The sequence below is a fragment of the Lactuca virosa genome, chromosome 3, assembly GCF_052849685.1.
Source record: "Lactuca virosa cultivar CGN04683 chromosome 3, Lactuca_virosa_CGN04683_v6, whole genome shotgun sequence".
Lineage (NCBI taxonomy): Eukaryota > Viridiplantae > Streptophyta > Magnoliopsida > Asterales > Asteraceae > Lactuca > Lactuca virosa.
The window spans coordinates 29,244,330-29,316,418 of NC_136428.1; the positions used below are offsets into that span (position 1 = coordinate 29,244,330).

The 72,089-nt window shown below is 35.7% G+C and overlaps 1 protein-coding gene across 1 annotated transcript; it reads left to right on the top strand.

The window, feature by feature from the left end:
- Positions 1 to 11,788: 11,788 nt before the first annotated feature.
- On the top strand, positions 11,789 to 18,987 carry OPT7 (oligopeptide transporter 7). The gene is made up of 5 exons (XM_079084132.1): positions 11,789 to 12,543; positions 12,697 to 12,794; positions 16,964 to 17,533; positions 17,635 to 17,890; positions 17,964 to 18,987. Exons 1-5 carry the CDS (start codon positions 11,986 to 11,988, stop codon positions 18,753 to 18,755), a joined length of 2,274 nt encoding a protein of 757 aa, XP_078940258.1. The 5' UTR covers positions 11,789 to 11,985; the 3' UTR covers positions 18,756 to 18,987.
- Positions 18,988 to 72,089: the final 53,102 nt, after the last annotated feature.

A 72,089-nucleotide genomic window follows, 5' to 3' on the forward strand; every position in this document is an offset into this window, starting at 1 on the left:
CCTTGGGCACCTTGTCAACCAGGATGATATTTAGTAGACCCAGCCAAGATTGAGGCAGTAATGCAATAGCCGGTCCCGACTACCCCTTCAGAAATCCGAAGTTTTCTAGGATTGACAGGATACTACAAAATATTTATTCAAGACTTCTCCAAGATTGCGGTACCAATGACCCGTTTAACGAAGAAGGGAGTTACTTTTTGTTGGGGTCCTGAGAAACAATTGTCATTTAAAGCATTGAGGCAAAAGCTATGCAAATCTCTAGTATCAACCCTTCCATAAGGTATTGATAACATGGTAGTTTACTGTGATGCATCAATCATGGGTTTCAGAGCCGTCCTCATGCAATGAAGCCGAGTAATTGTGTGTGCCTCAAGGCAGTTGAAGCCCCACGAGGCTAATTACCCGACACATGATCTAGATTTGGGAGCGGTGGTCTTTGCTCTCAAGATTTGGAGGCATTACTTGTATGGAGTGCGATGCACCATCTACATAGACCACAAAAGCCTGAGATATACAATGAATCATCCCAACTTGAACATGAGACAACATCGATGATTAGATGTAGTGAAAGACTACGACTGTGGAATCCTTTAACACCCAGGTAAGGCCAACGTAGTAGCTAATGCATTAAGTCAGAAAACAACTAGTATGCCGATGAATGGCATGTGCTTAAGGATGACGGTAATCACCCCAGTGTTATAGATGATCAAGCAAGATTAGGTAGAAGCAGACAATGAAGAGAACCAAAAAAGCAAGACAATTGTGTGGCAAATCTTACCTTGTGACATAAACATTCATGGGTTGTTAACCCTACATGGCAGAGTTTGGGTTCTATACTAAGGTGGAACTCGACAAGTATTGATGGATGAGACGCACAAGTCCAAGTTCTCAATTCATCCAGGAGATACAAAGATGTACAGGGACCTCAAACACAGTTACTAGTGACCCTGTATGAAGAGAGATGTAGCACGGTACGTCGAAAGGTCAAGGCCGAACACCAAATGCACCATGGAAAATTACAACCTCTGGATATCCCGATGTGGAAGTGGGAACAAATAACGATGGACTTCATCACCAAATTACCAAAGAATCCTCATGGTATAGAAATTATCTGGGTTATAGTGGATAGATCAACCAAGAGTGCCCACTTCATACCTATTTAAGAAAGCTCATCGGCAGAGAATTTTGTAGAAGTTTACGTTAAGGAGGTAGTCTCTCGGCGCGGAGTACCAGTCTCAATAATCTCTGACAGAGATGTTTGTTTTACTTCTCGGTTTTGGAGGAAGTTCCATGATGAGTTGGGTACCCAGTTGCATATTAGTACAGTTTATCACCCTCAAACTGATGGGCAAAGTGAACAGACTATACAAACTCTTGAGGATATTTTAAGGGCATGTGTACTTGACTTCGGTGGAAGTTGGGATACATACCTATCGTTCGTAGAGTTCTCGTATTTCAAATCACAACTAAATAATTTGTTTTTGCTTCTTGTGTAAAATTTGTAATATTATAATTATATGTCGTTTTAAAATGTTTCGGTTGTTGAAAACCGAATTATTAAAACTGATCCAACCGAATTGTAATTGGATCGGATTAAATCGGATTTGAATTTAGTTTGGACTATTTGGATTCATATTTTGAAAACCGAAACCAATTTGGATTCACTTGATTGGATCGGATCAAACCGATCCATCCAAACGAACACCCCTAATAACAACAGCTACCATTTCAATATTGGTAGACCTCCCTTCGAGATGTTTTATCGGAGAAAGTGTCGGACACCCATATGTTAGGGAGAAGTTGGTCAGCGAGTCATGGGAAACACTGACGTTGTAATCAAGACTACTGAACTTATCCAACAAGTAAGAGAAAGACTGAAAACTGCTTAGAGTCGGCAACAAAAGAGTTATGCAAATCAACGAAGGGCAGATCTTCAGTTCCTAGTCAGAGATCTCGTACTACTCAAGGTTTCGCCATGGACGGGTGTCATTCGGTTCCGGAAAAGGGGCAATTTAGGCCCTAGGTACATCGGACCCTTTCAAATTATTGCTCGAGTGGGCAAGGTTGCCTACCGTCTGGATCTTCCAGAATAACTCAGTCAGATCCACAATACCTTTCATATAGGGGTGGCAATTGATGACACGACACGACAAAAATACACAACACGAGACGAAATTAGGAAGAAACTGAAATTTAAATTCGTGTTCGTGTCGTGTTCGTGTCAAGTGTAAAAAACACAATGTCGTGTCGTGTTGTGTTCGTGTTCAAAATTCGACACGAAATTGGCACGATTAAGCATTTGGCTGTCGTGTTTTTCGTGTTATATATGATTTAGTATTAATTAAATAAACTAATTTTTATTTTATGTTATATTTGTCGTGTCATGTCGTGGTTGTCGTTTTTTAATCGGTTCGTTTTCGTGTTAGTTAAAAAAAACACGACATCGTGTCGTGTCGTGTTCATGTTACATAAAACCTTGTCGTGTCGTGTCGTGTCAGACAAAAACACGACACGATGGCCCAATTTGCACCCTATTTTCATGTTTCCTAATTGAGGAAGTGCATCACGGATGAATCCTAATTGTACCTTTGGAGTAGGGGTGTGTATGAGGCAGTTTGGTTCGGTTTTTATCTAAAACCGAACCATAACCATTATAAATGGTTAATGCATTTTGGTAGCCATTGTTTATTAGTTAATATTGGTTTTAGTTAACAATTTTTTTCGGTTAATAGTTATGATTAATAGTTAATATTGGTTAATCATAATGGTCGAAAATGAGATAAAAATAAAAACTAGTTTTCTATAAAAAGCTGAAAAATATAAAGTATATTGTTATAAAAAGTGAACCATTCAGTGTTTATAATCTTATTAAAATTATAGAAGATTAGATATTATATTTAACTCAAAATAATTACCCTTTAAATTTTCAATTCCAAATATAATTACATATCATATATTTAATATTATATTATATTAAATTAAAAACAATTATTAATATTATTGGTTCGATTTGGTTTTTAGTGGTTCAGTTTAGGATGAAAACCATAACCAAACCATACATATTTGGTTAATCAAAAATAGAAACTGCACCACCTTTTTAGTAATGGTTCGGTTAAAATGGTTTGGTTTGCTCGATTAATTTGGTTTTTGTTCGGTTTTTTTGGTTAATATGTTCACCCCTACTTTGGAGGATATTCACAAAGCTGAACATCTGAACTCAGTAGAGAAACCAGTAGCAATCCTAGATAAGAAGACAAAGACCTTACGCAATAAGGTGATCAGCCTAGTGAAAGTCCAGTGGCAGCACCGAAAAGGATCAGAATGAACTTTGGAACCAGAAGAAGAGATGAGAAATAATTACCCAGAGTTATTTAGTTATATTTCGGGACGAAATCCTTGTAAGTGGGGGAGAGTTGTAGCACCCCATCTTTACTACTTCCGTAGATTGTAATATTAAACAATTATTATGAAATACGAAGTAAAAAATATTTTACTTTTGAGCCAAAATAGTCATTATAAACATGTAGAAAACGTTGATACGATTTTCGTAGATATATATAACGCTTAAATCCAACTTCATATGAAGAAGTTATGCTTCTTCGAAGTTTCGCGATTAAACCGACATGGCTCAGTGTATCGTAAAAAGTGAATTTTAGATAGGCTGCTTATTATCGTAAGCAATCTAAACGAAGGTCGTAATAGTCGTGAAATTGAGAGCGTGCATATAGAGAACGTCCAAATTTAACTTCATATGAGAAAATTATGATTTTTCGAAGTTTCAACGCAACAGTACGGACACAGAAATCGAAATCCAAAATGATTCATTATTAGCCAAAACTATCTAAACGAGGATTGAAGATCTCGTGATTAGGAGTCCGTCGATATAAAGACAGTCTAGAACGGAGTCCGTATGAAAAAATTATGAATTTTACATGGTTATTTGCAGTGTAATCTTCATAGACTAGTAAATTTAAGATTGTACGAGAACTAGTCGATGGAGTCTAAATAAAAGTTGTAGTAATCAAAAATACCTACGCATGGATATGAAGAACATCGAAAACGAAGCTCGTATGAGCGAGATATGAATTTTTGAAGATTCAACCGTACCTACCCTCTCCCTCCTTCCCTCCTGCCTCGTGCCACCAGTAGACAACCACCACATGTCACATTCTGAGAGGGAGGAGTGCCGACCATGCTGGTGTGCGGCGCGCACATGGTCGGTACGCGACGTGCATACCGAAAATTACCCATATAAATTCTACTTTCAGCTCATTCACTCCTCTTTCCATTCTCAAGCTCTCTCTCAACTTTTAGACTCGAGTTTAGAGGCCTTTCTTCAGGATTTCAGAATGTCCTAGCTTAGCGAAGCTCTAGGCATCTAGGCTCGGCTAATAGAAGATCTCGAGTCAGGGTTCTACCAATGCAATCTTCCGGTTTCGCTAGAAACTCTCTTTTAATACCTGTTAGGCGCATACTCGCCAATCGGATTACCCGAATAATTGTTAACCATTTGAGAGACTGTCAAGGTGAGTTCTTATCACTATAATGTATACTCTAGTATGTATCATTTTTATGTTAGGATATAATTGTCTTGTAGTATGCATTTAGACAATTAGATTAGGATAGTTAGTTGCATGTTATGTAGAGTGTTGCTATATGTATGTTGTTATATATATTGATTTGAGGGCGGACCAGCCTTATGCTGAAGGCCAACAGACTCGGGCGGACTATCTTTATGCTTAAGGCCAAAGGAAAGCAGAGCAGCTACATGTTGAAGGCTATATAGAGCAGACCAGCTATATGTTGAAGGCCAAGGTGCGGACCAACTATAAGTTGAAGGCCAATATGTGTATACATTGTATATATGTTGTGATATGGGGTATCTTGAGGGAATTCACTAAGCCTTGACTTACAGTTGTTTAATAACTGGTTTTCAGGTTGTTCTTCGGATCGATGAAAAGCCCACGCATGACTGTACTCGCATCGAAGGCATTTGTTTTAAGACTTTTGCTAAAAATCTTCTTAAATAAATGTATGACAGTAGCTTTTGTATAGGTTGTAAGACTTATATTTTAATAAATAAAACGAAAAATTTGCCTTGAAATTTAAGACGTTACAGACTTTGTGAGTGTGCATATTATCCTAGCTATAACTTTGGGGTTCCTTGCAATGTTAGGCAGTTGGGCGTTCTTTTCTTGGATACTTTCCCACAATGACTAAGTGAGACACTTTTCACTTTATGACTTATGACTTGTTAGGTTGGACATATGAGAATGTTTTTTTTAAATGGCGAGATATTGATTATGACTTTAATGATGATTTTTTTATTATGAATATAATGATGATATTTTGTTTTTGGTTATATTATAGATAATAATTTATGACTTATTTGGAAAATATCATGTTTTATCAATGATTAACGACTTAAGAGTTTTTTAAGGAATTAATGACTTTCCCAGTTGTAGATGAATTCAAAGTTAACTTTTAGGGTTTTCTATAAATACTTTTTAGGGATTTCCCACTGATTAACGAAAATGTGCAAATTCTCTTGACTTTAAAGGTGTGAAATTCCAGTATTACTTACTAGGCGTTCTCAATGCCTAACCAATATTTTGACATGTATTCAGGTGATAGTGGCTTATAAAGACTTAGAAGAGGACTTGGATATTTAGAAGACTATTTGGTTGTGTGGTTGTTTGAACTTATGTAATGATGCCATAATTGTTTCACATCGTCACACCCCCAAACCAGAACGGCGGAAACGTTCGGGGGCGGTTGATGTCATGTACAGTATCACAACAATTGAATAATAGTAATCAAAGCACAACAACCATCATATTGATAAAGTATAGTTTTTACATCTGTGTTCAAATCATTGTATATTTGACACCAAAAGTATATAACAAACACTAAAATACGTGACTCTATGAAGCTCCGTCTTCTCAAAACCTGTGTGGATACCTGTCTACTGATTTCCTGAGAATACAAGTGGTTTTGAAAAGAGTGTCAACAATTAAGTTGGTGAGTTCATAAGCATTTTTGTATTAGAAGTCTGTCATTTGTTCCTTGAAAATGTACGTGTTTTCTCCCAGAAAATCCTATATTTTATGTTGTAAATGAATTGTAGTCTTAATACCTTAAGACCAAAATGTATAAGTGTTGTTGTACTCTGAAATAGTATAACGTAGTTTTATTATTAAATAAAACCATATGAAAATGAATGTTTCCCTAAAATGTAAGTTTCTCTGTACTGGAAAATAGTATGCTGTAATTGTACTTGTATGAAAATTATGTAAATGTATGTGCCTGGATCCACCAGCTGTACTGTAAAATGTTGTATTGTTGTTTTATTATTTAATAAAACTATTTGAAGTTATTTACATATTTGTACACTAATCGTATTGTTAATACCAAATTGTGAGCTATCATAACCATGTTTGATGACCTAAGATGGCCTGATATGACATTATTCAAGCGTCGGAATTGGTACGACATTTGTCACCCCAGGCCTGCCGGCCTAACTGTAGCTAACAATTTAGGTGTGGGATTGTCAGTCCCGTATAGATCTATACACAAGTGTCACGCTTTCCCTCCAGGAGACTCTGGTTATAATTTCAGGACTTTCGTTGGTACTTAGATAAGTACTTGAAGTATGTCTCACAAAGCTATAATGACGGTTACGTGTAGAATAATAAAAAGCCATTTGTAATGAATAAACTGTATGTATGTCTCATAAACTATACCTATTATAGTTTATATGTTTGTTTTTGTATTGTATCCGAAACTTGGTAAATAGTACGTATGCTCCATAAACTATACATATTATAGTTTAACGTGTATGTTCTGTTGAAATGAAAACTTTTGTATTTTTAACAATTTTGAATGTTTATAATCGTAAACCTGTGATAAAGGTATTCCGTGAAATTTAACGTTTTTGTACAAACAGTAATAAAATAAGTTGCGAAATTATTTTTTTTGTTTAACATGTTGAAATAATTTGTATACTTATATATATATATATATATATATATAATTAAGATTGAAAAGACAGTCGAATAAATGATTCTACCATAAGCCCACAACCAAACAAGGAACATGAGTTAAGGGGAAATCACCAATTCTAAGCTTGTAGAATCTTAATTATATATATATATATATATATATATATATATATATATATATATATATATATATTGGTAAAAATAACGATTGAAACAGTTTGAAATAGTTGAATATTAACACAAGATTCCTTGCGTTTTACTTGTATTTCCCCCTAAAACATGGAAAAATCGTGAAAACGTAAGGGTATGAACTCACCTCGAGTGTGTGTGTTCCTGGTTGGGTACGATGTGGTAGTGATGTTCTTCGGGTTAGAACACGCAAATATGGTCGAAATCCTAATTTGTTTTGCATCTATCATCTATCATTCTTAATAAAAGAGTAGTTATTCTATGCCACGTGTCATTTTCTCATAATTTTGATTTTTCTTTCTCCTATTTTAAAAATGACATGTGTAATTTTCTATGATTTTACTTTCAAATTTAAATAAAACCGTATTGATTAGCATTTATAGAACAAATCAAATTCGTTATCTCTAATTAATTGGGATTAATTGTAATCCCTTAAGATCACTTGTTTGGCAATTATAACATTCTATTCAAACTTAAAACTCAACTTTTGAACAATTATAACAATCTATTCAAATTCAAAACTCAAACCAATCCATAAATCTTGCATAAATATAGCATGCTAAAGTGAGATTTATGGTCAACTCTCTTTTCAGTCGATTGTCGGTCAAGTCTCTTTTTCTCTCTTTAATCCTTCAAATTATCTTTTCCCTTGAACATTTTGAAATTGATTATGAAGTTCTTATGGGTTTCTCCCCCATGAAGCCGATTGAAATGAGAAATAAAACTCAATGAATCGACACCTACACCAAAGTTGACATCAAACATAACCGTCACCACCACGACTTGCAAATCCCTAATGTTTCTGCTCCTGGATGTCTGTTTTTCACTACAATTGATGATGGTTTTCAGTTTCACACGTTTGAATTTTGGTTTCACAGGTCTTCCCTTTATACTCTTCTCTTCGTTTTGAATTCACCATCTATCTTTCCAGGAGGTAGTTCTTCCTCGAATCACTTTCCTTCACTTTGTTTAACATCGATTTTAAGGTTTCATCAGTTCCTCTCCCCCTTTCCAATAACATGCTTGTTTTTTTATGTGTTCTTGAGTGGAAATGGCGGGAAAAGGTTGTACAAATCGCTTCCTTTCCATCCCAAAGTAAGAAAATAAATTTTACTTTTTTATGTTTGGATAAAATCTCGGTTTATTTTGATCTGTATCTCAGATTGATTGTGTTGTCAATGGAACCTTATGTATATTGTTTTTTTTTTCTCAGGTTACATACAAAAAAGTGATTATGGTTTGATAAAATAGGTATTTTAAGTGTTTGATGTAATGTCCCAAAGAATGTTCTTAGGAAGTTGTTCAATTTTGAATATATTAAATTGATACAAATATTCTTATTTTAACTTGGCTAAATTACACGAATGGTCCTTATGGTTTAGGGTAACTTACGCGTTTGGTCCCTAACTTATTTTTCTAACTCGGAAGGTCCCTACTGTTTGTTTTTGTTACACGCTTGGTCCCTGTCTTACATAAAAAATCTATTTTTCTATTGATTTTTTAATTTATTTAAATAAACACACCCCCAACCCCACCCGCTCACTTTACCTTACTTATCCTACCATTTTTCTCTATTTAAATAATTGTCTTTTTACGTAAGATAGGGACCAAACGCGTAACAAAAACAAACAATAGGGACCAAGCGTGTAGTAATAACAAACAGTAGGGACCTTCCGAGTTAAAAAAATAAGTTAGGGACCAAACGTGCAAATTACCCCAAACCATAGGGACCATTCGTGTAATTTACTCTTTTAACTTCTATGATTGTATAGATTCTTGACATTTCATGGTGAAGGTATTAAACCTAAGGGCAGTTAAATAACCAGGATATTGTCATGTTATTATGTCATAGGGAAGTTACTGTTATGAAGTAAGAGCTTAGAAACTTCTTTGTTGGTGTACTCTTAAAGAAAACTATCTATCATGTTTTAAAATCATACATACTTATAAAGCTAGCATTTTTTCTTGAATCTCATGCATTTGAAACCCCCTTTTTTAACTTCCTCAAACCACATTCATTTGAAACCCCATTTTTTACCCGATTCTCAATTTAATTTCCCTATTTTATACACGCCAACCCTTACCTTCAAAATCATACAACGCTACTTTTCTTTCTCATCATCATCACATCAATTTCTACAATTCTGCAATAGAGACTAAAGACAAACTAGGTTAATTCATATTCAATCAACATTAAACTATCATATTTATTAACAACAATTTTATTTGAATGATTGAACTATTTCTATAAACTTTTGTGTTTGACATTATTATAATCTCAAAGTAGGTTGTCGTTTTCGTAGATTTTCCAAGTTCACCGATCTATCATAATTTTACATAAATAAAAAACATAAATATCTTAATTAATAATTTATTTAAAATAATTGAGTAATACTTATGAGTTTTTACTATAAAAAATTAATTATTTTTATAACTGTGGTTCCTACGGGCTATAACCTAGTACGTAATGTAGATGCAAATTAGATATCTAGTAATTTAAAGTGTTAAATAACACTAGTTTATGTAAGAAGACTTACTAAATTAATTCCAAGAATTAATTGAAAGGTTTGATCTTCCTGGGAAATAATTGATGAAGATATAAAGTTGTTCTTGAGGGTGTTTGAAGATGTACTGGGCAAACTTGAAGATTTGAAGATTACTTTATGAGTCTCGAGAGCAAAAGTGGGACGTTTTTGAAGTGAAAATGAGATTATGGAAGAAGTTTTCGGTTTAGGTATATATATATATATATATATATATATATATATATATATATATGGGATAATATTGACGTGACACTTACCTTGGAATGTGTATTTTATCCCCTAGAATAATGTGCCACCGCCAAAAATGGGAGATTTCAACCTATCTATACCAAAATCTCATGATTTCGGTCCAATGTATTCCACCGAGAAGTGTTTTCGGTCCGAAGGAGTGGGGTCTCGCAAGGGTTTTCGGTTGGGGTGTTTTCGGTCTCGCATGAAATCACCAAAAGGTGATTTCGGTCCACACTTGAGATTTGATTCCCAAAACCGAAAACACATATAGCAATATAAATTTTCATTTTTAAAATCAAATAATTTTAATTATTTAACCTTTGTTTAATGTAGTTGACTTGCTTTGACTTTGGTTTGACTTGTTTGACTTTTATTGACTTTCTTTGATTTTCATTGACTTGAAATAACTGGTTGTTACACACATTCTTAATATTTAAATACTATGTGACCTTTCCACAAATGATGGTTATAAAATGATAAATGATTTAAATTTGATTTAAACATTGAGTAAAAAAAAGGTGTTTTAGATATGATATCATAACATTTGTTCAAGTGAACTACGAACTAGAATTAATGTTCATATTTGAACTATAAGTGCTCTATATGTATTTGAATACTTTAAGGTAGCTCACTTACCTTAGTTTAGAAAGTGAGATTTTATGAGTTTAGGTTTCAAATTGTTTAATTATTAGATTAGAACTAACATGTAAAATTTCTGACAATGGGTTCAGGTTTCTAATTGTAAACCTACCACCGGAAGAAAGGGTTTTGGCTTTCCACAAGATGAGCTTAGCCTTGAACCTATCTACCTCAAGGGTCAGTTCTTGTCAAGTTTCATGTTTTCCCCAATTTGTAGTCCAAGACAAGTAAACAAGAATTTTGAGGCCTCATAAATCACAATTGAGATGATTTTCCAAGTTCGTGACTTGAACATCTTTTGTCTCGATACCAAAAACTTTGGTTTTATTATAAATGACATTTAACCCGGAGGATAGGTAAAAGTATCGAATAATTCTCTTGATATTTAGGAAGTTAACCGGTGACCATTCTCCTAAAATCATGATGTCATCAACATATATAAAATTGGACCGAATCAGCCCATTATTAGGAAGGGGTAAACCATGAAAAATTTCTTTTGCACAAACATTTTTCATTACCAATTAAGTGCGGATGATAAACAATAAATGTAATATAATGTCTCATTGTCTAAGAGCATCCACGATGCAAGTAGTATAATAGTTGAATAGGGTGATGACTAGGATTGAATAAGAATTTAATGGAATGTGAGTGATGACATGGAGTAGAGTTGAATGGAAGAGTTGAATGATCATTGAATGGTTCAATAGAAGGAATAAAGTGGTGATTAGAATTGAATATGTGTTTAATGAGTTATGAGTGGTGTTGTATAGATGTTTAATGGATGATGTGACAATCCAATGATCCATTGAACTTTATATGCCCTAACACCTCACTTTAAGGGGAATTCTTTGGGGGTAATTAGGACCTATTGACCAACACTAATGCCCTATGTAAGGCTCCTGGAAATCCACCTTCTCCAGTGAGACCCAAAATTCATACGATAAAGTACACAAAGAAAAAATAGTTTAAGTTGGAAATTAAAGATTAGGGTAATTCTCATATATATTTTTGCTCTTTTTAATTGTATTCATGCAATTAGCTTCTTGCTAACTACTTACGATTTTTAATAAAACTAGATTAATCTTTTTTTTAATATAGAATTTTGCATCCGTCCATCTCATACCCTTTTTGCATAACCGGGAATATTCAATTGGTTGATGTGGCCTGGGGTCACGTGGTAATCAACCGCGGTTATTGGAGTTGAAAATGAAATCATGTTGTGTTGTTAGGTGGCTCTTCTTCAATCCTAAATCCTCAATCTCATACATACTTTTCTCTTTTTACGAATTTCATTCTTAATTATTTTGCTGTTTAAAATATCTCCTGCATCGAAATTAGAAGCCACCAAACCAAAAACAACCAAACTTTCAACTTCACACATGGAAGAAAATTCTTCCGATGAGATCCGAGCTCCGCTCATACAACCTGTCTACAACGACGGAGATGCCTCTCTTCCGTCATCCTCGTCACCGTCGGACATGACAGGACTGAAGAAGATGGAGGAGGAGGAGAATTCTCCGATCAAGCAGGTGGCGTTGACCGTACCTACCACCGACGATGCATCCCTTCCAGTTCTCACCTTCCGAATGTGGGTCCTTGGGACGCTTTCATGCGCCCTTTTATCTTTCCTCAACCAGTTCTTCTGGTACCGAACCGAGCCTCTTAGCATCACCGCCATCTCCGCTCAGATCGCCGTCGTTCCACTCGGTCAACTCATGGCGGCCAGAATCACTGATCGTGTGTTCTTCAAAGGGTCACGTTGGGAGTTCACCATGAACCCCGGCCCATTCAATGTGAAGGAACATGTGTTGATCACCATATTTGCAAACTCGGGAGCAGGGACTGTGTATGCGATTCACGTGGTTACAGGTGTGAAGATCTTCTACAAACAGCAGATGACTTTCTTTGTATCATTGATCGTTGTTCTTACCACTCAGGTATCATCATCATCATTAATTCCTCCATATATAATTGTGCTCCGTCGCAACTTGATAACATAAACAGATAAGTAAATCTGGATCATAGTTATACATGGCGTTTGATTGAATCTGATGATGAGGAGTGGTGGTTGTGGTTGTGGTTGTGGTTAGGTGCTGGGGTTTGGATGGGCTGGAATATTCAGAAGGTATCTGGTGGAGCCAGCTGAGATGTGGTGGCCATCTAATCTCGTCCAAGTTTCGTTGTTCAGGTAATTAACCACATCTTTAACTAACCATATTCATTAGATACTTTTTAATTATGAAATAACAAAAATTGGATTCAAATTTTAATATTAAGCAAGGTTGAAAAGGTTATAAAATTTCTATACGTATTAAAAATGATTTTGGATAAACCAATAGCTAATTAATAAGTCAAAGACGTGGGAAGCTAAAAATATATATACATGTTGAAATTAAATTATTGTGTGTATAAAAAGAAGATGACAATTATTAATACTCGTGTTGGTCATGTGGAACGGGTTCACTTTGTTTAGTACAATTGAAATGTGAAAGAGATGATTAGATCATTTACTTCATTCAAACGAAAAATAAAATGTGTTATTATACGTATCCATCACTCAAATAATAAGATTGAAATGTGAAAGAGATGATTAGATCATTTACTTCATTCAAACGAAAAATAAAATGTGTTATTATACGTATCCATCACTCAAATAATAAGATTGAAATGTGAAAGAGATGATTAGATCATTTACTTCATTCAAACGAAAAATAAAATGTGTTATTATACGTATCCATCAATCAAATAAATTCTCAAATAATAAGATACACATTATTTCACTCAAAAAAGAGGTACACAAAGCAATTTTAGGGTACATATAAAATTTCTCAAAATATAATCCGAATTGATTTGCATTTTCATGATTAAATGATGTTTTATCATTAACTTTATAAAAATTTATGATTCTTAACAAAACTATAACAAAGGCAAAAAATTTAACACTACAACGGCGTCATATATATGATCAATACAAAAATTGTAACCGAACCAAAAACATAAACCCTAAGAAACTGATCTTGTTAAATTAAAAAAATCGGTATTGTTTGACGGTTTTTCATTTTAATTTTGGGTTTCGGATATCTTTTACACCTTAATATCGGTATATAATATTGAAAATACTCCTTCACTTCCTTAAAGTATATTTCTCCTTTCTCGATAAACATGTCTTAATTAATATATGACATTTTTTATTTGTTTAAAGATGAATCTACATGCATAAAAGTCTCATACTTACTTTATATATATATATATATATATATATATATATATATATATATATTTTGATTTTCTAATATGTGCCCTAAGGGCACATATAAGAAGTATTAATTATGAAAAATATTACCATAATTAAATGTGAAATTCGTTAATTATGGAGATTATTAATGAATTTTATATTTAATTATGGTAATATTTCTTATAATTAATGTATTTAACATTTAATTATGGTAATAATTGTGATTAATTAATAATTCTTATATGTGTCCTTAGGACACATATTAGAAAATCCCATATATATATATATATATATATATATATATATATATATATATATATATATATATATATATATATATATATATATATATAGAGAGAGAGAGAGAGAGAGAGAGAGAGAGAGAGAGAGAGAGAGAGAGAGAGAGAGAGAGAGAGAGAGAGAGAGAGAGAGAGAGAGAGAGAGAGAGTAATTAATTTTGAATTGCGTAAGTTAAAAGAGTTGACGTAATGTTGCAAATTTGATTTTCTATTATTTGCTTGAAGTGTACAAAAAGACGTGACACCCATGAGTTGACATGAACCAAGTGATATTCTATTTCCATTTTGTAGTTGCTTCCTCACTCACGTTAATAGTTAATACGATACCCATTAGTTTAACAACATCATATTTCAAGGACCAATTATTAGTTTAAGTTATGCTTTATTATTGAAATTGATTTTTATTCATTGATTAATAGCAAGAGGACTCATTGGAAGTAAAGGCAACCCTTCATAATCCCAAAAATAGAGTATTCGTCATTTACTAATGCATGTATTTTAAATTAAAGATGTAATTGCTATTTTACTAATGCATTTAATATATTTTAATCATTTAAGGTAAAAATTTATAATTTTTATCATTTAAGTAAAATTAACCATTTGAGTATAAGGCACTGGTCACTATTGTAATTTATCATTAATTTTACGTGATGTTCTATTAAATGGTAAAAGATTGTGACTCTGATTCGTACACTATTTTTTTATCCGTACACAATAATTTTATAAAACAAAAATTGTTGTGCAAAGAGAAAATGTTATGTACAAATCGTTTAAGTAGTAAAAAAATGATATTATTAAATATCGCCTACTCAATGTAAGAGTTGAGGACCTTGAGTACATAATATCTAAATTCTAAAAGTATGTTTATGGTACAAAACTGGAATGCAAATAAATATACTAGTGTTTCTTGATTTTGTCTCCACCATGATGAGGGCCTAGCTAGAGAGGATTCGAAGTATACTATGGTTTTTCAAAAAATAAAATAAAAGAAAAAGAAAAAAGTATCGACTTACAACTGATTAATTACAACACCTTATTTTTATTTTTTACCTTAGTTTTATGCATAAAAATGGATGAATATAATAATAACTCTAGTGTTATTTATTTATTTATTTATTTACACATTTTTCTATCACTTTCATAAATTTAATGATAAATTTTAAAAAAATGGGCTCTGAGAAAATTTATGATCGACACGTTCATATACACTTATTCAGTTATTTGCACTGCGTTTTTTAGTTTTTCAAGGAATGGAGATAAAAAAATGTGAATTATTAGAGAGAGAAAAATGAGAGTTACTACTAACATACTTATTGTATTGGTTCTATGTAAAACGTTTTATACGATTCAAATAAAATTTAAGTTTTCTAATCGATCAATAAACATGATTTCATGATTTTGAAGTGCACCCACTAAAACATATTTAATTATGAAATGTCAATATGAATAACGTGTACCTTTCAATAAACTAATATAACAATTATACCTGAAATTCAAAACTTGATTTGCAAATGTAGTAGTTTACCAAATTCAAGCAACAAAATTCAAAGGTGCTTGTCTTCTGGTGCATGGAAATAAAAATGTAAAACGTGATTATTATTATTATTATTATTATTATTATTATTATTATTATTACAAATTTAACCATTTTCCTTAATTACTTTGTAAAAAATAGAAAAAAAAAACAAATTACAAAATTAGCCACCAAAATCACAGATGGATTAAAGTCATCTACGATTTTGTCATTTGATCTGCAAATATACAAATGTTTAAAACGTGGGCGTGCATTGGCAGTTGTACGTTCACAGATGCAACATCAGAGGAAATCGTAGATTAACTTAGTTCATCTGCGATTTCCTCTGATGTTTCATCTGCATTTTTGGACAATTTTTTTAAATTTTGACTATGAAAATTATAGGGTTTGACTACGATTTTATATGAAATCGTTCATAGCTACCGATTTTTGCCTCTAGAGAGAGTTCTTCAAACAAAAACATTGTAAAATGAAAGCTAAAAAAATTAGGTATTTTGTACCCTCAGAATGTCAAAATCGTAGATCAACTAATAAAATCGCAGTCCATCTGCGAACGTACAACTGTCAATGCACGCCCACGTTTTAAACACTTATACATTTGCAAATCAAATGTCAAAATCGCAGATGGTTTTAATCCATCTGTGATTTTGGTGGCTAATTTTGTAATTTTGGTTTTTTTTGCTATCTTTTACAAAATAATTAAGGAAAATGACTAAATTTGTAATGTTCTATTATTATTATTATTATTATTATTATTATTATTATTATTATTATTATTATTATTATTATTATTATTATTAAAACTTATCTGAAATAATAAAAGAATAATGTTCAAACTCTAGAAAAAATTTCGAAGTGGACAAAACTCAAAAGTATAAGGCACCATCCAAACATCATGAAAATGACAAATATGTATAATTGCATGCAACTAGTGAGTAATATCTTGATCATTGGTCCAATTTCCCTTTCCTTGACTATTTTTCTACCACATAAAATTCAAAAAAGAATTCAACCATAGAAGAAAATAGATTTTGGTTATTTTGAACTGTTTAACAATTGTGAATTAAAATTGTCTATAGAACTATTCAATTTTGATATAGAAACCACTTTGACCTGTTATATAATGTTAAAATGGTCATAATATAGAAAATTGTCAAAGTTTAGTGTTTTTATTGTAAAATAATGTTCAAAATGATCTGCAAACCATAAAATTGAACAAAATATAACTGGTTATATATATTGTTCTCATTTATATTAATTATTATATCATTTTTATTTTATTTTAACAGGGCTTTACATGAGAAAGAAAAACGACCCAAAGGGGGATTAACACGTACCCAATTCTTCCTGATTGCCTTCATTTGTAGCTTCGCATACTACATATTCCCTGGTTATCTTTTCCAAATGTTAACGTCTCTCTCATGGGTCTGTTGGATCTTCCCTTCATCAATCATGGCCCAACAAATAGGATCCGGACTCCATGGGCTTGGAATAGGTGCTATTGGGCTCGATTGGTCCAGTATCTCTGCATACCTCGGAAGCCCATTAGCAAGCCCATGGTTCGCCACCGCCAATGTCGCCGCCGGTTTCTTCATGGTCATGTATATCGTCACTCCCCTCGCCTACTGGTTCAACATCTACAACGCCAAGAACTTCCCCTTCTTCTCCGATGGCCTATTCACCGCCGACGGCCAAGAATACAACATTACAGCCATCATCGACGAAAATTTTCACTTCGATAACGACGCTTATCAGAAAGAAGGTCCTCTCTATCTTAGCACTTTCTTCGCCATGACTTATGGCGTCGGATTCGCTGCTCTCTCCTCCATGGTCGTTCATGTCTTTCTGTTCCATGGAAGGTACGTAATAATGTTATAAACCGATCATATCATTGTACTTTTATGATGATCTTGAAATAGATTCTAATTTCTAGATTGTTTTGTTAATCATGCATATATAGTGAGATATGGGAGCAAAGCAGATCGAGTTTCAAAGATAGAAAAATGGATATACACACAAGACTCATGAGCAAATACAAACAGGTTCCTGAATGGTGGTTCTGGTGTATACTCGTTGTGAACATTAGTCTCACTGTATTCGCTTGCGAGTATTACAACGATCAGCTCCAGTTGCCATGGTGGGGTGTCATTTTAGCTTGTGCGATAGCCATTTTCTTCACTCTCCCAATCGGCATTCTCACAGCCATTACTAACCAGGTAAGCTTCATCTTCTCCGGCGATTTGAATTTCTTATTTTTTCCGGCATCTAACCTCACGGGTTTCAATTCAGGCTCCAGGATTGAACATCATCACAGAATATATAATCGGGTACATTTATCCAGGATATCCAGTCGCTAATATGTGTTTCAAGGTGTACGGCTACATCAGCATGACGCAAGCAGTGACTTTCCTGCAAGATTTCAAGCTGGGACATTACATGAAGATCCCACCAAGATCTATGTTCATGGCACAGATTGTGGGAACCCTGATAGCGGCGTTAGTGTACTTATGCACTGCATGGTGGTTAATGGAGACGATTCCGGACATCTGTACACCGGCATCTGACGTGTGGACTTGCCCAAGTGACCACGTGTTCTACGATGCTTCAGTGATATGGGGTTTGATTGGTCCACGGAAGATCTTTGGAGACCAAGGAACCTACACCATGATCAACTGGGCTTTTCTGATGGGAGCAATAGCTCCGGTGCTGGTGTGGTTTGCCCACAGGGCTTTTCCGACGCAACATTGGATCACACTGATAAACATGCCGGTGTTGATTGGTGCAACGGGGAGTATGCCACCGGCTACGGCGGTGAACTACACAGCTTGGATATTTGTAGGGTTTTTATCGGGATTTGTGATGTTTAGATATAGGCCGGATTTGTGGCAACGTCATAATTATGTGTTGTCAGGGGCGTTGGATGCAGGGTTGGCGTTTATGGGAGTGTTGTTGTATCTTTGTTTAGGGTTGGAGAACATTAGTTTGGATTGGTGGGGGAATGATCTTGATGGCTGCCCTCTAGCGTCTTGCCCTACAGCTCCTGGTGTTTTCGTGGACGGTTGCCCTGCTTTGCAATACTGAATGAATCTGAGGTTGTTTATCCAAATCCCATCAAATGATGTGTTTATGTGAATCCAATGTTTACAAACCTGTGATTTAATTTGCTCCATCAGTTCATACATTCCTTTATATATCATGACACAATTTGGTGTCCTGTTAAGACGGTTGACAATGTAATTAAATTATTTATTATTGTTAGATATTTATGTAATGGATTTATACATGTTTAAAGAAGATTATATCTTAATTTTAATACAGGCTTGAAGGTCTGGCTCGTTGATATCTGTACAAGGGCAGGGTCAAGGTGCCATGCCCTTGGTGGGCCCGCATTACAAGAATAAGTAGCTATAGAGATGTAACCTACAGGGACGACAAAAGTCGTTGCTATAGTAGACCTATAGGGACGACATGTCGTCTCTATAGGGCTAACCAATTTTTTTTAGCGGTTACTTTATAAGGACAAGTTGTTGTCTCAATAGATTACGCGGGAACTTTGTCGGGTTTGTGAAAAGCTATAAAGACGATACTTCGTTCGTACAGATCTAAGATTTTTTCCCCTTTTTATCTTCCGCTATTCACAACAACAATTACAAAAGTCAAATACCAATTGTTTCTCTTCCTTGAAATGGATTTGTCGGATATTGCAAGGAAGTTAGGGCTTAAGGAATCGAAGCAAGATGTTTGTAAAGCAGTTGAGCTCTGTCACATCTCCGATCTTCAATTTGATTCATCTAATGCCGAAATCGTAAGTTGTTTGCCCCTATGACGATTTTTTCATTTACTGTAGAAAGCATGTTCTATTTGATCGTCACACCGCAATAAAAGTTAGTGGGATGTATGAAAAGCCTTACTTTACATCTTTCATTGTGATGTATAACCGAATTGGTGTCAAGTATGTTTTTCATATCTTTTGTTTTCCATATCATCATCATGCTTTTTATGTAATTGATATGTATAATGTATCAGATCAAACATTAAACAATCATTTCGTGATGAATTACATGAATCGACTTGATATTAGGGAATTAGCTATTCAATTTGGATGTGCTGCCATTTTAGAGCTACCTGCTAAAGTGGTTCTATTAAATTTACTGGCATAAGGTGATTTAGAGAAGATCCTGATTCATCAACAATTCAATATTGTTCAATTCAAGAACCGGATTGTAAATATCTTCATATAATTTACAAATGAATAAACCTATTACAATACCATAGTGAACCTCAAGTAGCCTATCAGAACTACTTTGGGAAAGTATGTGAATCATTGTAGATACTCTTAGCATCTGTACAATGAACTTTTGAGACAACTTCAACTTTACAAGTTGACTTGAAATTTTCTATCATATTGCTCGTCCTTAAAAAGGCTTCTTATCCATCAATCAATGTTCAGACACAACGTAATTTCATTTATTTGAATCTAATATTGTTCCATGTTACAGTCAGTAGTTGAAAATTTTCTGGAATTCAGTCCAAACTAAACTGATCGTTCTTCTCATCTTCTAATACCTTGCAGGCATCCTACACACAATTTTCTTTCATTGAGCATTAGGTCTGGTACGACCCAAACACATTGATTTACAACTCATTGAAATTACATATGTAAGTAGCATCTACATCCTTAATTGATACATATGTCCTCTTCATTTATTACTTCATCCATGATGGTATGATGATGCATCTGAGGATCCATATTACTTAATGCTGGAAACTTGTTTTTGTAGGTGCAATGTGGTGATGCAGAGCTTTAGGGGTGTAATTGAGTCGAGCTAATCGTGAGCTACTCGGGATCGACTCGTTAAAAGCTCGACTCGAGATCGAATTAAACGAGCCTGAGCCGAGCTCGAGCTTAAATATGAGGCTCGTTTGTTAAACGAGCTCGAGCCGAGCTTCAATTCATGGGCTCGCGAGCCTAAACGAGCTTAAACAAGCCTATACATACATACATACGTACATACATACATACATACATACATACATATATATATATATATATATATATATATATACACACACACATAGAGGCTCGTTTAGGCTCGATTAGGCTCGCGAGCCCACTAAATTGTTCACGAGCCGAGCTCGAGCTTCTTTTTAAGGCTCGAATCGAGCTCGAGCTTCCTCAAAATTAAACGAGCCGAGCTCGAGCTTGATCAGGCTCGGGCTCGGCTCGGCTCGTTTACACCCCTACAGAGCTTGAAAAGAAAGTAGATGGGAAGATTGATAAGTTCATTGATAGAGTAGAGAAACACCCAAACAAGAAAAAATAGGCACACATTAGTACATTACAATCTTTTCAGAAAAAAAACTTACAAAAATTTTCACTTACATCCAAAATTTATATTGATGCATATATGTTTATCTTTCATATATCATAAGTCATTTCACATACTTGCTCTCTTACGAGCTACTGCTAACCGTTCAAAGCTTGTGTTCACAGTTGCAGGGTTTTAATTGTGTGCTAAAAAGCATAAGGTATGACTTAATGGTTTAAGCATTTTTTCATCCTTTTGATACTAATTTGGTTACTTTTACAGCTCAAAGTTGATTGAACTTTCTAGCACATCTGAAGATGGTTTTTTAAGTGTAAGAAGCATTTATAATATTTCTTGTTATTATCATTTCCCAAGTACAAATACCAGCCCTCTCTCCTTATCCATCCAAATATAGGTAAGAAGAAAATGATTATCGGCCCTATCTCCTCTTTAACTAGTTGGATTTCTTGAATTTTATGGGGGTTTTCAAGCTTTTTACTTAGGTTTTTGTTGAATCAGGGGAAAGATGAGCTAATGTCTTTTATGTTTTGTAAGTGTAATTTTATACTTTAATGTGTGTATAATTCCTTCAATCATATTTTTCATTTATTCTGTGTAAGTATGAGACTTTTATGATATGCATATATTTTAATATGTTAATTGCTTTCCAGATTGCAAGAACTTTATGTGGAAATTAAGAGCTTATGTCATTCAATCTGTGAGTGTTAAGTTCTAACCTATACCAAATAAGATAACTTCATAAATATGTTTCCAAAGTTATTGTATTTGGCTATTTAAGTGTATGTGTCATTTCACTGTGTTGGTTTTGGTGAAGGCAATGAAGAATTCAAGAAGTGCTTCAGATCTTTTTAAAGCATATGGTGATAAGTAATTGTATTTGGTTGCTTCTAACAAGCATCAGGTGACAAGATTGTGCATCTATGGGATTTCCATGTTTTTATGTTTGATTTTGTTAATTAGTTTCTAATTATTGGTGGATTATATGGTTTTTCTTTGCTTCCTTGTTATAGTTCCCTAATTAATAAAACATCATCTTATATTTGTTATTGTTGTTTTTATGTTTTGCTTCAAAAGTTGCTTTTTATGTTGTGATGGTGTTTGTTCAACTGCACATGGGAAAAAGGGTGTGAGAAAAGTGGAAAATTTTCAAAAGTCTGTGGGCATACCTATAGAGACGACATGTCGTTTCTATAGGTGCAACTATAGAGACGACACATCGCCTCTACATGTCCATCAACTATGACGATGTGTTGTTGCTATAGGATGTCACATGGTATCTGAAATAGTTTTATGTATGGAGACGACATGTCGTCTCTATAGTTGTATCTATGGAGACGACATGGCATCTCTATAACTTTATCTATGGAGACCGGAAACATATAGCGATGAACCAACATGGACAATTTGTCATCTCTAAAGGTAGCCTATTAATATCTATAGCGACGGAAAAAGCTATCTATTGCGACGGGGCTATGGCAACGAGAGCTATAGGGACGACATGTCGTCTCGGACACCTATAGGGATGAATTTTGAACATATAGAGACGACAGTTGTCGTCCCTATAGGTCACGTTTCTTGTAGTGCCGATCAGCAAGTTAGAAAAAATACGAAATTACTGGAGGGACCTTAATATGAATTATTGAATTTTAAGGGGTTCCAACGTAACTACGTATGGTCATCAACCCATAACTGTCTTGTCTAAATGAGGCTTATCGGATAAAACTAGTTTTCGAATTCTGGGAGATATACTAGAAAATGTAGACATTTTGAGACACATCAAATTCTCTCTCACTATTGATCGACCTTCTGTGTTTAGAACTTCGATTGTTCCTTTAAGAATTATCATAGGTCAAAATTCACGTAACCCAGGCATAGGGAGAAATATCTATTTGGAGAGTGAACCGACATAATCTTTGAAGTAATCCAATGATCATCATATTATGTTTCTACCCTAATTCTAACAATTATTCGATTTGTTCCGGTGTTTAATAACAATTATCTCAATCAATAGGTATCTTTCGATACACTTAATCAAAATAGGGTACATTAAGGTGTTGTTTGTTTTTTCCGAGGCAAAATGTCTACTGTAGACCATATCTGCAGAGCTCTACAGTAGAAGAGGTGGATCAAACGTCTACAATCTGAAAGAAGAAAATTGTTTGTTTTTTTTAACATCTACAGACTGCTAAAATCTAAATAAACTGATTTTTTTTAAACTTAAAAGATTTTTCAATACTTTTATAACTTTATTATAGACGATTAACAAATCTAGATCAACTTTTATGTATTATTGTATAAAAAGTGAAAATAAAATTGTACGAATTAATGTATATATTTGATAAAAGCCAACAAATTTTGTTGCGAAGTTTTACATAAACATTGTAATTAGAGATCAAAAAATTTGACACATAAAATGGATGGAAATAAACTTCGATTTTAAAATGAAAATTTTCATTTTAAGTTTTCAATTAAATCAGTTAAAAACTTACTATAAATATTTTTCTCAAGAAATGGATGATATTAGATTAAATAATGTTTTATAAAATTTGGTACAAAAAATATAAGATAATATTAGGATTTTTTTTATATGTTATAATAAACAGCTCCAACCACCATTATTATAATTAAATTTTTATTTATAAAGTTGTCACAAATGTCATGTTTGTATCGTCAAACCTTTTTTTTTAAAAGTATTGTAGTTTTTTTTCCAAAATTTTTTATCATAGATAAAATTGAAATAAATCTAATTTAAAAAAAAACAAACAAAGATATATGTGTTTTTTAAGGCTAGAAGTTGTTTGAAGAAGTTAGAAGACTTTGGTCCACATCTGCGCTAGGAAGAGGATGCACAGACTTTTTTAGGTCTGCAGTCTTAAAAAAAAACAGTCTGCGAATGCTAATGTTTGTGCGTGGTCTGCACGATGCAGACAGAAGAGGCAAAGAAGATCTGCATGCAAAAAACAAATATCACCTAATTGTATAGTTGATGCTTTATAACCGGTTTGAGATCAAACCGGGACCCGGGTAAATGAACGGGTTCAACTATCATTGGTTTTAAGTCAAGTTTAGACCAAATGGTTTCTTCAAAAAATGGAATGAACTGATGTTATAGAATCGGTAAAAAACTATTTGAATCAGTTTATTGGACTTGGATGGTTGGATTTCACTTAGCCCCTTAAAAACACATTGCCAAAGCAGATTGAATAGCTCGATCGATGTAAAACTTATGATTGTGTGTTTTTTAATGTAGTTGGATTGATCTGCAACTTGTTGTTATGTGCATTTTTAATGTTTTAACCTGTTGATATCAAATTATTGGTTTTTTTATATATATGTATGTAGGAAAATAAACAATACATAAAATTCTGGAAATCGAGCTAAACCGGAAATCGATTACCAGATCGGTTCAACTAAAAAACATTATGTATAACTGAACGAGTGTGGTGAGTTTGTTTAAAAAAACTCATTATAAAGTAAATGGAAGTAACGAGGACAAGTCGGCTCAAATTCGTAATTATGAGCGTGTTTTTAACTTTCACTATCCCGGTGAGAGTTGTTGAAATTTATGAAATAAATACGTTAGCCAAAAGTATAAAATTACTTACACAAGAACTATTTTTTCAGAAGAGAACTATTGTTTTGATTTTTTAATTCACTTACTTCATAACATTTCACTTTTATTCTCATACATACTAATACAACACACCATATTTATATCTAGTAAACAAAATTAAGAAAAAAAATACTTAATATGGAAGTAAATTTAAAGGTTAAATAAAATTTAATGGCTAAGGATGACATTTAATACTAACCATTTTTCATTTGTGTTCACACCTTTTAGCTCAACATCTTCACCATTTTCTAAAATCTACCCATCTTCAAAGGTTTCGTGAAAATATTTCTAGTTGCTCTTCAATACTAACATCCACTAGCTCGACTATTCTATCTTCACATGTTTGCGAATGAAATGGCCCTTTATATTAATATGTTTGCTTCGCGTGCCTGACAAGGGATTCTTCGTGAGAAAATAGCTAAACTCTATAGCTCAACAGTCTAGTGCCGCTAATATACGAAGGAAGCAAGAAGTCAGCTAAAAAGTATGAGAATCTCCACTGTTCAATCAATAACAACAGGGAGGGATGCCCTCGGATCCCGATCGATTCAATATATTTATTATCAATAAATATTATGATTGGATCTTTATTTGTGAAATATAATTCATCCAAAATATTCTTCAACCATAATACAGCTTGATATGTCATTAGTGCATAAAGCATTTGTTGATGCGGTTAAAATGATTAATTGATGCGGGTATTGAACCGTACAAAAAAATATCGCATCAAAAAATACCTTTATTTAATGGTGCGGTTCTGAAACCACACAAAAAAAAATAGCCACAACCGCACCAAAAAATAACCAAAACCGCCTCAAAAAGTAGCTAGCCAAAATAGCACAAATTAACAGGTTCGCCATTGATGCACACCACGTTACTTATGTAGCTTCATTTTCTTGTATTTAGGTATGTTCGGTGAGTGTTTTTCAATCAAATGTTCAATCGTAATGTCTTTTTCTCCAAAAAGGGTGGTTTCAATCTCTGCAACTACCAATTAAAAATATCTTTTTGGGAAATCACATTTCATCGATGTTGTTTTCAATTTCTTTTTCAACAATATCTTAAAACTCACTTTGCAAAAACTAGCTCCATACCCATTGATTGAAAGTCATTGAAGCAAACATCATAAGTCTTTGGATCCATTTTTGGAGATATATCATGGAAGAAGAGGCATCTGCAGAGATTCAGAACAAGAAAACATCGTTAAAACTTAAAATAAGACATCCATTTACAATTAATAAAAGAAAAATGGAGTCACAAATGTCATTAATGAAAAAAAGATAAATAATGGACATACCTCACATGCGTTTTCAAGCATGGAATCGACAAATCTATAATTATGAGAATAGGTTGCATTTCCAACGTTATATAAAAGAGGGAAGATTGAATGAAAATTTTGAAAAACATGAAAATTTTGTACGAAATTTGGAGAGATCTAGCGCGAAATGAAAATTTTGAATGGAATTTTTAAAGGAAAGATTAATGATGCGGTTGAATATTTTTTAGTGCGAATTATTTTTAGTGTGGTTGTAATTGTTTTTTAGGGCGGTTTCTACATGATTTTTTGGTGCAGTTTCGGGAAACCGCATCAGAAAATGCTTTAATGGTGCGATTTTGGGAAACCGCACTAACAAAGCTATTTTATGGTGTGATTCTTTTATTTTTTTGATGTTGTAGATATTTAATAAGGCGGTTTTTAGAAGGGTCCGCATCAAAAAATAAAAACCACTCGCACTATTAAATGACTTGTGTACTATTCAAGGGTATTTTAGTCTTTTGCTAGGGGTATGACTACGTAAATGGCCACGTTGGCTCTAGAGATTTAGTGGGCAGTAGTTGCAGTTATTTTAGGATAAGTAGTTGGAATTATGTTGTTTAAATAACCTTGTAATCGATGGGTTAATTGGGATTGGAATAACACAGAAAAATTGCCCCATAACTTCTCTCCTTTTACTCTGTTTTTGCTGTGTGAAACAGGGCCTGAACCAACATTTGGTATCAGAGCGGGTGAAGCAAGTTGAAGACGGTGTCTGTCGGTTTGAGAGTCGGTGTCGAGAAAGGAGAAGCAGCCCTTGGCTGCAGGGCTGAGAACGAAAAAAAAGCCTGTGAGATCAGCAGGTAAAATGGTGAAGGGAGAGAAGAAGTAGAAGAAGACGATGAAGGGGTTGAGTCAAGTGAAAACCCCAAAAGCTTTGAAGACCAAGAAAGAGAAGGCCTATTGCAACCCAATGCAATTAGGTCAGGAGGAAGTGAACCAAGCAACAAGTTTGATCACGTGTTGGTGATCACAAGAAAGAACATCAGAAGAATGTTAGCAGTCAAGAGATAAAACAACGGTAGCAAGAAAGAAGTAAGAAGAAATAAAGAAGTAAGCAGCAAGATAAGGCTTGAGACAGCAAGAAGTATGAGAGAGATAAAAGCAAGATAGGAAGACCGAACCTAGGTGGTTTGAATATCAAGTTAACAAGCAAGCAATAAGATTCGAAGTGAGCAAGAGAGTTCGAATCAAGCAAGAAAATAGAAAGTGTAGCAAGAGCAAGATATAAGAAGTTTGTGTTCCTAAAGCAAGTAGCAATATTGAATCACAATGATTCGGATAGCAAGAGAAGCAAGATCAAGCTCGTCAAGATTAAGGGGGTGAATGTTGGATTTCAATCTTGACAGCTTTTTTTAGTAGTAATTTAGTATTTATTTTAGTGAGTTAAATAAATGGTAGTAGATTGTGAGTTGAATGAGTCATGTAGGACCGAGTATTAGGGAGTAGTAGAAAGTTGGGTTTCACCTGGAAAAGACAGAACGTGGGGTTACTGTTTCCTACTATAGTTAGCATGTATTGGTGATGTGTGTGGAATGCACTAGTTTTAATCCTACTAACTTAGACACAGAAACAAACACACGAAAGGCAGTGTACCTATCGATTAGCAGCTTAGTTCAGGTAAGTAAGGTATCGAACATAGGGAACGGTAAACAATTAAGATTATTACTAATATTATCTAAATAAAACAAGTAAAAAGAAGGGTTTTTCTCTAGTTTTACAAGACTAGAAACTTAAGCAACTACTTAAACACTTAAAAAAAGGACAATTAACAATTAAGGAGAAACAAAAGACAACTAGATTCAATCAATTTAAAGAGACTTCCGTTTAGATTCGATTCACTTATTCTTATGGTTGATTTCGTAGCAAGTGCAATGGATTAATATGTCATTGGCTACCGATTTCTAATGTGATTATGTTCATGTTCACTATTACTAATCCTTAGCAAACAAGTTAATTCAAACAGTGATCAGTTGATTAAACTAATAAGTTTCCTAGTGTTCAGTTCGGATCAAGTAAGATTTGTAATATTAGTTAACTAAATTAATCAATTCAATCAACTCATGTATGGTTGTTCATCACACATGCTTACACATTAACTTACTTATTTTCTTATTAATCCTAGGTTCATATTCACTAATACTAGGCATACAATATTGTTTTCACAAAAACGATATGATTCAAGCAATTAAGAAGATGTTCATGCAACTCAATAACTTGAGTATTAACATAAAATAATTATCGCTAACATATAAGTGTCTTTAACAAACTTAACAATACAATTCACCAAATCAAATTAATCCAAGCCATAAAATCACACCATATTCATAACTTCATCTAGTCTAAACAGAAGTAAAGAGTTTTTAGCTCATATCTACAGCAAATAACAAACTAAAAATGAAATCTAATGATTGAAACATGGTTCATGCAAAAGATTAAGATAAAAGTAATGTTTGTTTGCCTTTGATCTCTTCAAAATTGACTTCTAGGTTGAATTCTCGAAAACCACAACTCTAAGAACCCTTATGGCCTCCAAAAATCGGCCAAAGCTTCCAGAATTAGTTAGGGTTTCGAATGAAAGCGTTTCTATATATAAATTCTGAAAACAGAGCCAACTCGACGAGTTTTTTGACCCAACTCGTCGAGTTGGTCATTAAAATCGCGTGTACGGCAAGTCAGCATAAAGAATCGCGAACTTTCTGATAAACTCGTCAAGTTGATGGCCAACTCGTCGATTTCGTTTGGAATCACCATTTTCTCAAAACACGAAAGTCGTCCGAAATTGTGTCTAGTTTTCAGAACATTTTGAATCTAGTCAATCAAAGTTACGGTTCATGAGATATGGCCAAAACACTGACGAGGGTCAAGCTGTCCAGCAACATCCTTCTTTCTTCAAAATCCAAGATCCAAGCTTCCAATTGCTAAATCTGCTTCCTTTTCCATCCGAGCATGTCATTGTTGCTGAAAAATGAAATTCTAAACTAATTAAGCACATTTTGTTCATTAAATGAGATAAAATCAACATAAAGTATTAAGATAATATATAAATTATATGACTAAATATGCGCATATCAATTGGCTATATAAATAGTCACCTATTACTTGAATGAAAGTAGCAGCTTTGAGTGCAGTTTTTTTTTGAGTTACTGTTACTTCTTCCTTCCTCTATATACTTCTCACATATTAAATACAAGGTGTTTCTTTGGTTTGTGAAGGAGCATTGAGGGCCTGTGTTCCAACATTTGTTGGATTTTAATCTTGACATCTTGTTTTTAGTAGTAATTTAGTATTTATTTTAGTGAGTTAAATAAATGGTAGTAGATTGTGAGTTGAATGAGTCATGTAGGACCGAGTATTAGGGAGTAGTAGAGAGTTGGGTTTCACCTGGAAAAGAGGGAACGTGGGTTTACTGTTTCCTACTAGAGTTAGCATGTATTGGCTATATAAATAGTCACCTATTACTTGAATGAAAGTAGCAGCTTTGAGTGCAGTTTTTTTTTTTGAGTTACTGTTACTTCTTCCTTCCTCTATATACTTTTCACATGTTAAATACAAGATGTTTCTTTGGTTTGTGAAGGAGCATTGAGGGCTTGTGTTCCAACATTTGGTATCAGAGCGGCACTACAAGAAAAATCTGAAACAACTACGGAAAAAATTTGTAGCTAAAACATGATTTTCCGTAGCTAAACATGATTAGAGACAGAATTTGCTAGGAAACTATTATGTAGCAAAATTCTTCGTTAGTAAAGGATCGTTACAGAATCGGTAGCACCTTTGCAATGGAATTTGCAACAGACTGTTTTCGTAGCAAAATAACTATGAACTACATCCGTAGTTACCCATAGCAAATTAACTACAAAATTTTGTCATAGCAAGTCCGTAGAAAATTAACTATGGCCTAATTTGTAGTAAATTCGTAGCAAATTCACTATGAACTAAATTTTTGTAGCTAATTTCAGTAGTAAATCCACTATGGGTAATGTCGTAGAAAATATTTTGTAGTAATTTTACTATGGTCCTCTTCCGTTGCAAATATTTCATAGGAAATTAACCATAGTCTACTTTCGTTGCAAAAAACTCTAACGAAATAAATTTCATTGAAAAATCCATAGCAATTTAACTACAGAATAGCTCTGTAAAAATAACCGTAGCAAGTTAACAACGAACTAGTTCAGTAGCAAAAATGGTGACAATATTAATTCTATAACAGAACAAATAAAATTGACTAATTTTTTTCCCAAAACATATTTATAACATAATTAAGAATACAAATTTGCAATAAACAACAAAAGAAATTACATGAATTCTTAATAAAATAGTGTGTCATAGAATGTGATCCTAATTTGTTCAAAACACTAATCAAATTAATCTAATAGTGAAACTCAAATAGAAATCATAAACTAACAATCAGTATATGTATCACTAATTATTTGTGCTTATCATATCATTGACTATGCTTCTCACGTCATTTAAGTCCATCCGTTGTTGCTATATAATTTTTCTAGTTTCTAGATGTTTGACTCGAGATGATGTTCTTCGGATCTTGTATCCGGTGCAGTGCATGTTTGAGAAAAGTTTTCAGCAAAAATGGACCTGCCATATCATCCAAGCACATAAAATTTTCTTTTATGGTACCAAATGGTGTAGATGTTTCGTTAGCATGCCTTTATATCAAATGATGCATATTCTTGTGTGGCCTTGTTGAAGCTCCTTTTAATGGGACCTGTAACATCCATAAAAATCATGCCAAATTTAAACTTTTTAAAACATTTCAAAACCAATGATTATTACAAAACTTGTTTTCAAAACAGTATAATGTCAGAGTATCCCAAAATCAAATCATGAAAACATAAGGAGGTATACGATCACGCCTTCGCCTTCCCGCGATCATCAGAGGTACCTGAAACAAAATCAACAACTGTAAGCCCGAAGCTTAGTAAGTTACCCCAAAATACAAACGCCATACAATCATAATCATATCATAAAAACAAACAGCATGCATCATGAGCCTTCGGCCTGACTGGACCGCCTCGCAGGCCTTCAGCCTATCTGGACCGCTCTCGAGCCTTCGGCACGTCTGGACCGCCTCACAGAGCCTACAGCCTATCCAGACTGCTCGTTGGGCCTTCGGCCTGACCGGACCGCCTGGGTATGTTGGCCTTCAGCACAAAGTAGAACCGCCTCAACCCAACCCCCAATCAAACAATCATGGGCACATAAATATCATACGCTAGCATCTATAACAGTCAAACCGATCTAACATATCAATAATCATAGAAACATCCTATAACCATTATACAGACCTAACCGGTCACTAAGCATATCACCATCCTAACTACCAGGATGTAAATCAATAAGCATATCATGCAATAACCCGGATACAAATCCGAAAAAGGGTCGGCATTGGTGCCTTAGACTCTGTTGATATAGTGAGAAGAACGCACCTCACAAGTAGCTCGAAGTGATAAAGTCAAACTCCACCAAGTACAGCTCCAACTCCAACACCTACATTCACCAATGATCCACTTCCATAAATTCCCAAATTACCAAAATACCCCCAGAAGTCAAATTGGTCAACCCTTGGTCAAAGTCAAAGTCAACAGTCTATGTTGACCCAACTCGTCGAGTTCCTTAAGAACTCAGAAATCACCAAAACCCTAATTGACTCGCCGAGTTTCCAACCAACTCGTCGAGTCCATGTGTGTCCAAATGTCGGGGAAAACCCTAATTGACTCGTCGAGTCCTCTTACTGACTCGCCGAGTTCATGTAGAATCAAATACGGCCAATCTTCATCCGACTCGCCGATTCGGCTATGTGAATCGGTGATTTCATGCAGTCCATTTCTTATCCAGACATTTTAAAGCCACCCCAAAGCTCCATATTGCAGATCTAACCTCATAGGGCATGGTTTCCAAGTAAATTTGCAAACTTTAAGTACATGAATGGTCCTATATGCCAAAACCAAACTAAGGGAAAGGTTTAACCCAAAGAGAAAGGCCCAAGCTTGCTAAATCAGATAACGTTATGGCTATAGGGACTTAGAGAAGTCCAGATCTGAAGTTACAACTTCCGATCATGACTAATACCCGAAATGGTTCACATACATGCCAAAATGGCCCTAAACTTAAGCATGGAGAGATCTAGCTAGAGGGAAGTCAAGGTAACGACTTGTTACCTTCAAAATGATCCCAAGATGAAGTAGAGTCAGATCCACAATCTTTTCTTTGCTCCAACTCCTTATACTCCAAGCCTTCTACACAAAACCACTTTCCAAGCTTCTTCACCTACACACAAATAGAGGGTATTCGAGATTAGGGTTTTCTGGACTCAAGTGGGACGGTAAGGGAGGCTAATGACTCTTTAAATAGGGTGCAAAAACCCCAGAAATTAGGGTTTCATTTTCCAGCTCCTACTCGTCGAGTCTGGGTCCTCCGACTCGCCGAGTAGGTCCAATAATCCACGCGGGCTAACCCGCCTCTACACGACGAGTTGGAGCAACCAACTCGTCGAGTAGGTCCATAAACATGTATATAAGGGTTTAAAACTTATACCTGGGAGTCGGGGTGTTACAATTCTCCCCCACTTAAACTAGACTTCGTCCTCGAAGTCTGCTGCGGCGAACAATCATGGGTAGTGCTCTCGCATCTCATCCTCCGGCTCCCACGTCCACTCGGATCCCCTCCTGTGCTCCCATTATACCTTTACCAGAGGTACTTCCCTATTCCGTAAGACCTTTACCTTACTCTCAAGAACGGCCACCGGCCTCTCCACGTAATTCAGGTGCTCATCAACCTGAATATCATCTAACGACACTATCGCCTCCTCATCCGGTATACACTTTCGCAACTACGAAATGTGAAAAGTGTTCTGAATCTGATTGAGCTCCTCTGGGAGATCTAGTCTATACGCCACCTTGCCAACCCTGGCAGTGATCCTGAATGGCCCAATGTATTAGGGACCCAACTTCCGCCTCTTGCTGAAGAGAATCACACCCTTCCAGGGTGAGACCTTCAGGAGTACTATGTCACCAACCTGAAACTCCAACTCGGATCGGCGTCGGTCGGTGTAACTCTTCTGCCGACTCTGTGCGGTCTGCAACCGCTTTCTGATCTGCTGAATCATCTCAGTAGTTTGCAGGACTACCTCGGTCCGACCCATCACCCTGTGACCAACCTCTCCCCAACAGACTAGGGTGCGACATCTCCGGCCATACAACAACTCATAAGGTGAAGCACCAATACTAGAATGAAATTTGTTGTTGTAGGAGAACTCTGCAAGGGGTAGGTAGGAGTCCTAGCTCCCACCAAAGTCAATAACACAGGCTCTCAACATATCCTCGAGGGTATGTATGGTTCGCTCCCTCTGGTCGTCTGTCTGCGGATGATAGGCTCTACTGAAGTGCAGCTGTGTGCCCAGCTCCTCGTGGAACTTCTTCCAGAAACGACAGGTAAACCGAACATCATGGTATGAAATGATATAGATCGGAATCCCATGGCGAGTGACAATCTCGCGTATATACACATCGGCCGGCTTCTCGGCCGATGAACTCTCCCGAATGGGCAGAAAATGAGCACTTTTGGTCAATCAATCCACGATGACCCATATGTTTGATTAGTGTCTAAGTCCATAACTATAATTGGTATGTACTTGACCCGATTGGCATGGTCCATTTGGGTTGCATGGCATCAGAACAATTTGGATAGAATTTTGTAAGAAAAAGGATAATTATGATTTGTTAATATATTATAAGTTCTAATATATTAATATGAAATCATATTATTTAATTAGTGTTAATCAAGAATTAATTTGGAATTAATATTGTAATCAAAAGGAGACTAATTAAATATATGGGGATTGATTGTATAAATCATTCATTCTTATATATGTGGGCTTATGATCCATAGTTCTTCATGTTGGGCTAAACCCATGGAGTAACCCATGGATACTCCATGGAGGTTTTAACCCATGGATACTCCATGGAGGTTTTAACCCATGGATCATGAAGAATATGGAAAGACATGGGTTACATGGTGTAACCCTAGTAGCCACCATATATAAGGACCCCATGGCTCAAGAAATTGGCACTAGTGTGTGTACACATGAGGGCTAGCCAATTTGAGCATAAGAACCTTTTCTCTCAAGTTATTCCAAGATGTTGGTGATGTTGTGTGAACCATTTGAGGGGTCACACTTAAGGCACTAGGCTCTTAAGCTCCATGGAATCAAGCTACATCAAAGAGGTATGTAATTCTACTGGAATTTATATTATATGTTCTTCATATTATGCTAGTTAGAACAATACCTTGGAGAAATTGATATTTTCATGTATAATAGAGAAAAACATAGATCCAAGCTATTTAGGGTTGCATGTACACCTTAGGAGTGTTAGAATGCTTAAAACCCTTCAGTGGTATCATAGACAAGGCTTGTATTCAATTATACTTGATGCAAATTGCTGAAAAAGCTGGAAAAAAATCGATTTTTTGGTTGTCTGGGCACTGGACTCGCCGTGTCCATCAAGAAATTCATCCTACTCGTCGAGTAGGTTGTGACACCAGTCAAATTTTGGTCAAAAATAAATTGATCAATAATCGTAATTGGGATGAACCAAGTGGTAGAGTTTGTAACAAGGTTTCCAAAAACATAAAGAACACTGAAATCCGAGTTATAATGAAGAAGTTATGACCAATTGAAAATCCGAGGTAAAACCGTCAAAACACTGTTCAGTGTAAAAAGAGAATTTTCGATAAAAGGATTTTTAGCCTTAACAATCTAAATGAAACTTGTAGAATATGTTAAACCGAGAACGTTCATAAAAAGAACGTGAAAATCTGACTTCGTATGAGGAAGTTATGATTTTTTGAAGTTTCGGTTTAGCAGTAGACAGCTAAAAATTTGAAATATAAATCGATCGATATTTAGCCGACGCAACTTAAACGAGAATCTAAGGTCTCGTCAAAAGTAGCACAACGGTAAAAAGACAGACAAAAACGGACGTCGGATGAAGAAGTTATGAATTTTTAACGGATTCCCGTCCCGGTCTGTTTAAAATAATAATATTAAAAATAAATTCAAAACCAGCCGACGAAGTCTAAACGAAAGTCATAGAGTATGATCTTACTTACGCGTGCATATAAAGAACGTCAAAAACAGAGCTCGTATGCGAAAGTTATGATTTTCGCAAGTTTTTGGCACAAAAATCAAGAAAATCTTGAAAACCGGGAAATTTCGCATGAGTCAGCTTCGGACACGTCACCTCGCATGCGATGCTTCCACATGTCACCCGCTGATAGGTCCGAACCTTCGCGTGGCACTTGCTGATTCGACCAAGTCCGCGGTCCAATCCCTCTCGGCCACCTTCGCAGGAGACACCCCGCGCATCACCCTCGGACACCCCCCTCGCATCGTGGCACTCTCCTATTGGACCGCAGCCTAGCCAGTCCGAAGCCTCTAGGTGTCCGAACCCTCGCACGTGGCTTCACTGCTGATCGACGCGTGGCTGCTGACTCACCCTCGCCTCGCCACCTGTCCCCCTTCGGCCGAACCCTCGCACCCCTATATAAAGGGTGCGAGCCTTCTCGGATTTGAAGGATTTTTCACCCCAAAATTTCCCCTTTTTCACATTTTAACCCCGGAAACTTTCTCATGACCCCCGAAGGCCCCGGTATCAAGTATAAAGCCCGAAGCAATCCCCAGAGCCCTGGAATTCTTGGGAATTCATCCTCTCTCCTGTCGAAACTCTGCCCGGTTTGAGCCGGTTTCTCGTTAAATAAACTCTTTACGGGAAACGAAACGCTGCCCGAATCACCGCTTATCAAAGTGAGTTCATACCCCTATAATATACCTTTTTAAATGGTTTTATATGCTTTTTTTAGGGGGGGGGGGGAATACAAGTTTAACACAATATTAAATTGTGTTAATAACTGTATGTGATAATAATCACGCAAAGAATTCCCGTATGCTTTTAAGAATTACCAAATACTTTCAAAATAATGTGAAGCCATGTTAAATCTTTAAAGTCATGTAAAAACTCCGTTAAATTCTTTGAAAAATGTTTTATGAGGTGTTTCAAAGTGTAAATGCCAAAATCATGTTTATATATGTATAAATATATAAATAAGATTTGAAGGGCTTAGGACTAATGAATTATCCTATATCCTTTTCCTTGTTTGGATGTGGAATTAAGGTTGTATTATTTGTCCGAAGGTCGTTTCCTTCTTAATTATATATATATATATATATATATATATATATATATATATATATATATATATATATATATTATACATATATGAGTACAAAAGGTTACTCCTTTTGGTATCTTCACCTTTGTATCAGGCTGAGCAAAGGTGTTCATCCATGAGAAACCATGCTAATCAGATAGAACATATAAATTATAATAGGTATAATTTATGATTCAAAACTAAAGATACAAGTATGATTCACGACTGTATACTTTCCAAGGAAATTACCAAAATTCATTCAACTATACCAAGATATGTATAATACCTTTAATATACGAACAACATATTAAAGAAGTAAAGATACATCATATCTAGTTTGCATTAACAAAGGTACGATACAGAGTACCAGGGTTAGAAAACATGTGGTAATGTCGGGTTTGCATTAGCAAAGGTACTATACAGAGTACCAGAGTTAGCAAACACGACGTAATAATACATTCTCTCGAGTTTGCATTAGCAAAGGTACTATACAGAGTACCCGAGTTAGCAAACTCGAGGTAATAATACATCTTACCGGGTTTGCATTAACCAAGGGTACGATACAAAGTACCAGAGTTAGCATTCATCGGGTAATAATAATAATACATCGGAAATATCGTTGAAACAATAAATTTGTGAGACCCTTCACGGTGTACTTATCTAAGTACGACCTTTTTAAGTCCTGAACTATTAGCCAGAATCTCTTGTAGGGAGAGCGTGAATTTGTGTATAGATCTATATGGGACTGACAATCCCGCACCTCTACTGTTCGCTACAGTTTGGCCGGCAGGCCTAGGATGTCAAATATCATTCCAGTTCCGACGCCTGAAGAACGTCGCCGCAGGCATATCAGTCATATTAGTATGGTTAATAGGACTCACATGGATAAAACAACGAGTGAATTACAAAGTAATATACTTCTCTTACAAGAGTAAGAAAAGTTAATTACATCCCGACCAGATATACCTTCAGTAGCTTTTACTTACAGTAAGAGCTATGTATCATGAAATCAAGTATTGTACTTATGGTTTTGAACATTTAAAACCACAAGGCAGTATTATGGATAATAGAATACTCTCCATGATTAATACTAAGGTTTTTACTGTAGAACAGATATAACTAAGAACACTTTTACAAATGAAACGGTTTATGGGATTAAACCACTTTTACAAATGAAACGGTTTATGGGATTAAACCACTTATACAAAGGAAACGGTTTATGGAATTAAACCACTTATCAAATGAAACTTAGTCATTCAATCTTTGTAAACTAGTATAACATAAAAGACCTTTAGTGGTTAATTCTATAATTCCTTAGTTATTACATCAGAGTTGTACATAAGTAATGTCCGATTGACAGTGAAATGTGTGACTTCCGCCTTACTTCCTGTTCCTTGTTTGGTTGTGGGCTTAGGGCAGATACACCCATTTAACTGTCAATTCAATATTATGTTATGTATAATCAGTATAAACTAGGTAATTACAGAGGGAAACTATTGAGGTTATAAGTTAATCACCTCAGGAAATATAGGATTTCCTGGAGAAACCAGTGAACTTATTCAAAGAACTTAGGGTATACTTAACAGAACTAAAATACTTATGAACTCACCAGCTTAAATGCTGATCTACTCTTTTCAAATAACTTGTATTATCAGGAATCCAGTAGATAGGTACACTCCAGAAGCTTTTGAGAAGACTACCTAGTACCGTACCGCGACTCTTGTCTTCTACTGTACCTACTTTAGTGTTTGAATACGCAATGTTTAAACACTTATGTAAAACTTATACTTATTAATGCAATGGTTGTTTGTACTTTGATTACTATATTGCATGTGTTGTGATACTTACCTAAAGTCCTCCGCCCCCGAACGTTTCCGCCGTTCTGGTTTGGGGGTGCGACAGATTGGTATCAGAGCAGTGTTTATAGTGAACTCAGTATATCAGTCATAAAAATATACAACTATAAACCCATTGGGATAAAAACACTCTGACCAAGAGTTATACTTTAAAAATATATTAATATTTTATAAAAGTATAAGTACATGCAGAGTATATATACTAGAATGAGTATCACAAGAAGAACAAAATAAAAGTATTTGGATGTTGGACATTGCAGTTAAACCTAGACAGTGACGTAATCATATCTGGGATCAATATAGCCTGATCAACTATATTCATCCGAGGTATGACCAACACGTGTTTAGGAGTGATTGTAGTGTTGCAACTGGTCTAAAACTTACCTAAGTACCAGAAGAATTCTAGAACCAAACATAAAGACTAAAATACTATGGGAGTATTTTAGGATGCTATAACAAGAAAACTGAAAACTTGTTAAGTTCTTGTATCTAGAAGTCCAAGAATCAAACTCATAACTAAAATAACATGGAGGTATGTTACATACCTCTGGGGAAATGTTGAAAAGATCTTTTATGATAAGTCTATAATTACTAAGTGGATACATTAAGGTTATATATAGCTGAGATTTTATAGACTTATAATAGGTGGTTTTCACTCTACTTCCTTTTCCTTGTTTGGTTGTGGTTTTAGAGTAGGATTACTTATTCAAAGGTCTATTTGATCTGGATTATATATAATCGGTACACACCATGTGATTATGAGAGGACCAGGAAGGATCACCTTCGTAAAAATTCAAATTTTCTCATAGATTCTTTAGACATTCCTATTCTCGAATAAACCTGTTAGATACACATAGTTACTTTCGCAATCAATAGAAGAATCAAGGAGGATCCAACAGAATTTCATTAGGAGAATCCCAAGAAAGAAACATAGGAGAAGTAAACAAACTATAGAAATCATTTAGTGCCTTTACCCTATTAAGGACACCAATGAGATATTCGCATGAACTTCCGAGATTCAAAATCTTCATTATGAAGTAATGGAGATCCGTATCAGAATCGGAAGTAAGATAGCTCGGGAATTCAATATACCTACAGAGGAGAAGGACACCCTATAGATACCAGGAGAGAACGAATCATTACCACCCAGAATAGAACATAGAACAAAGGAAAACCACACATGATTCATGTGAAGAATTTGAGCACCATTTCATCTAAGTAATAACTAGTAAATCAATTCAACCTAGTGAATTAGTGAATTCTTTACTCACATTAGGTTTTGAGCTTATCCTCTTTTCCGGTCACGGCTAATAACAATAATTCAGATCACGAAATCTTAATTGATAGTGATTACTTCTCAAATTCATAAGTCTATTTTATGTAGACACTGTTATGAATTGTTTTCTAATATTTTCGAAAATTGGGAAACGATATCCACCAAACGAAGGTAACTTAGTTCGGATGATACTCGGTTCCTAACCATTCTAGAAACTTAACTATGTTCCTTACCATGACTGCATCATAGGGATGCAGGTTGAATCATTGAGAACAATATAACAAAACAAAAGATTAAGACATAGATACAAATGGTTAGAATACATCTAAAGACACGATAGTCGCTCACAAACTCATTTTCTTATCATGTAACAGAATCATGCCTCCAAAGAAATGTAACCAACCCACCAGCAAAACACCAATCCTTCAGATAGATGCGGCTACGTTTCAAGCTGCGGTCACAGCAGCTATAACAGCTGTCATGGCACACCTGAATGCTAACAATACAAATGTTAGTAGTAATACTATCGGTAACCCCAATAGTGGTGATGGCCAAGTACAGCCACAAGCACCTACCTGTAAGAATACCTCGAACCTTAAGCCTAATATCTTTAAACGAAAGTTCGAGAACAAGGAAGGGAGTTGTTCAACTCAAGAACCTAGCAGAGGGCAACGAACTGGAGCAGTCGATACCCCCATCAGCCCTGTTATTCTAGCACCAACCAAGCCGTACTTAGGAAACCTTCCACACTGCATCAAGTGCAACTACCATCATCATGGAGTTTGCCGAGAGCTGCATTGCAATAGATACAACATGAAGGGGCATACCGCCCGCTTCTGTAGAACTCCGGTTGAGTTCATCACTTCAACTACCGATGTTGGAACCATTCCCATATGTCACCTTTGTGGTGAAATAGGACATTACAAGAGGGGCTGTCCAACAGAGAAGAACGACGGGGGAGCAGGAGGATTTTGATCCCAATACATGGGAAAGCATCAAAGAACCCTGCTATATTTTGGTACGCTTCCAAACCCCGATAATTATCTATAATTATGATTACTCTTCCGTTCAAATTAAATCATAACACTGATATAAAAATTTGAAACCCTAACAGGTAAGCTATGATGACTTAGTGTATACATAAGGGTCATTTATAATTAAGATTTGTAGACTTAGAGTGAGTAATCCCGCCTTATTTCCTGTTCCTTGTTTGGTTGTGGATTTAGGGCAGGATTGCTCAGTCAAAGGTCTTACCAATCTTAAATTGTACATGACTTGTATACACCAAGCGATTATAGAGAGACCTAGTAAGGATCGTTTCAGGAAAGTTCATAATTTCAAATTAACAGAACCCTCGTATTGGTAGTACCCGCCAATTTTGAATCAAAAAGGGGTTCGTAGTAATAATAACAGAATAAAACCAGAAGTGCTGAAAACTTAGGTACATAGGATATCACCCTAGTAATCATTCATCCCAGAACGACTTAATATCTATTTCGTCGAGAAAATTCTGACATCCTCATTCGACATGGTTTGGCCTGGCCCTTGCCATATGAAAATTCTTATGCTGTATAAGAGAACTTTTTCCTTAATCAGCCGTAAGATGAAATTCTTTCAATCCATAACACAAAACCCTTAGGTTGTCTCTCGTTTCAAAACTTCAGAAGTACCCATGCGAAGAGTACCCCGCCATTCTAGCCTACTCAGTAGACAGGAAACTTCAAACGAAAAACACCGAAGTAGTCATAGAAGTCAGTAACTACCGAAGTACCTCAATAGATCTCATAGGAAAATCATTGTACCGCAGGTCAAGTTCAAGAATAGAGACTAAGAACTCATTAAGTTAATCTATCGCTGCTAAGTGTATACACGAGAGTGGTATATAAGTTAGACTTAACAAGATTAAGGATGTGTGATTCCGCCCTATCTCCTGTTCCTTGTTTGGTTGTGGACCTGGGGCAGAGTCACCCATCCGAACGTTTTGTGAAATCTAAATTATATACGACCTGTATACACGAGATGATGGTGGATGAGCCAAGTACGAGTCTGATCATGAACTTCGGAGCAAAAGCCTGCATCATGCATTCTACCAGGTGGAATTCAACATGAGAGCACGACAGTGGGTCGAGCTACTAAATAACTATGAATTTGAAATTCGTTATCATCTCGATAAAGCCAAATTAGTAGCTAACACCCTAAGTCGGAAAGAGTACCCAGGTCATAGTTCCAATCATAGACTATGATAACCCATTCAAATCTCTCCACATAGAGTAAGGAGGCTCAACAGGAAGCCTTGAAACCTGAAAATGTGGCAAGTAAAGAAGATAACTAGAGCGGATGAGTGCACGGTATGCCAATACCTGTTATCTCCATGGAGATAATAGAATCATCTCCCAGTTCAGGCCGTCACTCAAAAATCTCTAGGAACCAGAGTAGTCATGATCCTATGGGACCGGCTATGGTAAAGAATGAGATATCCATTTACCAATTAGTCGAGTCCTTTAACACGCTAGCATATAAGTTGCTCCATTCGAAACCTTCTGTGGTCACAAGTACAGATTCTATCTGCACTGGACTAAAGTAGATAATACGCAACTAGCTAGAAATCCAATTTCCACACAGCACCCTCGCTGATCTGGAATTCATCCGAGAAACTACCAAAAACAAAATACGAATCGGGAAGCGCCATAAAGCTTCCAAAGTTAACCAGAGAAGCTACGACTTCAATAAAAGAAAACCCTTGGAATTCCAGGATTAATGACCTTGTCATATGAAGGTCTCACTCAGGAAGGATAAGATGCGCTTGAGAAAGCGTGAAATACAAAACTCAAAGTACATAAGACCATTTAAGGTTATTACCAGAATCGGTCTTGTACTTTTAAACTTAGACTACCACAAAAACTTAAGAACATTCATCCCATCTTTCACATATCTAATCTAAAGAGGTGTCTATCCGATAAAATACTTGTTATTTCACTCGATGAAATCAAGTTAAATAAAAGTCTACACTCTGTAGTAGAACCAATGAAAACCATGGATAGGGAAATCTAAGGAACCATGCTAAGTTTCATCCCGTTAGTGAATGTTCGCTGGATTACAAACTGGGGACCTGAATTCACTTGGGAAAAGAAGATTAGACCTAGTCCATGAGTATCACTTTAGACTTAATTTCGGGACGAAATTCCCTCTAACGGGGGGATAATGTGACACCAGTCAAATTTTGGTCAAAAATAAATTGATCAATAATCGTAATTGGGATGAACCAAGTGGTAGAGTTTGTAACAAGGTTTCCAAAAACATAAAGAACACTGAAATCCGAGTTATAACGAAGAAGTTATGACCAATCGAAAATCCGCGGTAAAACCGGCAAAACACTGTTCAGTGTAAAAAGCGAATTTTTGATAGAAGGATTTTTAGCCTTAACAATCTGAATGAAACTTGTAGAATATGTTAAACCGAGAACGTTCATAAAAAGAACGTGAAAATCTGACTTCGTATGAGGAAGTTATGATTTTTCGAAGTTTCGGTTTAGCAGTAGACAACTAAAAATTCGAAATATAAATCGATCGATATTTAGCCGACGCAACTTAAACAAGAATCTAAGGTCTCGTCAAAAGTAGCACAACGGTAAAAAGACAGACGAAAACGGACGTCGGATGAAGAAGTTATGAATTTTTAACGGATTCACGTCCCGGTCTGTTTAAAATAATAATATTAAAAATAAATTCAAAACCAGCCGACGAAGTCTAAACGAAAGTCATAGAGTATGATTTTACCTACGCGTGCATACAAAGAACGTCAAAAACGGAGCTCGTATGCGAAAGTTATGATTTTCGCAAGTTTTTGGCACAAAAATCAAGAAAATCTTGAAAACCGGGAAATTTCGCATGAGTCAGCTTCGGACACGTCACCTCGCAAGCGAGGCTTCCACGTGTCACCCGCTGATAGGTCCGAACCTTCGCGTGGCACTTGCTGATTCGACCAAGTCCGCGGTCCAATCCCTCTCGGCCACCTTCGCAGGAGACACCCCGCGCATCACCATCGGACACCCCCTCGCATCGTGGCACTCTCCTATTTGACCGCAGCCTAGCCAGTCCGAAGCCTCCAGGTGTCCGAACCCTCGCACGTGGCTTCGCTGCTGACCGATGCGTGGCTGCTGACTCACCCTCGCCTCGCCACCTGTCCCCCTTCGGCCGAACCCTCGCACCCCTATATAAAGGGTGCGAGCCTTCTCGGATTTGAAGGATTTTTCACCCCAAAATTTCCCCTTTTTCACATTTTAACCCCGGAAACTTTCTCACGACCCCCGAAGGCCCCGGTATCACGTCTAAAGCCCGAAGCAATCCCCAGAGCCCCAGAATTCTCGGGAATTCATCCTCTCTCCTGTCGAAACTCTGTCCGGTTTGAGCCGGTTTCTCGTTAAATAAACTCTTTACGGGAAACGAAGCGCTGCCCGAATCACCGTTTATCAAAGTGAGTTCATACCCCTATAATATACCTTTTTAAATGGTTTTATATGCTTTTTAGGGGGGGGGGGGAATACAACTTTAACACAATATTAAATTTTGTTAATAACTGTATGTGATAATAATCACGCAAAGAATTCCCGTATGCTTTTAAGAATTACCAAATACTTTCAAAATAACGTGAAGCCATGTTAAATCTTTAAAGTCATGTAAAAACTCCGTTAAATTCTTTGAAAAATGATTTATGAGCTATTTCAAAGTGTAAATGCCAAAATCATGTTTATATATGTATAAATATATAAATAAGATTTGAAGGGCTTAGGACTAATGAATTATCCTATATCCTTTTCCTTGTTTGGATGTGGAATTAAGGTTGTATTATTTGTCCGAAGGTTGTTTCCTTCTTAATTATATATATATTATACATATATGAGTACAAAAGGTTACTCCTTTTGGTATCTTCACCTTTGTATCAGGCTGGGCAAAGGTGTTCATCCATGAGAAACCATGCTAATCAGATAGAACATATAAATTATAATAGGTATAATTTATGATTCAAAACTAAAGATACAAGTATGATTCACGACTGTATACTTTCCAAGGAAATTACCAAAATTCATTCAACTATACCAAGATATGTATAATACCTTTAATATACGAACAACATATTAAAGAAGTAAAGATACATCATACCTAGTTTGCATTAACAAAGGTACGATAGAGAGTACCAGGGTTAGCAAACACGTGGTAATGCCGGGTTTGCATTAGCAAAGGTACTATACAGAGTACCAGAGTTAGCAAACACGAGGTAATAATACATTCTGCCGAGTTTGCATTAGCAAAGGTACTATACAGAGTACCCGAGTTAGCAAACTCGAGGTAATAATACATCTTACCGGGTTTGCATTAACCAAGGGTACGATACAAAGTACCAGAGTTAGCATTCATCGGGTAATAATAATAATACATCGGAAATATCGTTGAAACAATAAATTTGTGAGACCCTTCACGGTGTACTTATCTAAGTACGACCTTTTTAAGTCCTGAACTATTAGCAAGAATCTCTTGTAAGGAGAGCGTGAATTTGTGTATAGATCTATATGGGACTGGAAATCCCGCACCTCTACTGTTCGCTACAGTTTGGCCGGCAGGCCTAGGGTGTCAAATATCATTCCAGTTCCGACGCCTGAAGAACATCGCCGCAGGCATATCAGTCATATTAGTATGGTTAATAGGACTCACATGGATAAAACAACGGGTGAATTACAAAGTAATATACTTCTCTTATAACAGTAAGAAAAGTTAATTACATCCCGACCAGATATACCTTCAGTAGCTTTTAGTTACAGTAATAGCTATGTATCATGAAATCAAGTATTGTACTTCTGGTTTTGAACATTTAAAACCACAAGGCAGTATTATGGATAATAGAATACTCTCCATGATTAATACTAAGGCTTTTACTGTAGAACAGATATAACTAAGAACACTTTTACAAATGAAACGGTTTATGGGATTAAACCACTTTTACAAATGAAACGGTTTATGGGATTAAACCACTTATACAAAGGAAACGGTTTATGGAATTAAACCACTTATCAAATGAAACTTAGTCATTCAATCTTTGTAAACTAGTATAACATAAAAGACCTTTAGTGGTTAATTCTATAATTCCTTAGTTATTACATCAGAGTTGTACATAAGTAATGTCCGATTGACAGTGAAATGTGTGACTTCCGCCTTACTTCCTGTTCCTTGTTTGGTTGTGGGCTTAGGGCAGATACACCCATTTAACTGTCAATTCAATATTATGTTATGTATAATCAGTATAAACTAGGTAATTACAGAGGGAAACTATTGAGGTTATAAGTTAATCACCTCAGGAAATATAGGATTTCTTGGAGAAACCAGTGAATTTATTCAAAGAACTTAGGGTATACTTAACAGAACTAAAATACTTATGAACTCACCAGCTTAAATGCTGATCTACTCTTTTCAAATAACTTGTATTCTCAGGAATCCAGTAGACAGGTACACTCCAGAAGCTTTTGAGAAGACTACCTAGTACCGTACCACGACTCTTGTCTTCTACTGTACCTAGTTTAGTGTTTGAATATGTAATGTTTAAATACTTATGTAAAACTTATACTTATTAATGCAATGGTTGTTTGTACTTTGATTACTATATTGCATGTGTTGTGATACTTACCTAAAGTCCTCCGCCCCCGAACGTTTCTGCCGTTCTGGTTTGGGGGTGCGACATAGGTTCATACACTCGACGAGTAGAAGCCCCTGACATCATATTTTCGACTTTTAAGGCTGGAATTGGACTAGGAACATTACCCTAAGCTGGTTTTGAACTTGTAAACCTATTTTTGATGTGGTAATGTTCATACTAATCCAATTTCAAAGATAATTGTCAATAGATTCATGTTTTGTATTATTTTAATGATTAGGCTAATTACATGAAAATAGTTTGATTTGAATTATCTTGTTCTTATGAGTTTGCTTAGATTAATAGAAAAATTATGTGTTAATGTGTTTTCAATCCAATTTGATCTAAGAGTTATTCATAAAATGTGTTTTTGTAACTTGTCCTCAAGTTATATGAAAAGTCACATTTATGATTATTAAAACTCATAAGATTTCCATAAGTTATGAAAAATGGAGAGTCTCATTTTTAAATGTTTTAAAGTCTTTCATAACTTGTCCTCAAGTTATGGAACTTGAAGAGTTTTTCATTAAAACTACTTTAAACACATAAGTTATGGAATATAAAAGTTTTTGAATAGTTCAAAACTTGCCCTCAAGTTTTGGAATTTGTAAAGTTTCCCTCATGAATACTTTAATTCCAAGTTAAGCCCTTAGAGTTTTAAAAGTTAAAATTCAACCCTTATACTTTATAGTATTATAAGTTAATAATATATATATGTATAAGAGCAAGTCAGTCTTACCATTAGTAGGCCTCATTCACGAAGTCGGTCTATAAGGGGGGTATAAGGTTACTGCCTATAAAATGGCAGTTTAATGGGTGTCCACTCTCACCCACCACTTCCTTGACTGGTGGAGGGTCGTTAGTCGAACGGGTAGGACAAGGACTAGAATTCTCCCTTCATTAAAAGTATTAATGATAAATACTAAGTAACTAAACCTTTTATAAATTCTGAATCTTAGTTACTTAGGAAAATGTGAATTTGGTGCTAACCCATGAAATTACACTTTGCACTTTGCTTAAGTCGTTAGTGGAGCGTGTGTGGTTAACCGACACACTAACCTGGATTTAACAAGGTAGACAAAGGGTAACTTAATGTTTATCATAATATCGATGGAGTGCGTGTGGTTAACCGACACATCGATTGAGGGGTAAATATTAAGGGTATCAAGTATATTTGCATGGTTATTCACACCTTGTTTTGTGATCCTCGGCATCCCAGTCACAAAATTTGAGAGGGCACAATCTAGATTGAAACATGTCATTGAAAAGTTCAATGAATCTAAAAGATTTAGGAGTTTCAAATCCAATTAAAACCTAATAAATTATTTCGTTTTTCATGGTAGAAATTGGTGAATCGTCATTCGACTACCTTCAAATATTCTATAGCTTGGATTACATCATCCCTCTTCCAAGTTATAAAATATTGTGTTGGGTCCTAGCCTTAATATGTCATATTGGGTGTTATATTAAGGACTTTAAATCAACTATCTTGAATATCTCCCAAAAGATGTATGGTTCAGATAGTTATGATCTTCCCAAAAACTCTTGGAACAAGCTTTCCTAATGAAGATGATGTCCCGAAAATCATTCTTCACTCCCTCCACCTCCTCCAATTATTCTCCCTAAGTCACAAGTTCAAGGTCACTCAAGCCCTATTGGCAAGCAAGGTCTATGCGTGCTCACATCTTGGAGATGAAGTCACATATTGATAAGCCGGGAGATTTGGGTGTCAAAGTCTTGAGAAAGTTGGTTGTTCAATCACTTTCTAAGTCACATAGTGAGTTTCCTTTGGGACTACTATGAAACAGACTATGACATGACCCTTAATGATCTTATCTATTTGCTAGGTATTGCTGAATCAGAAATGATTGGGAGCACTGGTAAAGAAAATTTGATTAGAAGATCAACTTCCCAAACTTCCATGGACATTGACAATGGTAACATTGAAAATCCAAAAAAACTTTCTCTTCCCAATGGAAAGGGATCAGCCATAGTCAACTCGTTTGACCAAATGGTAATGAGAAAGGCTAAGTCTGAGATATTCCCATGTCCCATTACCAAAGAGTCCATATGGTTCTATTTCCAAAGGAAGGGACATTGGTTGCGAAGCTGCCCTATTTACCTGAAAGATCATAAGGTTGGTCAAGTCAAAAAAGTTTGACTCTATTTCAGGTAAGTCCACTATCTAACTCTATTAAGTTCCTATTTGGAGATTCTTTTTACATGATGTGACTGGGTCACATGTTGAAGTTTTAAGAATCAAAGAAAAGAGAGGAAGATTAAAGAAGAGTAAGCTGATTCTGATCGCGAAGAAGGATTTCAATCGCATGGTTCGGTGATCAGAATTTTTGAGCTGTTGCTTAAGAGTTGTGATAGATTGCTTAGGAATAGATAACAACATAGTTTTTCATATGTATTTGCATTGTAAGGATAAGTTTTTTCCGCAAGTTTTAAAATAAAAGGAAAATTTTTGATTTTATTTATTTTAAGTAACCTTACAATGGCATTTGTGAAAAATTGTTGTTTATATGATTCCATTGATAGCAACATTAGTAAATGGATTTGATTTTGTCGTTTGTGGTAGTGTCATAATTTACCAAATAAGTAAAGATTCTCATCACCCAAGTTTCAGTTGGATAGAAACTTGGAATCATGCAAGTTGTAGTGTATGATGAGTGAGAATTTTCATCTTTGGACAAATTAAGACTAATTCCCTGTTCACATGTATATGTGAGTCAAGTGAAGGACTAAGGAATCGAGTACACATTCTTTTGCACTGGTCAAGTCCACCACAAAAGATCGATAAGACTATTCGTCATGATTTACTAAAGTTTAGTAAATATGGTTATACTTACAAGTTTAAGTATAATTCTGAAACATTGGAAAGTTTCGATGTATGGCAGAACGAATGAGAAGAATCAAATTAGGCAGAAAGATAAAAGTTTCTCAAATATGAAAAGATGGGAGAGTACTTTAGTATCATGTTTTATGATCATCTTAATGATTGTGAGACCATATGACAATTCATCCTCTAAGGACATCTTAGTGCATTCTATGGCTAAGAAGAGGAGTCATGAATTGTTGAAATGGTTAAATCAAGAACATGAGTCATACTTGGTTCCAAAAACAATTCTTAGAGTCATACTCCAAGATTGTAACTTGAGTGACATATCTTAAAGAAGGTTTATTAACACCTGTCAAATGTAAGAGTAAAATGTGTTCTACTCTTGTACATTTGAAATTGGTAAGTTGTGATGTTTTGGATAAAACAAAGACCAACTTAGGCAAATTGTGTGAAGTGTTTTTCTTGATAAGAATCCGCACTATCTCTTGAATATTTGGCAAGAGAGTCTTATATGTCAAGAGGACAGTGGGAATCTAAAAGATCTTGAAAGAGTCTAATCAAGAATAAAACCTGTAATTTATCACTAGCACACGACTTGAGGTTTATAACCTATCGTGTTGACATATTCCTAATTATGTGCCCATTCCAGTTAAAGTTGGCTTTGCATATGAGTTCTGAGAGTTCTCAGTTGGTTGCATAACAACTTGGAAGCAATGACAGGCCCTTGTGCTGCCAGGTGGCAAGAAGTTAAGACGGCACAAGTTCGGTCCATATGAGTTTGGATTTGTCACTAACCTTGTCTTGTGATTATGGTTTTGACAAATTCATATAGAAAGGAACACATACACCATAAAATCTAAGTGGCATAAGGTTTCTCTCCGATTCATGAAAATGATGGTGAGGAAACGCTTTCACTAAGTAGATTTTAGGTAGATAGCAATTGTGATGTTTGCATTTTCAAAGTCGTTAGTGGAGCGTGTGTGGTTAACCGGCACACTAACATGGACTTGTGAGAAATGGAAAAGGTCTAAACAATTAGGACTATTATTACGACATCCCTTTTCATAGTTCTGAAATTGTTTAGACACACATGTGTGCTATCTGAGGAAAGGTGTATGATTTTGATAAAGTTTTATCAAAGCATATCGTATCAGAAATCTGAACTTTGGTAAGAAAGTCAACAAAGTATTGATTTCTAGAAGTCCAGCTGATTTCTAAGTACATGTCAAAGCTAGTGGGAGCATAAGTGTTATGCTAATAATCATCATGTTAGTGGGAGCATGATAATTATGATAAGTGTTACAAGTTAGCAATGTTAATTATAGAAAACAAAAGGTTTCAGTTGGGAAAAGTTGTTTTTCTATAATTAAGGGAGAGGAAATTATACTTCATTTCAATTCTAAAAGCTTAGATTGAGGTTTTAATCATCTTTAGTCAAGGATATATATATATATATATATATATATATATATATATATATATATATATATATATATGAATTTTATGTTGGAATGGCTCAACATAAGGAAATTCTATATATGGGTCCATTATTTGCTTTCTAAAATTCGATTATGATTACGGCATCCCTTTTCATAATTTGAATTATGAGAACTTGGAAAATAGAAATAGAAATATTATAGCAAAAAGACTGGTCTAGTATCATGTCCTTATGTGAGACATCATGAATGGTGTCCCATATGCTTCAGATATAGGATCGATTGCATGTGCTATAATATTCATCCTTTCTAAATTTTCCAAATGCTCAGGGCATTAAGAGGGGAAAAGTCTAGAATTAGATATGACTAATTTGATTAAGCAATTGTCGAGAACAATCTAAGGTTTATCAAAGATTGGTTGCTCAGGGACAGTTGGAAGTATAGTATAAATTTTTGGAAAGGACCATGTTGACATATTCTGAAAAGACACAACTCTTGTTCAGAAGTGATAGTCAAAATGAGAATATGGAAATATTCCCATAGGTGGAAGTTATTCATTAAATCTGTGTAAGATTAGGAAACTTAATGCAAGAAGGATGTTCAAAGAAATGTACTTTGAGTTTGAGACTTCATTTCCATGGAATGATCTCCATTGGAATACTCTGTAATGTCTGTTGACAAGTCTTTGTGGCTTTGTGCATAATCATTACAAGATGATCAATGCATATAAGTTTAGAATCTAATAGATTTAGGTAAATGGCAGGAATTTGGAATTCTTGCATTTGCGGTAAGGATTTGGGATTGTGAAATGAGTATCATTGGAATTATGTTCAATCAATCTATTTCACAAAGTAAAAGATCATAGAAAAACTTATAGTGCATACTTGGTGTATGACATAACTAATGTTTGGAAAAACATAGTGTGCATACTTGGTGTATGGCATGACTAGTGTTTAGAAAACATAATGTACATGCTTGGAGCATGGGACAACTATTGTTTTTTAATTCAAGTATAAAGTTGATAGTTTGAAACAGTATACAATGAATAATGTGCAATCAATATGGTGATAAATAAAAGGTGTTTTATTTATATTCATAAGTTCTAAGACCATATTGGATTCGATTATCCTTGTGTTTCACTTTGCATGTTTTGACTTCCAGAATAACTAGGTCGTTCTTCCCTAATGACTAAGTTATTCAAACCATCCACAGTCGGTCATATGTTGGAAGTAGATATGAATCAAGACTGTCATGAAGCTGGTTTGTAGATGTCCAAGGTAGTGGACATAGCAAGAGTTGCTGCAACATTCATGAGTGCTCATAAGTTCTGAGTATTGGATTAAACCCAGGCTCATTTGACTCACTTCATGGATTTTATCACGAGTGATCATGAGAAGATAATATCTTATATTCTTCAAACTTAGAGATATGACTTGTTGCCTATGAGTTGGTTATACATTGATTGTACGAAAACGCATTGGTAACTCGATGTTATAAAACGTGCCTTTGTATATGATTTAACAAGTAGTAGAACAAGAATATGAGCCGAAGTTTATCCATTCCTTTTACCCTTAAAGGGATAAAAGCGATATCTGTGGGCCCTTCGATGATTTAGTGATGACACCCCGAAGTGCTTGGCCAAGCCAGGACTGATTTGATTTGTTCAATTAGTCGGTCGTCATAAATCGGAAATCGGGAAACAACAAATGGACAGAGAGAATGTAACAACCATAAAATTTGAGCCAAATTAAAACATTTGATTTCATTCAAAAAAACCATTAAGTTCATACATCTTGTTTTCAAAATAGTTTAATCATCAGAGTATCCCCCAGAACCATATTACATAAATCAAAACCATGAGGAGCGATACGATCACGCCTTCGCCTTGCCACGATCTCCTGAAGTACCTGAAACAATACACTAAACTGTAAGCCCGAAAGCTTAGTGAGTTACCCCCAAAATACCAACCACATAACGATACACATATCAAATCATATCACAATACAGAACAGCCATGCACATCGGGTCTACTGTGTGACTGGTCCGCCGGCACCGGGCCTTCAGTCCACCTGGTCCACCCTCCGAGTCTAGCCATGGACATCGAGTCTACAGTGTGATTGGTCCGCCCGCACCGGGCCTTCAATCCACCTGGTCCACTCTCTGAGTCTATAGTATGACTGGTCCGCCCACACCGGGCCTTCAGTCGGCCTGGTCCACTCTCCGAGCCTCGGCACGTCTGGTCCACCCTCTTGGGGCCTTCAGCCTATCCGGACAGCTCGCTGGGCCTTCGGAATATCCGGTCCGCCCTGGGTATGTTGGCCTACAGCACAAAGCAGGACCCGCCTCAACCCAACCCCCGTCAAACAACCATGTTGTCATACCCCCAAATCAAGGATGGCGGAAACGTCCGGGGGTGGAGGACTTCATGTATAGTATCATAACAACAATTGTAATAGTAATTCAAGCAAACACAACCAACATATATATAATTGAAAAAGTTACATCATTGTATGAATTACATGTTTACGAATCAATTACAATATGTTGACAAAATATGAAATAGTAGACGCCTTAGCGTCCCATCCTCAAAAACACTTGATTAGCTGTTTAATGATTTCCTGAGAATACAAGTTGTTTGAAAAAGTGTCAACACAAAGGTTGGTGAGTTCATAAGCTTTTGTTTGGTATTATTAAAAGCCTTTCGTTTGTAAAAGTGGTATTTGTTTTAGAAAAATCCAATATTTTCCTTAAAATGTATATGTAGTCTTAAATCCACAGACCGAAATGTACAAGTAACTTTTCTTACTTATAATAAATAATGTAAGTTTAAATCGACGTAAACTCATTTAATTTTAATGAAGTTCCCGTAAATTCCAATATTCATTAATACTTTGTGTGAGTTTATTATAACCTTTTCTTGTAAAAGTAGTGTTCGTTCCAGAAAATCCAATATTTTCCTTAATGTGTAAATGTAGTCTTAAAACCCAAAGACCGAAATGTATAAGTAGTGTTCGTTCCTTATAGTAAAACAATGCAAGTTTAAATCGACATAAACTCGTTTGATTTTTGTGAAATCCCCGTAAATTCTATGTTTGTTAATACCACATGTGAGTTATTATAACCATGCTATGACCTAGTTGGCCTGAAACGACGTTCTTCAGGCGTCGGAAATGTTATGACATTTGTCACCCCAGACCTATCGGTCTAACTGTTGCATGCAGTTTAGGTGTGGGTTTGTCAAACCCAATATAGATCTATACACAACTATCACGCTCTCCCTCAAGGAGACTCTGGTTACAATACAGGACTTAATGGTAATTTGAAGTAAATGTCTCACAAAGTCATTAACGAATTTACGTGTAGTGTAATGAAAACTTGGTACCGTATGGCCGTACCTTGCTTAATGAAAATATCCTTTGTATAAATGTACCCTTTTTAAATGTATGTGTTATGTAATGTTTCATAAAGTCATTAACGGAATTACGTGTTATGAAAACTTGGTACCGTATGGCCGTACCTTGCTTAATAAAAATATCCTTTGTATAAATGTACCCTTTTTAAATGTATGTGTTATGTAATGTTTCATAAAGTCATTAACGGAATTACGTGTTATGAAAACTTGGTACCGTATGGCCGTACCTTGCTTAATGAAAATATCCTTTGTATAAATGTACCCTTTTTAAATGTATGTGTTATGTAATGTTTCATAAAGTCATTAACGGAATTACGTGTTATGAAAACTTGGTACCGTATGGCCGTACCTTGCTTAATGAAAATATCCTTTGTATAAATGTACCCTTTTTAAATGTATGTATTATGTAATGTATCATAAACTATACCTATTATAGTTTATCAACCAAGGGTAGTACGTTGTAATGTATGCAAACTATATTCAAAATAGTTTATTAAATGTTTGAATGTATCGGTTGTACTTTGATTATAATCACTTGTTATTCTTTATATTTTATATGTCCAAATCCACTTGTAAACTGATGTGTGTCTAAATATTAAGATAAAATGTCATATATTGCAATAACATATAATCACAAAAAGATATACACCTTGCTCAACATGTTACAAGGTGAAATGAAATTGACAGCAGCTTTTTGTTGAATACAGTTTCTGTTACTGTTCTTAGAAAATTTATAGAAAAATCATCAAAGCTCCAAATCCAAATCCGCAAATTCTGAGAGTTTGGAATATGAGTCTAGTTTGTTCTTAAATTTTATCATGATTTTTAGTGATTTCTAACAGAGGTGAAAATGTTCATAATCACAGACTGGTCCGGGTTTGCCTCTGAAATGATAGGCAGTTTTGTAAAAATCACCATAAATTGTATACAAATCATATGGAGATGTGCAAGTAGCCATTTTAAAGCTAAGAGTTTGAACTACTTGCACCTGGAACAGTTTTGAAAACTAAAATATTTAAGTTGACCAAAACAGTCCGTAATCGAAGTCCACCTTTTCTGATGTAATCTGTTAGAAAAAGTTTAATTGTGTTCTTGATGATTTTACTTGTATTCCCCCACTTAAAACTTAAGAAAAACATGTAAATGTAGGGGTATGAACTCACCCTATGTGGTTTCAGTAGATGAAAGTAAGAGAGAGGAAGTGTTCAACCCAAGAACACTAAGAAGATGTCTTGATGATTCGAGAATCTAACACCGAATAAGATGGAATTTATGTAACATATCAATGATTTGAGTAGAATGGAGTGTAATAATTATATGAATGATGAAGATACTTACTAATTGAAGAAAGAAATCCCTGGAGAAAGCCTTGAAGTTCTTGAAGTTGAGAGAAAAGATGAGAGAATTTTGGAGAGTGTTCTTTGGTTGCTAAGTGTAGAATGAAAGAAGTTAATGAGAATGAGGAGAGATGAACAATTCTCCAGCTCTTAGAACGTGGGAAGAGATGGAGATTGGGTGTAAAGGTCCACTAAGGTGACAAGGGGTAGTGGGAAAGAGTGGCTAATCATAGAGTGAGGTGGTGGTCGTTTGCTTTTGCCATAAATTAAGGAAAAGCAAATATTCCCTCAATAATTAGTTCAACCACTAATTCTTTTAATATATTTTTATAAAAACCCTGGAGATTTGTATATTTTGGGGCCTTAGTTTATAAAATAAAGTTTTGGGTGAAAATCCCACGTTAAAATAATGAAAAACGGAGTTAAAACGAAGTCGTAGTCGAAAAACCGGTAAAAAGGGGCCGTCTGCGAGACCTCTCGCATGGGCTGTCTGAGAGGCTTCTCATGCGAGGCTTCTGTCCTGAGAGGCTTCTAATGAGAGGCTTCGGTCCTGAGAGGCTTCTAATGAGAGGCTTCGGTCCTGAGAGGCTTCGGTCCTGAGAGGCTTCTCATGAGAGTTTTCGCTTCTAATAGGAGGGTTTTGGTTCCTTAAGGTTGTTTTACCCGTTTTTACCCCGTTTCAAGTGGTTTTTGACCCGGTTAAGGGTCGAGATGACCCAAATGATTACAAAAAGTTAAAGTAACTTTTGAGAGAGATTCGGGAGAGATTTGGGAGAGATTTTAATAGAGAGAGATTGAGTGAAAGAGATTGAGAGAGGTTTCGTTTGTGATCTTTTTGAGTGTCCGGCTTCGCAACGCAAGGTCCATAAACCCCGTTAAACCGTGTTTTAGTGTCGTACACACTCCCGATGAGTGTGCAATAATGTTTTATCGTTTTGGTTCAATGTTTACTTAGGAAATTCAACACACGAACTTTCCAAATGATGTTTCTCTCATTAAGATATTGCATTGTACAGTAATTACATAGTGTAAACCCTAATATACAAGGGTTAATTGAGTCGATTGGTTTTGACTTGTTGACTTTGTTTGACTTTGACTTGACTCAATTTTGATGGTTGTCACATCATCCCCCCGTTAGAAGGAATTTCGTCCCGAAATTTGCATTTGACTGGGACATCAAGAGTTTGGGAAAAGATGTGGGTATTTTTGTTTCATTTGATCTTCGCATTCCCAGGTGAACTTAGGCCCTCGTTTAGCGTTCCAACGGACCTTCACGATGGGAATACGACTTTGTTTCGTTCGTTTGATTTCCCGATCCATGATTTTGACTGGTTCCTCCACGAAGTGGAGATTTTTGTTAACTTTGATTTCGTCGAGTGGTATTACGAGGGTCTCGTCGGATAGATTTTGTCAATCATATTTTCGGGGTTAAAAAAATAAAGTTTTATTAGTTACCTATAGCGACGACTTGTCGTCACCATAGGTTTAATCTATTACGATGACTTGTTGTCGCTATAGGTTTTTAACAAGAGCCAACGACATACCTATAGCGACACACAAGTCATAATTTGCATGTGTGAAGACTTGGAGTACTTTCTAACTGGTTCATGTGTGAAGACTTGGAGTACTTTCTAATGAAACTGTGCTACTGGGGAAATTGGAAACTGGTACGTAGCTTCAAAGTCAAGAATATGCAGTAGGCATGTGATGCATTAAATGCATGAGGCACACAAGTCATAATTTGCAGCAACATATCCGTATATGTGTGTGAATTGAAGAAGAAGGTTACGGCTCAAAGAATATATATATATATATATATATATATATATATATATATATATATATATATATTCATTTTCTCTTCATTTGTTAGATACACAATAACCATAACATCATAGACTATATATATTCAATTTCATTTGTAATTTTCATTAGTTTATATTCCGCGAGTGTTACCGAAATCATTTATCAATTTTTCAGAAGTGCTTAACTTGTTTTGTTGCATTCCCAACAATTTGCTATTAATTACTTCTCCCACTTTACTTATATAAATCATCACATTCTTACCGCGACTTTTAACTTCTCCCTCACAAATGGATCCACCTGCAGATCATCAAAACCCCATAGATGACCTCGATTGGCTTTAGTACTTTGATCATCAAGATCTTTTCAGGTATATATAAACGTCACTTATTACACCATCTTACGCACAGAAAAGTGATTTTGTCGACATTGATCAAAACATGGTTTGGATTTGTAGTGATTAAAAAGAGTCTTTCATCGTGTTGGATTTGATTATCTTGAGTTTTTTTTTTTTTTTTTTTTTTTTTTTTTTTTTTGCAGTGGTGACATGCTCAACCATCATGATTACGAGTTGTCGGCAAAATTGCCTTAAGTGCTCGATCATAACGTTTCCACAGTACTTAACAAAGATCAAAACATCATTTCTAGAAATGAGTTTCACGATCTTGATCCCCTTGAAGATATAAGCTTATGGGATTGTTGGGAGGATGGTAATTTACCATTGGTTAGTTTCAGTGAAGACTGTAAAATCCGGTGGTGAGGCTACATGTAGTTCTAGTGCTGCCACCACTAATCACGGTGGCCGAAAGGTGGCAAAGAGATTGAGACCATTGGAGTTTGAAGAGATAGAGAAGTATTTTGGGATGCCGATAATCATAGCAGCAAAGGAACTAGGGATAAGTTTAACAGTGTTGAAGAAAAGATGCAGAGAGCTAAACATAAACAGATGGCCTCATAGAAAACTTAAGAGCCTTCAATCCCTCATTGAAAATGCCAAGGTAAATTATGATAATAACCTTCTATACATTACTCATGCACTTGATAATCAAAGTAGTTTTGGTATTTTCTAAAATTTTAATCGTTAGTTTCTTTTAACTAAACATAGGTCCTAGGCATATGCCACATCAAATCAATTGATTTACTATGATCTCCTGATTTATATTTATATAAACTTAACTCATTGTAAATTTTGTGAACTCACATGAAAAATATATTGTATCTACCTAAAAAAAAATTTAGGAGTTGGGATTAAAGGAGGAGATAGAGACGTTAGAAGGGCACAAGAAGATGATGGAGAAATTGCCAGGTATGGAATTGACAGAAAGAACAAAGAAGCTTAGGCAAGCTTGCTTCAAAGCTATTTATAAGAAGAGAGGACTTAACAATCCTTAGCCATTTTGTTATAATTAGTGGATTTTAATCTACATTGTATGTGTTTTTCTCTTGATAGTTTGATACCCTTTTTAGTTTCATTTTATGTATTTGTCTATTGATTTTTAATGCAGAAAATTTTGTATAATTTGGGTATTATAGTTTGTATTATGTATTTAGCCATATTCTAGATTGCCGACACGACTACGCCGACGACTCTATACCAGAGGTCTATATAAATAGACTTATGAATTTAGTAGGAATAACGTGATTATAATCTTGTGATTTGTTCCATGTCTGATCCACTCCTAAGGTTCACTTGACATGCCCCCAGTTATGTGTAATTAAAATTTTATTAGACTGTTGATCCTAATGAGTCTACCCTAAGTCCACAACCAAACAAGGAACAGATCCTAAGGCGGACTCACCATTTCTAGGTCAATCATTTCTTAATTACACATAACTTCGAGGTACACCTAAAGAATCTTAGAGTTACCAGTTGTAAATTGTTTGTAATACCAAGTAGTGAGATTCAATGAAATAAAATACATGCCTATTTCATTGATAAATCTTTTAGTAAATATCCTTACCATTTATATACACATGTACAATTTCGCACTTTAGTGAACTATTCTTGGTGTTTCTGTTAACGTCTTGGAGACGGAGTTATGGTAGTGGGTAGAAGTAGGTTTTGTACGGGCGTTAAAATTTTACACATCATGTTGCTCGTGCGAAAATAGGGATAGAAGAGATAATTAATAGACGCCTAATCCTATAATTACTTATAGGGGTGATCCTTATTAATTACGTCTATAATCACGTAGTGTATATCATTTATACATAATTTGAGATAGAATAGACTTTCGAATAAATGACTCTACTCTAAGTCCACAACCAAACAAGGAACAGGAAGTAGAGCAATAGTCATAGATTCTGAGTCTATAATATCTTTAATTATGTATAACCTTGGCGTATGCACTCAGTTATCATAGGCCTACTAATAGAGGTCTTTAGTTTTCACATAAGTTGGTTATAGTATCACCAAATACTCCTATAGTATTTTTAGGTGTTTAGATTCGATTCTTAAAGTATTCCCTGTAGGGTGTAGTTAGGTTGTTAGATTTGTTGCCCATTATGACTATCCCCCAGTATATGCAAGTCACTCCTCGGACAGATATAGTTGATCAGGCTATATCCTTCCCAGACTTGATTTACATATACCAAGGCATACCCATAATGTACAACTCCTCTTCTTTTACTTTATGTTCTTCTAGTTATGACACTATGTGAGCATGTATGCATGTATTTATACTTTTAATAAGAAACCATTCATTTTCTAAAAGTATATTTATTTGAAAAATGCACAAATCAGAGACTATTAGTCCCAATTGTGTTTATAGTTTGTATATCTTATGTGGTTTGATATACTTAATTCACTATAAACTATGCTCTGATACCAATCTGTCACACCCCCAAACCAAGGATGGTGGAAACGTCCGGGGGTGGAGGACTTCATGTATAGTATCATAACAACAATTGTAATAGTAATTCAAGCAAACACAACCAACATATATATAATTGAAAAAGTTACATCATTGTATGAATTACATGTTTACGAATCAATTACAATATGTTGACAAAATATGAAATAGTAGACGCCTTAGCGTCCCATCCTCAAAAACACTTGATTACCTGTTTAATGATTTCCTGAGAATACAAGTTGTTTGAAAAAGTGTCAACACAAAGGTTGGTGAGTTCATAAGCTTTTGTTTGGTATTATTAAAAGCCTTTCGTTTGTAAAAGTGGTATTTGTTTTAGAAAAATCCAATATTTTCCTTAAAATGTACATGTAGTCTTAAATCCACAGACCGAAATGTACAAGTAACTTTTCTTACTTATAATAAATAATGTAAGTTTAAATCGATGTAAACTCATTTAATTTTAATGAAGTTCCCGTAAATTCCAATATTCATTAATACTTTGTGTGAGTTTATTATAACCTTTTCTTGTAAAAGTAGTGTTCGTTCCAGAAAATCCAATATTTTCCTTAATGTGTAAATGTAGTCTTAAAACCCAAAGACCGAAATGTACAAGTAGTGTTCGTTCCTTATAGTAAAACAATGCAAGTTTAAATCGACATAAACTCGTTTGATTTTTGTGAAATCCCCGTAAATTCTATGTTTGTTAATACCACATGTGAGTTATTATAACCATGCTATGACCTAGTTGGCCTGAAACGACGTTCTTCAGGCGTCGGAAATGTTATGACATTTGTCACCCCAGACCTATCGGTCTAACTGTTGCATGCAGTTTAGGTGTGGGTTTGTCAAACCCAATATAGATCTATACACAACTATCACGCTCTCCCTCAAGGAGACTCTGGTTACAATACATGACTTAATGGTAATTTGAAGTAAATGTCTCACAAAGTCATTAACGAATTTACGTGTAGTGTAATGAAAACTTGGTACCGTATGGCCGTACCTTGCTTAATGAAAATATCCTTTGTATAAATGTACCCTTTTTAAATGTATGTGTTATGTAATGTTTCATAAAGTCATTAACGGAATTACGTGTTATGAAAACTTGGTACCGTATGGCCGTACCTTGCTTAATGAAAATATCCTTTGTATAAATGTACCCTTTTTAAATGTATGTGTTATGTAATGTTTCATAAAGTCATTAACGGAATTACGTGTTATGAAAACTTGGTACCGTATGGCCGTACCTTGCTTAATGAAAATATCCTTTGTATAAATGTACCCTTTTTAAATGTATGTATTATGTAATGTATCATAAACTATACCTATTATAGTTTATCAACCAAGGGTAGTACGTTGTAATGTATGCAAACTATATTCAAAATAGTTTATTAAATGTTTGAATGTATCGGTTGTACTTTGATTATAATCACTTGTTATTCTTTATATTTTATATGTCCAAATCCACTTGTAAACTGATGTGTGTCTAAATATTAAGATAAAATGTCATATATTGCAATAACATATAATCACAAAAAGATATACACCTTGCTCAACATGTTACAAGGTGAAATGAAATTGACAGCAGCTTTTTGTTGAATACAGTTTCTGTTACTGTTCTTAGAAAATTTATAGAAAAATCATCAAAGCTCCAAATCCAAATCCGCAAATTCTGAGAGTTTGGAATATGAGTCTAGTTTGTTCGTAAATTTTATCATGATTTTTAGTGATTTCTAACAGAGGTGAAAATGTTCATAATCACAGACTGGTCCGGGTTTGCCTCTGAAATGATAGGCAGTTTTGTAAAAATCACCATAAATTGTAGAAAAAGCATATGGAGATGTGCAAGTAGCCATTTTAAAGCTAAGAGTTTGAACTACTTGCACCTGGAACAGTTTTGAAAACTAAAATATTTAAGTTGACCAAAACAGTCTGTAATCGAAGTCCATATTTTCTGATGTAATATGTTAGAAAAAGTTTAATTGTGTTCTTGATGATTTTACTTGTATTCCCCCCCTTAAAACTTAAGAAAAACATGTAAATGTAGGGGTATGAACTCACCCTATGTGGTTTCAGTAGATGAAAGTAAGAGAGAGGAAGTGTTCAACCCAAGAACACTAAGAAGATGTCTTGATGATTCGAGAATCTAACACCGAATAAGATGGAATTTGTGTAAGATATCAATGATTTGAGTAGAATGGAGTGTAATAATTATATGAATGATGAAGATACTTACTAATTGAAGAAAGAAATCCCTGGAGAAAGCCTTGAAGTTCTTGAAGTTGAGAGAAAAGATGAGAGAATTTTGGAGAGTGTTCTTTGGTTGCTAAGTGTAGAATGAAAGAAGTTAATGAGAATGAGGAGAGATGACCAATTCTCCAGCTCTTAAAACGTGGGAAGAGCTGGAGATTGGGTGTAATGGTCCACTAAGGTGACAAGGGGTAGTGGGAAAGAGTGGCTAAATCATAGAGTGAGGTGGTGGTCGTTTGCTTTTGCCATAAATTAAGGAAAAGCAAATATTCTCTCAATAATTAGTTCAACCACTAATTCTTTTAATATATTTTTATAAAAACCCTGGAGATTTGTATATTTTGGGGCCTTAGTTTATAAAATAAAGTTTTGGGTGAACTTCCCACGTTAAAATAATGAAAAACGGAGTTAAAACGAAGTCGTAGTCGAAAAACCGGTAAAAAGGGGCCGTCTGCGAGACCTCTCGCATGGGCTGTCTGAGAGGCTTCTCATGCGAGCCTTTTGTCCTGAGAGGCTTCTAATGAGAGGCTTCGGTCCTGAGAGGCTTCTCATGAGAGGCTTCGGTCCTGAGAGGCTTCGGTCCTGAGAGGCTTCGGTCCTGAGAGGCTTCTCATGAGAGTTTTCGCTTATAATAGGAGGGTTTTGGTTCCTTAAGGTTATTTTACCCGTTTTTACCCCGTTTCAAGTGGTTTTTGACCCGGTTAAGGGTCGAGATGACCCAAATGATTACAAAAAGTTAAAGTAACTTTTGAGAGAGATTTGGGAGAGATTTTAATAGAGAGAGATTGAGTGAAAGAGATTGAGAGAGGTTTCGTTTGTGATCTTTTTGAGTGTCCGGCTTCGCAACGCAAGGTCCATAAACCCCGTTAAACCGTGTTTTAGTGTCGTACACACTCCCGATGAGTGTGCAATAATGTTTTATCGTTTTGGTTCAATGTTTACTTAGGAAATTCAACACACGAACTTTCCAAATGATGTTTCTCTCATTAAGATATTGCATTGTACAGTAATTACATAGTGTAAACCCTAATATACAAGGGTTAATTGAGTCGATTGGTTTTGACTTGTTGACTTTGTTTGACTTTGACTTGACTCAATTTTGACGGTTATCACACATGTGCACATAAAACAATCAATTACATAACAAATCCTTAACCAGACTATCAGTCTAACAGATCACATAGCATATCAACATCCTAACCAGGATTCCGACCTAACCAGTCACTAGCATAGCATTACCCTATAAACCGGGTACCGACCTTAACCAGGTCACTAACATAACACCATCCTAAATACCAGGATGCAGATCTAGCAAAGCAATAACACAACCAACAATACCCGGATTGCCATCCGATAAAGGGCCGGCCTTGGTGCCGTAGACCCTGTCGATATAGTGAGGATAACTCACCTGCAATTGCCGACTGAAGAGATACGACCAAGCTGCTCCGACCACCGACACGAACTTCACCACAACACACTACCAAAGAGCCAATACCAAAATTACCAAAATACCCTTGGAAGTCAAACTGGTCAACTCTTTGTCAAAGTCAAAGTCCTCAGTCAAAGTCAACCTTCCTGGTTGAATCTACTCGCCGAGTCAACCCGTCGACTCATCGAGTTCCTATACTCTGAAACTCCCATAACACGAATCAACTCGCCGAGTCACCCCAAGACTCGTCGAGTCCAACGAACTCCGAGTCCCATCCTGTCCAACTCACTGACTCGCCAACCGACTCACTAATCCAAAGCTTTAACCACAAGAGGTTGGGTTCTGCGACCAGACTCGCCGAGTCCAAGGCAATCTTCAAGAGACTCACCGAGTTGTTCTTCCAACTCGCCGAGTCCATGCACATGTTCATACAACTCGTCGAGTACACCCATGTGACTCGCCGAGTCTCTTCAGTTCTCAATCCATACAGAGGCTTTTCGAGCCATGCAGGAGCTCCAATCCATAGATCCACTCTTCTACAGCCTAACCCTCACATAAAGTTGCAAACTTTACGTGAAACCAAGGAGATATAAGCCCAAAACACTCTAGGGCTAGGGTTTATGACAAAGAGGCTTCACCAATAACTCTTAGACAGGAGCTTTATGGCATTAAGGACCATCACAAGCTTAGATCTGGAGTAGCAACCTCAGATCTAAACTCCAAACCCGAAATAGATCTCAAACAAGCTATGGAACTCTAAATCAACCACCAAGGATGAACCCAAAAAGGAAATAGCTTAAGATAATGGCTCCTTACCTCTGAGATGTGCCCAAACTGATGTAGATCTTGGATCTACACAAGCCCCTTGATGCTAGCCTCTAATTTCTCAAGCTCCTTCCACCAAATTCCTCTTCCAAGCTCCAATCTCCTCAACAATGAAGTCTCACACGAAATTAGGGTTTTCTGGAACTCTCTGGGGGATTAGGAGGCTGGGAGGAGGACATAATGTCCTTTAAATAGGGTGCAACCCTCAGGATTAGGGTTTTCTCATTCCAGCACCAACTCGTCGAGTCGAAGCCGCCGACTCGGCGAGTTGGCCACTTGTTCCGCGATAGAACCCCGTTCCGACTCGGCGAGTAAGCGGACCTACTCGTCGAGTCCCTTTCCTAAATTTACACTCTGCACCCTTCAACTTCTTGCTTCCGAACTTGGGATGTTACAGAGAATGATTATAATCCATGTCTTAATCCATATGATATCTAGAATGGAGGAATATATGATCCCTTATCTAATGGACGCGTCATTGATTTGTTCAGAGTTGAACAGCAGCTTATAAGAGCTACGATTGCTAGTCGGGTTTTGAAGTCATACGCAATAATAGTTTTAGACTTATCCAAGTGGGAGACTATTGGATTAGTGTCTAAGTCCATAACTATAATTGGTATGTACTTGACCCGATTGGAATGGTCCATTTGGGTTGCATGGCATCAGAACAATTTGGATAGAATTTTGTGAGAAAAAGGATAATTATGGTTTGTTAATATATTATAAGTTCTAATATATTAATATGAAATCATATTATTTAATTAGTATTGATCAAGAATTAATTTGGAATTAATATTGTGATCAAAAGGAGACTAATTAAATATATGGGGATTGATTGCATAAATCATTCATTCTTATATATGTGGGCTTATGATCCATAGTTCTTCATGTTGGGCTAAACCCATGGAGTAACCCATGGATACTCCATGGAGGTTTTAACCCATGGAGCATGAGGAATATGGAAAGACATGGGTTACATGGTGTAACCCTAGTAGCCACCATATATAAGGACCTCATGGCTCAAGAAATTGGCACTAGTGTGTGTACACATGAGGGCTAGCCAATTTGAGCATAAGAACCTTTTCTCTCAAGTTATTCCAAGATGTTGGTGGTGTTGGTGATGTTGTGTGAACCATTTGAGGTGTCACACTTGAGGCACTAGGCTCTTAAGCTCCATGGAATCAAGCTACATCAAAGAGGTATGTAATTCTACTAGAATTTATATTATATGTTCTTCATATTATGCTAGTTAGAACAATACCTTGGAGAAATTGATATTTGCAAGTATAATAAAGAAAAACATAGATCCAAGCTATTTAGGGTTGCATGTACACCTTAGGAGTGTTAGAATGCTTAAAACCCTTCACCATATAACGTCGAACCCCTTTTCCGTTCTCGGCAATTTAGTGATGAAGTCCATCATGATTTGCTCCCATTTCCACATGGGAATCTCTAGAGGCTGCAGCTTGCCATGCGGCCTCTGGTGCTTGGCCTTGACCATCCTGCAGGTCAAGCACCTCTCAACGTACCAAGCAATCTCTCGCTTCATGCACGACCACCAATAACTCAATCGCAAATCCCGGTACATCTTGGTGGCCCCCGGGTGAATAGAGAAGCGAGACTTATGAGCCACCTCCAAAATAGTCGTCTGACCCCACCAGACATCAGAACCCAGACCCGACCGCAACGGTTCAGTAATCCCCGTTTATCCTGCACAAACCGGGTGTTCTCACCCCTAATCCTCTCAAGCTTCTATTTCTCCTGACACATACCCTCTGACTGAGCTTCCCTGATCAATCTCACAAGTGGAGAATCCACGGATATCCTCATACATGTCATTGGGGTAGAAGATCCAGCTGACTTGCGGATCAGAGCATCCGCAACCATGCTCGCTTTACCTGGGTGGTACAGGATCTCACAGTCGTAGTCCTTGACCACGTCAAGCCACATGCGCTGCCTCATGTTCAGCTTCGGTTGATCCATGATGTGCCTCATACTTTTGTGGTACAGCGGACCCCATAGAGGTAATATCTCCAAATCTTGAGAGCGAATACCACTGCTCCCAACTCCAAATCATTAGTAGGGTATCTCGTCTCATGCGGCTTCAACTGTCGCGATGTGTAGGCTATCACTCGTCCTCTCTGCATGAGGACCGCTCCCATTCCTGTGATGGATGCATCACAGAACACTACAAAATCCTCAACTCCCTCCGGGAGAATCAAGATTGGAGCCTCGGATAGTCGATGTCTGAGGGTCTCAAACGCCCTCTGCTGCTCGGGGCCCCACCGGAAATCCACCCCCTTCCTCTTCATACGAGTGAGGGGTATTGAAATCTTAGAGAAATCATGTATGAATCTCCGTTAGTACCATGCCAATCCCAAGAAGCTCCTGATATCCGAGGGAGATTTCGGAACCTCCCACTACATAACCGCTTCAATTTTGACCGGATCGACCAAAATCCTGTTGGGTTTTGGTATAATAGAACATCATATGGTGCACATACAACCCTAAATACCTTGGATCTATGTTTTCACTAATTATACATGCAAATGGTTTCCAAGGCATTAAACCTATAACTAGCATGCATTTGACATAAACCATATAAGATACTAGTTAGGGTAACATACCTTTTATGTGGCTTGAAGTCTTGATGTATTTGGCCTTAAGAGCTTAGCTCCAATAGTGTGGAAGCCTCAAATGAAGTCACAACACATCATGGACAAAGGTAGAACTTGAGAGAGATATCCATGCACCCAAAAACACCCATGAACTCCAAGAATGACTCAAGTGGCGTTCTTGAGGCTAAGAGCATGTATTTATATGTGTGGATTCCAAGGGTCATGGGTATAACCCAAATCCATACCCATGTGTTTTATGATTCATGGTTCATGTGGCCCAACTCTTTATGTATCCATACATAAACTTGGTCCAACATGGATCATAAGCCCAACACATATAAATATAACTAATTATCATAATTAGTCCCCATATATTTAATTAGTCTCTTTTGATCAGTAAATTAATTCCAAATTAATTCTTGATCAATACTAATTAAAACATATGATTTCATACTAATATATTATAACTTATAATATATTAATAAACCATAATTAACCTTCTCTCAAAAGTCCATCCTAACAAATTGTCCTGATGATATGTAACCAAAATTGACCATGCTACTCTCGGGTCGAGTACATACCAATAATAGTTATGGGCTTAGACATCTAATCCAACAGTCTCCCACTTGGATAAGTCTAAAACTATTACTGCAAGTACGACTTCATAACCTGACTAGCAATCGTAGCTCTTAAAGTCGCTGTCGAACTCTGAACAAATCAAATGACGCGTCCATTAGATAAGTGATCATATATTCCTCCATTCTAGATATCATATGGACTGAGACATGGATTATAATCATTCTCTCTGTCCATTTGGTGTTTCCCGATTTCTGATTTATGTCGACCGGCTAATTGAACAAATCAAATCAGTCCAGGCTTGGCCAAGCACTTAAGGTGTCATCACTAAATCATCGAGGGGCCCACAAATATCGCTTTTATCCCTTTAAGGGTAAAAGGAATGGATAAACTTTGACTCATATGGCTTGTTCTACTACTTGTTGAATCATACACAAAGGCATGTTTTATAACATCGAGTTACCAATGCGTTTTCGTTCAATCAATGTATAACCAACTCATAGTAACAACTCATATCTCTAGGTTTGAAGAATATAGGATATTATCATCTCATGATCACTCGTGATAAAATCCATGAAGTGGTTCAAATGAGTGTGGGTTGAATCCAATACTCAGAACTTATGAGTACTCATGAGTGTTGTAGCAACTCTTGCCATTTCCAACATCTTAGACATCTACAAGCCAACTCATGACAGTCTTGATTTAATACCTACTTCCAATATATTAACGACTGTGGATGGTTTGAATAACTTAGTGATTCAGGAAGAATGACCTAGTTATTCTGGAAGTCAAAACATGCAAAATGAAACATAAGAATAATACTAATCCTATATGGCCCCAACATTTTGAGAGTAAATAAAACACCTTTTATCTAAGAACCATATTGATTACATTATTCAATGTTTCGATTTTATCAACTTTATACTTGAATTTAAAAAAACACTAGTTGTCCCATGCCCCAAGCATGTACACTATGTTTTTCTAAACACCAGTTATGCCATACACAAAGTATGCACACTACGTTTGTTTACGATCCTTACTTTGTGAAATAGATCGATTGAACATAATTCCAATGATTCTTATTTCACACTCCCAAATCCTTATCGAAAAATGTAAGAATTCCAAATTCCTGCCATTTACCGAAATCTGTTAGATTTTAAACTTATATGCACTGATCCTCTATAATGATTATGCACAAAGTCACAAAGACTTGTCACCAGACATTACAGAGTATTCCAATGGAGAGCAATTCCATGGAAACGAAGTCTCACATTCAAAGTACATTCCTTTGAACATCCTTCTTTGCATTAAGTTTTCTAACCTTACACAGATTCAAAGAATAACTTTCACCTATGGAAACAATTCCCTATTACCATTTTGACTATCACTTCTGAACAAGAGATGCCTCTTTTCAGAACATGTCAATATGGTCCTAACTATATACTTCCAATTGTCCATGAGCAACCAATCTTTGGTAAACCTCAGATTGTCCTCGACAATTGCTTAATCATTTTAGTCATATCCTGATCTATTCCTTTTTCCCTCTCAATGCCCCCAGGCATTTGGAAAATTTAGAAAGGATAAATATTATAGCACATGTAATCAATCCTATACCCGAAGCATATGGGACACGATTCATGCTATAAAATTTTTATTTGCTATGTTCTCACAATTCGAACTATGAAGAGGTATGCCGTAATCATAATCGAATTTGAGAACGCAACATACATAGAATTTCCTTATGTTGAACCATTTCAACATAACATTCATATATATCCTTGACTAAAATTGATTAAAATCTCAATCTAAGCTTGTAGAATTGGAATGAAGTATAAAATCCTCTCCCTTAATTATAGCAAAACAATTTTTTCAAAGTGAATTGAAACTTTTGTTTTCTATAAATAACATTGCTAACTTGCAACACTTAACATAATAATCATGCTCCCACTAGCATAATGATTATTATCTTACTAGCATAACACTTATGCTCCCACTAGCTTTGACATGTACCCAGAAATCAATTGGACTTTTAGAAATCAATACTTTATTGACTTTCTTACCAAAGTTCAGATTTCTGATACGAGATTGCTTTGATAAAACTTTATCAAAAAACATACACCTTTCCTTAGATACCTCACATGTGTGTCTAAACAATTATGAAGAGGGATGTCGTAATCATAATGTTTAGACCTTTTGCCATTCTCACAAGTCCATGTTAGTGTGCCGGTTAACCACACACGCTCCACTAATGACTTTGAGAATGCAAAAAACACAATTACTATCTACTTAAAATCTACTTAGCGAAAGCGTTTCCTCACCATCATTTTCATGAATCGGAGAGAAACCTTATGACACTTAGATTTTTCATGGTGTAAGTGTTCTTATCCATGTGAATTTGTCATAACCTTAATCACAAGAATATGTCAACACAATAGGTTACAAACCTCAAGTTGTGTGCTAGTGATTAACAATAGGTTTACTCTTGATTAGTTCTTGAAACTATTCAAGATCTTTAAGACTCCCACTGTCCTCTTGACATATATGATTCTTTTTGTCAAGAACCATCCCTTGACAAAACAAATATTCAAGAGTTAGTGCGGATTCTTATCAAGTTAAACATTTCTCACAATTGGTCTTACTTGGTCTTTGTCTTATCCAAAACATCACAACTTACAAATTTCAAATATACTAGAGTAAGAAAACATTTTACTCTACATTTGACAAGTGTTTTAAACCTTTCTTAAGATTATGTCACTCAAGTTACAATCTTAGGGTATGACTCTAAGATTTGATTTTGAAATGAAGTACGATTTATCTTTTGATTTAACCATTTCAACAATTCATGATTCCTCTCATTAGTCAAACAAATGCACTAAGGTGTCCTTAGAGAACCAATTGTGATATGGTTTCATAATCACTAAGATAATCATAAAACAAGATACTTAAGTACTCTCCCATCTTTTCAGATTGGAGAAACTTTTATCTTTCTGCCTAATTTGATTCTTCTTATTCGTTCTGCCAATCATTGAAACTTTTCTAATGTTCAGAATTATACTTAAACTTGTAAGAATAACTATATTTACTAAACTTTGGTAAATCATGATGAATAATCTTATCATTCCTTGTGGTGGACTTGACCAGCGCACAACCAAGTGTACCCAATCCTTTAGTCCTTCACTTGAGTCACACATACATGTGAACAAGGACTTAGTCTTAATTTCCCAAAGATGAAAATTCTCATTCATCACACAATACAACTTGCATGATTCCAAGTTTCTATCCAACTGAAACTTGGGTGATGAGAATCTTTCCTTATTTGGTAAATTATGACACTACCACAAATGAAAGAATCAAATCCATTTTCCAATATTGCTATCAATGGAAACATATAAACAACAATTTTTCACAAATGCCATTGTAAGGATACTTAAAATAAATCAAAACTTTTCTTTTTCTTTTATTTTAAAACTTACGGAAAAATCTTATCCTTACAATGCAAATACATATGAAAACTATGTTGATATCTATTCCTAAGCAATCTATCATAACTCTTAAGCAGTTGCTCAAAATTCTGATCACCGAACCATCTTCGTAATCAGAATCAGCATACTCTTTCTTTAAGCTTCCTTTTTTTCTCTAAAACATCAAAATGTAATTAGATTAGATTATGTATTAAGAATCTCCAAAAGATACTTAATAGAGTTAGATAATGGACTTTCCCTGAAGTAGAGTCAAACTTTTGACTTTACCAGATCTTTCAGGTAAATCTGGCAGCTTCGCAACCAATGCCCCTTCTTTTGGCAAAAGAAAAATATGGACTCTTTGGAAATGGTACATGAGACTATCTCAGACTAATCCTTTCTCTTTACCATTAGGTCAAATGACTTGACCATGGCCGATCCCTTTCCATTGGGAAGAGAAAGTTTTTCTGGACTTCTAATGTTACCATTGTCAATGTCCATGGAAGTTTGAGAAGTTGATATTCCAATCAAATTTGCTTTACCAGTGCCCCAAATCATTGCTGATTTAGCAGCATCAAACAAATAGGTAAGATCATTAAGGCTCATGTCTTGATTTGTCATCAGGGTGTGAATGAAGAACCAAGTCAATAACCAGCTACCTCAAGACTTCGACACCCGACTCTCCCGGCTTGCCAATAGGGATTGAGTGACCTTGAACTTTTCAAGTATTAGAACTTGTGGGATAGGGAGAATAATTGGAGGAGGTGGATGAAGTGAAGTATGATTTCCAGTCCCATTAATGCACAACAAAGGGATTAATCTTTCACCTTGATTGCCATGTGGGATATCATCTTCATCAGGAAAGCTTTTTCCTAAAGATTTGGGAAGACCATAGTTTTCTTAACTAGACATCTATAATGAGAGAAATTCAAGTTTAGTTTATTTAAAGTCCTTAACATAACACCCAATATGAAATATTAAGGCTAGGACCCAACAACCTATTTATAACTGGAAGAGGGATGCCGTAATCCAAACTATAAAATAGTTGAAGGTAGGTAAATGAAGATTTACCAATTTCCACCATGAAAACGAAATATAATTCAGTTTTAATTGGATTTGAAACTCCTAGATCTTTTGAGATACATTGAACTTTCAATGGCATGTTTGAATCTCGATTGTTCCCTCTCAAGTTTGTGACTGGGATGCCGAGGATCACAAACAAGGTGTGAATAACCATGCAAATTTACTTGGTACCCTCAACTTTATCACCTAATTG

Coding starts and splice junctions, on each gene's coding strand:
- OPT7 (XM_079084132.1), top strand. CDS start 11,986: ATGGAAGAAAATTCTTCCGATGAGATCCGAGCTCCGCTCATACAACCT. Junction 12,795..16,963: donor GTCCAAGTTTCGTTGTTCAG/GTAATTAACCAC, acceptor TTATTTTAACAG/GGCTTTACATGAGAAAGAAA. Junction 17,534..17,634: donor GTCTTTCTGTTCCATGGAAG/GTACGTAATAAT, acceptor ATGCATATATAG/TGAGATATGGGAGCAAAGCA.